Source organism: Pongo abelii, chromosome 3, assembly GCF_028885655.2.
Source record: "Pongo abelii isolate AG06213 chromosome 3, NHGRI_mPonAbe1-v2.0_pri, whole genome shotgun sequence".
Classification (NCBI taxonomy): domain Eukaryota; kingdom Metazoa; phylum Chordata; class Mammalia; order Primates; family Hominidae; genus Pongo; species Pongo abelii.
This window is the reverse complement of record NC_071988.2, coordinates 143,259,217-143,311,152: the sequence shown is the minus strand read 5'-3', so window position 1 is coordinate 143,311,152 and position 51,936 is coordinate 143,259,217. Positions and strand designations below refer to the sequence as shown.

The window sequence follows — 51,936 nt, the reverse complement described above, 5'->3', positions numbered from 1 at the left end:
CAACAATGTACTTCTATATATAAAAATTAATAAAATTGAAAACAAACATTGATCATTGGTTTTACCTCTAATGTAGTAGATTATCATTATAAAATGCTTTAACATAAATATGTCATTTGATTCTTAAAACAATCCTGCAACGTTTTATCTTTACTGTTGATGAACTTTAGTGTCAGAAAGGTTAAACAATTTTCCTGAAGACACACAGCTAATTCACAGTGGAGCCATCTAGAATGCCATCCCTGAAGGGATGCAGAGGCAGAAGAGAAATGCCTGAGCCAGGCATCCTCTAAAGGGGTGATCAAACAGATGGTGTCTTACTCTGTTTGGGCTGCTGTACCAACAATACCATAGACTAGGTGGCTTAAACAACTTACTTCTCACAGTCCTGGAGGCTGGGAAGTACAAGGTCAAGGTGCCCTCAGATTATGTGTCTGGTGAGGGCCCACTTCCTGGTTCATAGATGGCTGTCATCTTACTGTGTCCTCACATATTAGAAGGGGTGAGGGAGCTGTCTGTGGTCTCTTTCAAGGGCACTCATCCCATTCATGAGAGTGCTGCCCTCATGACCTAATCGTCTATCAAAGGTCCACCTCCTATGCATCCAGGATTAGGATTTAACATATGAATTAGGGCAGGGGGACACAAATATTATCTTAGTTTGTTTTGTGCTGCTGGAACAACATATCTGAGACTGGGTAATTTATAAAGAAGACAAATGTATTTCTCACCATTCTGGAGGCTGGAGAGTCCAAGATCAAGGCGCTGCAGTTTGGTTGTCTGGTGAGGGCTGCATCCTCCTGAAAGGAGGAATCCTGTGCCCCAGCAGGGCAGAAGGTGGAAGGGCAAGCTTGCCAAATGAATGCTGCAAGAAGCCTCTTTTGTAAGAGTTTTAATTCCACTCATGGGGGAGGAGCCCTCATGACCTAATCACTTCTTAAACCCTCACCTCTTAATGCTCTCACATTGACAACACCTGAATTTTTGAGGGGGGACATATTCAGACTATAGTAAACGATTAGTTCATAGCAGATGGTAATGAAGGGATGACAGCAACAGCAGGAAACTGTTACCATCCATAATCTCAAAGAAGCAAAGGGAGAAGGTGGGTACTGGATCCTGATGAGATCAGCAGCTACTGGACACTGAGGACTCTAGAGGAGGGAGTTGGCTATGATTAACTTCCAGCCTAACAGGGAGGGGCCAGGGAATAAATACCACAACCCCTCTTTGCTTCCATCCTTCAATGGTGCCTCCCTTGGAGAAAGCCTAGCAAAAAGTGTAGGGCAAGGGGTGGCTAATCAATATGAGCTAATGGGACACACAGCAGGGTGGAGGGTAGACCTGAAAGGCACATGGAGAAGATCTAACACAGACAGGAGAAGGTTAGCTTTATTCAAAACCTTTCAAGTGAGTGATTCATTGGCAGAACTTCCAGGTACTGTGGTAATTAAGACACATTATTTTCATTAAACTTTAAAAAATTATTAATATTATTTTTGATTGAAAAATTATAATTGTCTTATTTTTTGAAGAATTCATTTCTTTGAGTTCTCTTAGATAAAACATTGCAGTCTATTATTTTGTGAATTAATAATTTTTTAAAAGTTCAATGTGGGTTTTAATTAATTCTAATCTAGAGGCAAAATTACCATTTTGAAAACAATTCTAACTATAGGAAAACTGCTACATAGTTTAAAAAGAAAAGAAAGGAATTCTCAATTGGCGGAAAGGACATAACTACCAGACACTCAACCTGAATTGCAGTTTTCACTTTTGTACTTCCTCTGTGTCTGACTTTGGGTAAGTCACTTATTCTCATTAGGTTTCAAGGTCTTCATCTGCAGTATAAAGAAGTTGAACTAGAATAGTGATTCCCACATCTAGTTAATCATCAGAATCATTTGGGAACTAACTACCTTCCTTCCTTCGTGGTTTTTTTTTTTTTTTTTTTTTACACAGAGCCTCACTCTGTCACCCAAGCTGGAGTGCAGTGGCGCCACCTCAGCTCACTGCAGCCTCTGCCTCCCAGGCTCAAGCGATTCTCGTGCCTCAGCCTCCTGAGTATCTGGGATTACAGGCATGTGCCACCACACCCGGCTACTGTTTTGTATTTTTAATAGAGATGGAGTTTCACCATGTTGGCCAGGCTGGGCTCAAACTCCTGACCTCAAGTGATCCACCTGCCTCAGCCTCCCAACGTGCTGCGATTATAGGCATGAGCTAACACTCTTGGTTGAAAGAGGTTTAATCATTGGCCTGGTCCAAGGAGGAGACACAGGAGGAAACCTCAAATCCATCCCCTCAAGGAGTTTGGGGCTAGGGTTTCATTCCTTCCTTTTTTTTCTGGTAGCAACTTACTTTATTGAAAAGAATGATACAAATATTGAAGGGAAAAACAGGTAGATGGTTTGGTACAGTCTATGGGAAGAATGAAGATAATCCAAAGATGTGTGTAGTATATTGGTGACCATGGAAAGTCAACCCCGTGAGTTCCCAGCCTCAAGCCTAGGATGGGCTTGTCAAAGAGATGCTCCACATGCCAGATTCTATGGCCACTTCATGCAAGCTGCTTACACCTGCTCATTCACATAATGAGTCTCAAGAAAGTCACACAACCCAGGGTTGTTTCATAGTTTGGGTAATTTCAGTGGGCTATTTAGATAATTTCAGTAAAGACACAATACTTTAAAAAATGTAAACATACTCCTTTGTACTGGGCTTATGCTCCTAGTTTCATGGTCTGGTTTCCTGATGATCTGAGGATTAGGTCACCTTATTGGTTCTGCTGTTTTACCAGTTTCTCAGCATGGTTCCTTTCCACATCATCCTACTGCTTCCATAGCAAGGTATGGAAAGTAGAGCCGTGGGAAATGAAAAGCTCCAGATTGATCCAGTCTCCAGGTCCTGGTGGTGGCTCCAGTGTTCTTATGAGGAGGAAAAAAAGGAGGTGGAGACTGTGTTGTGGATGGTGGTATGAAGGCCTCAGCATGGAAATCTGTATGTGGCAGGGATGGAGGGCTGGCCTGGAGTGGCTGACCACATTTATTATTAAGCTATATTTGCATGGCAAAACAGTTAGAAATATTGTTATCTCCATTAAAAATGATAGTAATAATAATAACACAAACTATCATTTGTTAGGTGCCTACTAAATGTCAGGTGCTTTACATGTATTATTCCGTTTAACAGTTACAACACCCTTATTCAAGTAGATGTCATTATCATGCTATTACCCCATTTGACAGATAAGAAAACTGAGGCTTTTGAATGTATCTTACGGTGCCTCTAGCAGTTCAAAATAATCAAACTCAAACCAGCTTAAACAATAATGAAATGCATTTTTGTACAAAATAGAATGCCCAGAAGTAGGCAAGCCTTCGAGATTGATGGATTTACTGGCCCAATAGTGCCATCAGGGAATCAGGTTCTCTCTGATGTGTCATTTATCAATTCAGCTATGGCTGGTTCTCCCCATGGACATAAGGTGGCTGCCACCAGAAACTGGGCTGCCATTCTTATTTACTTATATTGAATATGCATGAGAGAGAACCTTCTCCCCAGTGCGTGGATCAAGTGTACTTTCTGTGCTGGGTAGTGCCTGTTGTATTTCAGCTTCATTCTTGCCCTTCTCTCCTCTCGACCATCTTGCTGAGAGCCTAGACTCCCCAGCCACCCAGCTTCCCATTAGATAATGTCATAATGGGAGGCACTGCCAGGAGGTTGGAAGATGAGAGGAAGGGAGAAGACTTGTTTCCTGGCTTCTGGTCGTGTCTTGGGAGGTGGCTGGTGAGCCCAGTCCTTGGATCCAGTTGGGAGATTCGACTTTTCCACTGGCAGCAGCAGCCATAGACACTGTGGGGGCTTTCCTGACACAGTGATCATGGGCTCTGTCTGTGTAATCCCATTTTCCCCTTTGCTTCTCTAGTCCAGGAGAGCTACAATCTTGTGGTAAACTTACTGTCTCCTTTTTACTCCTTCTACCATTCAACAGCCTTGTAACTAATTTTACTAGTTTAAACAGTACTAAATTCCCCTACTTTAGATACTTACAGTGGTTTTGTTTTCTTTGTTAGACACCGTAAGACTTCAATTAGATTAGATCAATTTACATCAGATGTGCCCTCCTGGACAAAAAAAAAAAATCTTCATATTCCCTGAATGCATTTTAGACCATTCTGGACTCACTTCCCTGGAACAGTTTCCTCTAAGTCACATGGGATGCATGGAGAAGAGGTAGATACCTAAATAAAGTCTTGTTGCCACTTACAGCACTACAGTATATGGTGTAGTACAAGGTCGAGTATCTAGGGCTGGGACTGGAACCCAAGTGTGTTTGCTGCCAGTCTGTGCCACAGTGTCTACCTGCGCATGTCTGGAAGGCAGATTGGGTCACAAGGTCTGGGAGTGCAAGCCCTGGGAGTTGAGGTGGTTAGATCTCACAAGCTGGTGTTTCACTAAGGATGTAGGAGTTACAGACAAAATCTACTTTTATTAATTCCTTTCCCCGCTCTGGACTGCCCAATTTTTGTCGTGTGTGTGTGCAAGCTCAACGCTCTTCATCATCAGCTTGTGCAGGAGCTTGCAGACCTGTCATCAGCAGCAACAGTTTCTCCACTGCCATTAAAGTTATGCTGAACAAAAGATACATTGCTCGATAATGCTCACATTCTTTATTTTGCTACATGACATAGTATTGATCAAGTCCAGGGTTGGCCACAGTCACATCGACTTTTTCAATGTTCCTGCTAATTTACTGCAGAATCCAAATTGAAGATATAGCATTTGGCTGCAATTACAATCTGTCACTTAATATTTTTCTTTTCCAATATTGAACAGACTTAGTGTATCTTCTGCTGTGTTTAAAGACATTCTAAATCAAGGACAGAATCCAGAGTATTTTTCACAGAACTATTCTTAGTGGTGAATTCTGGATTTCAAGGGCTGCCCACATAGGACTATCTCCCACATACCCCTCCAATAAATTTCTTCATTAGATTTCTTTTCTTTGTCTTCCCTCCCTCCCTTTCTCCCTCTCTCCCTTCCTCCCACCCTTCCTTACATCCTTCTCACTGGAATTCCTAAATGGTTACATGAAATTTAAATAGCTTATCACATAAATTTTACTTATTTCCTGAAGAGCATCTCATTTTATATGCACTGTATAACTGCTGAAGTCATTCATTTGAGGGTGGGATCTGGGAAGAGGTGAAGGTGTAAAGAGCAAATCCTGTCATGGGGTGTTACGGTAACAGCTGAAGAACTTTATACAATTCCCTCAGGCAGAACAATTCACTTTTCTGTTCTCCTATAGCAGTGAACATTCTCTTAGCCTTTCTAATTCTGATCTAGAGGGTTGTAGGGGTGATAAAGAGTATAAACAAGGAGCAATTTCAAAGAGGCCCAGTTTGCATCTCCTCCACAGAAATGAACATGGTGGTGTTTTTGTGTACGGGGCAGAAGCAAGGGAGATGAGGTGCCACAGAGGCGTGAATAGTATGGCTGGGATATTTCTGGGCCATTGGAGTCACCAAGATTATTGGGGCTGATTCAAGTCCTAACTAGCCAGGACGGTGTTCTAGGGCCTGGAAGCTTCCAAGGGGTATGGACCTCATCTCCAGCACATGCATGGGTGCTTTAAGGTGATCCCATCTAAGCAAAAATCATCTATGGGTCACTCAATTCTTATGGCCTGCAGCAGCTGGGAAGGTGTGCTGCTACGTAAGAACCTGTCTTACTAGCCAGGTTAACAACACATCTCAAGTCCAGAGCACGTTGCAAAACATTTCTTTGTTTTTTGGAGGGGTTCATGTCAGGACAAGTTGAGTCAGCCTTAGACAGGTGCCTGGAAATCTGTTTTTCTCTTGTCTCCCAATCTTATCCTGCCCTTCTCCTGGGGAAGCTGCTTCCATCCTCCAGGTGCCCACAACAGGTAAGTCCAGGTAGGATTGTGACAGTAGATTTTTACAGCCCTTTCTGGGTGTCTTCTTAGGTGTTTAGACACTTTAGAGAAGCACATTTACAAGACACATAAGCCTTTCTGTTCCTGGTATTAATCATTTCTCATAAATATCTACGATGCTTGTTATGATCAAATACCTGCTTCCTATAAGAGGTGAGAGTGGGGAGGAACAAGGTGGGAAAGGGAAGGGGAACCCTCATCTTGCCCATGCCATAGAGATCCATAGGCTAAGACTTTGGGCAGCTCCGGGGCAACACCTAGTTGTTTTGAGACCCACAGGGAGGAGACTGAGAAGATGAAAGATGCATGAAGTCTAACTCTGAGTGGGGGACGAGGTACGCTGTTAGTGGGAGTGTATGTGTGGTCCACACTGTGGGCAGTCGTATGAGATTGTAGTGACACAGCTCCCTCCACCTACCCATTTGTGCATCTTTTAGTTGCTGGAAGCAGCTATGCTCTTATCTATAGTGAGTATCCTTTCTGCTTTTTAAAATGCTTGGGTTTTCTTTCTATGAATTTCCATTAATGTGCATCTTTAGGAAGAGAAAGATTCTGCTTTATTCATATGGAGTCATTTATACAATATAAACTGAAGTTCAGAGCCTTTTATGAGGTACATAAATATGACCAGAGGCTGAAAAACATTGGGAGCATCCACTAAACGTAATATGTTATTTTTCGTGGCAGCAATATTATTTTAAATATAAATTCTATGGAGAATGAATATAAGAATTTATTAGTTAACACCTATAAATCCATTTAAGCTGCTCAGATAAATGGATAATCTAAATAGTTATGGTTAGAAAGGCTGACATGGGTTTGAGCTTGGCAACATAAAACCTTCATCCGTTGGCCTTTTCCCACAGCATTCTGCAGGCAAACACTGGCTCATTTGAAGTTCTGACCTTCAAGATTTCAAAAGTAGGAGCTGAGATGCAGAAGGCATATGTCTCTCGAAATGTGTTTCTTTTTAGTCTGACGCTCAAAGGAAAAAATATGGTGATTAATTTGATGGTCATGCACACAAAAGTATACTTTTCCCTGTGAGGCAGTACAATCATGAGGGTTGGGAGTGCAGGCTCTGGAGCCAGACTTCCTGGGTTCACATCCCTCTCCTGCCACTTGCCAGTTGTGTGGTCTTCAGCAGGTCACTTAACCTCTCCATGCTTCAATTTTCATCCTTCGATAGCTTGGATAACTGGATGGCAATGTGCCAAATCACATGCCTTTCCTACCAAACACCTTGGTAATTAAGAGTGCTTAACATGCGCAAAGTACTTAAGCAATGCTTTCTTAATTGGTCAGCATTCTCCTTTGAAAACTGACGCTAACCACTCTGCCTGGCAGCAAGATTTCCTGGAAAGCCAGTGGAAGGTTACGGAATGGAAAGAAAGCAGGAGGGCCCAGTCTGGGCCAGGAGTTGAGGATGCTGTCGAGGCAGGCAGCAGTAGCCATGCTGCCTCTTGGGACTGTTCTGTCCCTCAGATTGCCTGTGCAACGGGGATGCATCTGACTTCCGAACACTCCTCCTGTTCTGTCAACTCCCAAGATTCAGAGTCCTGGAGACAAGGATATTTAGCTAAGTTTCTGGCATAGCTCTTCCTGCCCTCCTCCCCACACTGTATCAGGAGTGGGTAAAAGATATATCTGATCCCCTTGGTTTCCATAACAGGAGGTGGCAAGGGAAAGTAGGCACTGGGATCTGTCTTCTTGCCAAGATTACATAAAATGGAGAATTCCATCCGTAGGAACATGTGGTGCTTAGAGTGGAGGTGTGTGGATTCTGGGCAGTCAAAAAAAAATCACAAATCTTTGCTAAACTTGTATAAGACTTCAAATTTCTCTCAATAGCCCCACGAGCAGTGTTGTGCTGGTTAATATAACAACTGCCTCCCTGGTCCTGATTTGTAGCATTTGTCCATTTTCTCAAGGCAAACCCACTCATCATGGCTAATTTCAAGCTACCAACATGACAGCACTGAACACAGCTGGGAAGAGATTCGCAGTAACATACCACTATGCAGCATCTTCACACAGCTACAACAGATGTAAATAACCTCAAGTGCATAGACAGCAGTGAAATGTAGTACTGAGGTTGGTGCAAAAGCAGTCACGGTTTTTGCTTTTAATGGCAAAAACCGTGATTGCCTTTGCACCAACCTAATAAAATAATTAGAAAGTGATAAGTTTGGAGTATTACCTTTGTTGTTAACATAAATGTAGGTTTATATAATTTAACTTTTAATAATAGCTGGAATTTAAAAATTGGTTTACAAAATTTAACAATCAGCTCCTGTGAGTCATTACGAGCCAGCTCCAGCATACCACTGCCTATGAAGTGGATCAATATAATGTTATTGAGAGAAAGACAAAGAGAAAATGAAAGAAAGATTCTTCTCACTTATGCGCTAAGATGCTTGATGGAGAGGCCTAGGGCCTGGAAATTTTGTACAGTAGCTTGTAGCGTTGGGGGCCCTTTGTAATAGAATAATAACAGTATCTGACATTTATATAGCAAAACACATTTTTATTTAACATTTGCTCATTTTTGAGCCTCACAACAAATCCAAGGGAAAGATAAGCAAGGCATGTTACAGATGAGGGGACTGAGAGTCACTGAGCAAAAGTGACCCCTGACAGGTAGAGCTGACACAAGAATCGGATCTATGAGACTTGCAGTTCACAGACTGTTTTCATACCACCCTGTCTCTTTGAACCCCTGTCATCCCTGAAGCAGCCACTTATTACAATCTGGGATGTTGTCAGGCCTCATCCCCAGAATTCAGTCCAGGAGGCAATTCCGCATCTTCATAAATAAAGAATAAAATAAAGTTAGGCTTACAAATGGGCAATGATAACTGGCTGTATTAACAGCTGTCATAGCCGACTCTAAGATGAGCCCCCGTGATCCTTACTCCTTGGCGTTCGTGTCCTTGGACTCCTACCCTGAATAGGGCTGACCTGTGTGACCAGTAGGATATTGCAGAAGTGATGGCACGTGACTTCTAAAGCTGTCGGTAAAGAGCACTGCAGCCTCTGCTTTGTTTTCTTTCATCACTTGTTCTGGGGGAATCCCGCAGCTGTGTTGGAAGCAGCCATGGAAGGGAACTGAGGCCTCCCACCAACAACCAGCCCTACCTGGCAAGCAGTGAGTGAGCCACCCTGGAAGTGGATCCTCCACCTCCACACAAGCACTCAGCTGAAGGCAGACCTGGCTGACAACTGAACGGAGTCTCATGAGTAACCCCACACCAGAATCACCCAGCCAGTGCTCCCACATTTCGGACCCACAGAAACTGTGAGAGATGATCAATGTTTATGTTGTTTGAAGCCACTAAATTTGGGGGTAATTTGTTCTGCAGTAATAGATACACTGAACAGCTTTCAAAGCTGCGCGATATGGGCTTCGGGTCACATCAACCAGATACAGAAAGGCTTTAGGGACTCAAGAAACACTTTGAGTAAACTTGTTTTCCTCTTTTCACCAAATAAACTGAATTTGAGGCCAATATTTGAAAGCTTTGTGCTATATAACTTCTGAAATACATTGTATTCTTAATGCGTTTCCAAATGACCTGTTGTCCATAGAAAAGTACACTGAGCACTGAATGCATCTGCTACTCTGAAGAGCAAGACAGCTCGAACTGGAATTCACTCAGACATCTCATAGCACGAAATCATCTCATAGCCTTTCAGAGCCCATCTTCACTGTCACCTTTCATTCTTTTGGGTCTCTGGGCCATGACATCCCCTGTCCTTTCGGAAAGCAGAAACGGAGGGATATAACGAAATAAATTAATTGGGAAGGCAGGGGGCTAGGGACCCTACTGGATGTTGGGGATGGAACTTTTAAATCATTTGCAAAACACTAGTCCCGACTTCCCCTGAGAGACTGAGCTGTTACCTCTTCTGGCGTCCCTGCCCGCGGAAGTTCGCTCCTAGGGAAGTCGCTCGCGTCCTCAAGAGCACCTGAGAGGATCTCGGCGAAGCGGAAGGCTCTGGTGCCAGCTGGGAGAGTCTGCGCCGGATTTCCTCAGTTCCTTGGCGCGTTTGCTCGGCGCCGGGGGAGGCAAAGCACGGACCCCGGAGTCGGCGCCCATAGCGGGACGCCCTCGGGAAGGGAGGGAGTTCGGGGAAGTGGGTGTGCGGGCGGCGCGCTCGCCCTCCAGCTGCAGCCCGCGCCGAGCGCTCAGGGCCAGCGAGCGCCGGCGCCTCCAGCATGGAGTGGGAACTCAACTTGCTGCTCTACCTGGCGCTCTTCTTCTTCCTGCTCTTCTTACTTTTCCTCCTGCTCTTCGTGGTCATCAAGCAGCTGAAGAACTCCGTGGCCAACACGGCCGGGGCGCTGCAGCCCGGGCGCCTCTCGGTGCACCGCGAGCCTTGGGGCTTCTCCCGAGAGCAAGCGGTGTGACCCGAGTGCGGGCACTGGCGGGAGGGCACCGAGCTGCGCGGGCGCTGGGCTGGGTCTCCGCCTCGATTCTCCGTCCTCGCGGCCTCCCAGCTTCCAGGTGCGGGGCTCGGCGGCTCTGACGGGTCCGTTCCGGCGTGAGACGCAGGGACCCTCGTCTCCGCTCCTGTGGGAGGCCCGGGGCTCGCAGCGCGTTCGGGTGCCAGGGACGGTGGGTGTATGGGGTCTGGGCTGGCGCTGTGCTCTTCGGGAGGGACCCTAAGCTGTTCAGGGCTGGGAGAGATGGCGAGAACAGAATCCGCCCTTTGGAGCCGGAATGACTTTGGACAACTGCAAGCTCTTTTCTGTCCAACTGCATTTTAGTTATACCCAAGGAGTGGAAAAGTAAATTATTCGGATAATGCAGTTTAGCCACTTTCGAACAAAATCGAAGGTTAACCTGAATATCCACATTTTTGAGAAAGACTGTGTGGGCTTTGGGACGGGTGGCAGGAGGACACAGGGCGCACTTAAAGCATTTTAAATATTGCTTTAAATATTTTTGCGCTTTGAGAGATGGTAAACGGGGTTCGTCTGGTGGTGCTGGGGTGGGGCGTGGGGGAGAGAAGATTCAGTCTCCCATTTGGAGGGAGGAATCCCTTCCTCCCGGTGATCCTTACTCATATTCTAGCCACCAACCACGGTTAGTGCCTGCGGATTGCCGTGCAGGGTAGGTTTCGAATCTGGGACAGCGGATGGTGAACGTTACAGTGAGAGTCATTTGGAAGATGCCTTAGGGTTGGCCGGTACGTGACCATTTGGGTGATGGCATTGAGGGCCGGCTAAAAGAGGTACTGTTTGCATAGTGTAGGGAAACAGGAAAAAGGACGGAGAGGCAGGTCTGTGGTTTCAGGTTAAATTACTAGAGCTTTTGCAAAAGATGGGCGGGCAGGAGCAAACTCGAGTACCGGTATGCCCTAAGTACCCTCTCGCTAATGTTAGTTTGGGAAACATCTTCATCCTTCAGTAGCTTTTCCCTAGATTTATGTCGTCTCTCTTTCTAGAGCCGAGCTGCTGCCCTTGACTGGTGCACAGAGGACCACAGCTGCAATGACAGTTTGGGCCTGCAAAAAGACGGCTGGAACAACGGGAAATGGAAGCTTTCTGCAAATGGTAAGTTGGGATGACGCATGGTTTCACATTGGCCTTAGTTATGACCAAACTTCTAAAGATCCAGGGCCTAAAAACATGTTGGTTCAGGATGGGGGAAATGGGTACAAGGAAGGAAAGGGCACTCTCCCACTCAAATCTGGTGAGCTTCTACCAGATCCACAAAGCCAAACTGACTCCTAACTCATTGCAAGAATCAGAGTCTTAGTAGAGGATTGTGGAAATTTGAATGAGATGTCAGGAGTGTTTGCACTTTTAATAATCATTCGGCTCTTTGGAAAAACAGTGTGGGGGTTCATGGGGTGAAATATGTGATGCAGATATACTCAATCTTCAGTAAGGGAAGATTTGGGTTTAGTCACGTCAGTGTGGTATAAGCTAAGTCATAGCTATAGTATTGAAAATACTAATTTTAGACACAAAGACCATATAGAGAGGCTAAAAACAATGAAATACTAAAGTTTGCCTAAGTTGATAACATAAAAGTGAAGTGTAAGACAATTATTTTAATGCTTCAAAGGAAAAATAGTCTCAGGTGAATAATTTTGGCCCAAGACATCAGATAATTTCCCACTTTATATTTCACTCTCTCCAAATAGGCCTGTTCTTAATGAAGTAAGTGGTTTACTTTAATTATTATGGTATGAGCAAATTCTCACCTCTTTATCGGAGTTATGGTAAGACTTGATTTGAATTCCCAGTTTGAATTCCCTGAATCAACTGCAGTGATTCTGTATTGTGCTTTGAACAATAGTTCTCTAATTGGTTGATATCTCTGCAGTGGCATTTAGTTAAAGGGTTGTATGGTTAATATGGACATTGAAGATGAGTGTGGGAGTAATTAATTAGCAATTATAGTTCTTTGTAAGGATTGAAAACAATCATTTCACACTTTAGAATAACCAGAATGGAAATTATTTTAACCACATGCTTGGCTTCTTGAGTTTGCAATCCTTTAATCTTCCTAGCAGCACTACTGGTATCCATGAGTTTAACCTGCCCATCAATTTTCCTAGACAAGAGACTATTGAAAAGTCAGGGTGAGCAGTTTATTACCATCTCAGTATTAATCCAATCTCTCAGCTGATTCTACTGACTCAGGTTCCTAAGAAAGCAGGGGTGCCTTTCTATTTGTATCCAGGGCCATTTTATTAACTCCTTGTAATCAAATTCGTTAATGACCAAGTTCCCATTTATCCAGGCCACAATGAATATTTATTCCTATTACTCAACCTCTGCTTGGAACTTGACTCTAAGCTCTGGGAATTAAGGTAACTCACATTTGCTCTTAGATCTTGCTGCTGTTGATCTCCTGCCCTGCGCTTGCTTTGTTAGAGACTCTGCTTTTGAAACTTTGACACCTGTAGATGAGCTGTCTTTTGCCATTTATTTATTCATTCAATCATCCTTTTTCCAAGACCTGACATAGACTGATCTTCCAAATTAGAACTACCTTCAAACTCACAATTTTGGCCACCTTTATGCATTTTTGGCTTAGATCAAATACTCTGACACCCACAATGGTCTAGGTTCCAGGCTTCTACATGTTGGCTACTCCATCCCCTGACCATCCCCTGTTCTGACAATCACTATGTGCCAAATCTATTTTTAAAGACTGTGTAACTATGAGCTAGACATTAAAGCACTTGAAAAGTCAAGAACATTTAAAATAACTGCTTATTATATAAATGTAACTTGATTATAGAAGATTCCTATGTTTTATTTTCAATAAAAAGGTTTTTAGTGATTCTTCAGCAATGTTAGAAGGTGACTTGAATTTCTTACGTTATAAGGAAATGAGCCATAATTCTATTATGTAATATTTGTATTTTATTTGTATGTTATTATTTCATCATTGTTTCTAAATTTCAGGTGTTCAAATGGCTTCAGATCTTATCAGGACAGTCTTGGTTGTTGCACTAATTTCCAAACTTGTAAGTGCAATGGATCTGCAGTTCTACTTGGCAAGATAACCATTTTAAGTTGAATGAGAATGACATCACACTCACACCTGCAAAATCTAAAATGTCTAATAAAGTAGATTCCTATGTCTGAACTTCAATTTTAGGGCACAGCTGTAGATGCAGAACTGATGCCATCTGGTGCGATTCTACAGAATAAGAGAGAAAATTTACCCGGAGTGTGCCATGCACTGGCTTTTCTGGGAATGGCAAGGTGCCAGGATTTGTTTTTGGTTCGCTTGCAGGGGTGGAAACTTGGAACTAGGTGAGTAAAAAATATGAAATACTCTATTTTTAGTTTGACGTTCTATATTTCCAATTTTCTCTATAGTTTCAAAATCAGTGCAATAGAGTTAAATTTTAAATGACGAAAATTTTAAAGTTTGTAAATGGTTAAACCATTTAGAATAGCGGGAAATGTTTGTTTTTTTCTAAGTCACACTTACTAATCTAGAGACTGTTAGAATACTAAAGATACTAATGTAATGCATAAGGTATCTACACAGTGCTGTACTTTGTTTTTAATTTTTACAGCTACTCTGAGATATTTGTGCATATTTAAGCTAAATCCACAATTAAAACTCTAGGATCATTAGAATGTCACTGTCAGATGTCTGTGTCACATACAAGAGAAGGTTAAGAATTGAGTTGTAAATCTTTGATGTAGTTTTTTTTTGTGTTTGAATCAGTGAAATAAATTTCTCAGTCCTCCACTTTTTGTCTACACAAAATAAATAATTTTATGGGTTAATAATGATCTGATTAAGTATCTGAGTCATGAGCATCTTCCCATACAGGAAGCTGGATTATCAGAAAGGCATTTAGACCCAGTAATCAGAACCTAATAGGCATGCAGAAAGAGCTTTCTGATGGATTACGGTTAAAAAACCTTGTTATTTTCCTTAATAGTAGCCTCTTTATATAATGAGCCCAAACATTTCTGCCATTCTTGGTCTGTATAGACAGATCCTGAAGACAGGGGTGGATTTGAGCTAAAACCTTTATCTGCGACTTTTGTTTTATTAGTATGACTCTGAAGTTACTTGAATTTATTGAATAGGTACAGATTCTTCAAGCAAGATGTCTTTTCCTTTCAGATGAAAAATCATACTTTCCTATTGGGAATCAAGACGAATTTTTATCTTGATAATGGAATAGGAAGTTCTGGACTGAAGAGCGGCTTAAATAAATTAGAGGGTTTGTTCTTTTCTCACAGAACAAGGAGGTTAGAGGCAGGCAGCTGCTGGTGCTGGTTCAGCAGCTCACGGGTGTCAGGCTTAATTAAGGTGGCTGCTGAGGTTCCCTTGGCTTTTTCCTCCAGGTTCCAAGATGGTCCCCGCAGCTCCCCACAAGAAGAAGGAGGAAGCCCACAGAGAAAACGGGGCATGCCAGTTCAAATCCACTTCCTTTTAAAGAACTTCCTCAGCAGCCCAATAACTTTTGCCTTCATCTCATTGGCTAGAACTGTGTCATTGGCTACTGATATCTGCAAGATTGTCTGAGAAATGTAGTTTTTGTAGCTGGATAGATAACTGCCTTTGACAAAAATCCAGTTTCTCTTGATGAGGAAGAGGATGGTGGTGGATCTTGGGAGGACAACTAACATTTTATGCCCTGGCTACAAAATACAGTTGCAGAGGAGCATAAAGTTCAAAAAGATCAAAACTCTAGTTCATTCGCAACTGTCAAAGCTCCAAGCAGCACTGCTCCCCTCTGACAGAGTGAGCAGAGTGAAGGCGTGTTAGGTGTTCTCACAAAACTCTTGACAGGACTGACCTCTCTCAGCCAACATCCTTGTCCCACATCAGGATTTTCTAGAGGGCCCTGGGTACCTGTGCACTTCCTTGGTGGCCATAACCTCTTTGTGGAGGGTTGGTGTAGGATAAAGAATGTTCTATTACGCTGCTCCCTCATCTGCATCATTTCTCTCCTCTCTAATTTTCCTGTCAGTTATATTTTGGTGGAGTCTGGGTTTGTGTATTTGATTCCTATAAAAAGACCATCGCTTTCATGCATGGAGGAGGGGAATCTACGCAAAGAAAGTCTACCTTACTCCTTTCTGTGACTCCACCACCAGTCTAGGAATATCCTGAGAGAAGAATTGCCTCTCAAAGCTGCTTCTATAAGCAGCCTACATCCTAGCTAAGCAAAGAAGAAACACTTCCCACATCTAGGGCTGTCTAAAAGAACTTTCTGTGATGACAGAAATGTTCTATATCTGCAGTGTCCAATATGGTAACCATGTAGGCACATGTGGCTAGTGAACACTTGAAATGTGGCTAGTGTGACTGAGGAAGGAAAATTTAAATTTTGTTTAATTGTAATTAATTTAAATTCAAATAGCCAAATGGGGCTACTAGCTATTGTGTTAGATAGCACGGTATACTTTATTCTCTTTCTTGTGTTGTAGAACCAGCTGGGAGAGGTGTTGGTCAGTCATGGGCTTGATGTCCCCTGGTCTTCACTATTCTAGCTTGCCATTGAACTTGTCTCCCAGAGGAAAAGAAAGAATGGTATTTGGCATTAAATTCAAGGTGTTAACTTGACATCTATATATTGCACATATTCCTGTATAGTGAATGGATGGTCTCCTGGGAATAGTTCCTGTGATTGATTTTAGTGATAACTGATCATGAAGAAATGGCAGTACTGCTCCACTTCACCTTCCTAGTGACTATTATGTGTTCCTAGTCAGAGTGACTCAGCAGAGATTATTTTGTTCTCTTGTGCAATTTATTCTGTGTCATTTTATTTTTGTAATATTGTGGCAGCTAAATGATTATTCTGTGTATGTTTTTCAAAATATTAGGTGGCTTATATTTTTTAAAAGTCTATGAAATAAAAATAAACTATATGTAACACAGTTTTTAATGTGGCTTTTTATTGGTGAGTTATTATTATCAAACTTTGTTAACGGTCAATTAGAATGAGATTCATAGATAGAAATATTTGTTTTTATGTTAAATTTACTTTTAATGGGCAAATTTATATGCCAATTAATGTTATCTTCTTGAAATATTAAATGATTCTTCCATTATATTCAGAGTTTGGATAAAGTATGAGGGTTGTATAGTATTACTGGATTAATTCTTTTCTCATGTATCTGGTTGTTTCATCACACTAAGCATCCCTTGGACCTTACCTCTCTACAAGCGCCCTGTTTTGGGTTGTCTTTTGTTATTGAGTTATAGGAATTCTTGATATCTTCTGGACACTAGTCCTTTATCAAATATATGTGCTTTGCAAATATGTTCTCCCACTTTGTGGCTAGCCTATTCATTTTCTTAACAGTGTCTTCAAAAGATGTATTTTAAATTTTAAAGTTTAATTTATCTACTTTTTTCTTTTATGTTGATTGCTTTCTCTGTCCTAAGAGACTTTTGCCTATACCGTCACCAAAAATATTCTCCTGTGTTTTCTTCTAAGCTAGAAACTTTGTAGTTTTAACTTTTACTGATCTATTTTCCATACTAAATTAATTTTTGGCCAGGTGCTGTGGCTCACGCCTGTAATCCCAGCATTTTGGGAGGCTGAAGCAGGTGGATCACCTGAGGTCAGGAGTTCACGACCAGCCTGGCCAACATGGTGAAACCCTGTCTCTACTAAAAATACAAAAATTAGCCAGGTATGGTGGTGGGTGCCTGTAATCCCAGCTACTTGGGAGGCTGAGGTGGGAGAATCACTTGAACCCAAGAAGTTGAGGCTACAGTGAGCCAAGATCATGCCACTGCACTCCAGTCTGGGCAACAAAGTGAGACTCTGTCCCAAAAAAAAATAATAATAATAATAATTTTTGTGTATGGTATGAAGTGAAGATTGAGGTTCTTTTTCCTCCCATATATAAACAATGTTTCTGTTTTTGTTTTTTTATTTGTTGAAGAGACTTTTCCCATTGGATTACTTTCACATTTTTGTCAAAAATGAAATAACCACGTAAGTGTGGATCTCTTTCCGGTTTCTCTGTTCTGTTCCATAGGGCCATCCTTATGTCATTCCCACAGTGTCTTGATTACTGTAAGTTTTATTGTAAGTCTTGGTATTCACCATAAAATATTATGCATTTGAACTTTTATAATCGCCCACTCTAAGGCTGAGTCTACACACTAAGAGGCTTGAGTAATTTTGTTGAAAATGGTTCAGATTCATTTAAAAAAAAACCCACCCAACACCATGCTTCCTTTTTTCCTGCTCCCAGCTCCATGGAAAATCAGAGTCTACATCTGGGGTAGCTCTTGGTCAAGAGGGATGCCCTCATGTTTCAACCTGTCATGATAAGCAAACTATATGCACATTGTTTTTACTTTGCTTTTAAAAAATTTAACCATTATTCTCTATTCATTTATTCAACAGATACTTATTGAGGATCTACCAGGTGCCAGACACAATTCTGGTTATTTAGACTGTATTAGTGAACAATAACAAAACAAAGATACCTTCCCTATCATGGAGCTTACTTACATTCTGCACATAGAGTTGTCCTGTTTTTTTGTTTTGTTTTGTTTTTGAGATGGAGTTTTGCTCTTGTTGTCCAGGCTGGAGTGCAATGGTGCTCTCTCGGCTCACCACAGCCTCCGCCTCCCGAGTTCAAGTGATTCTCCTGCCTCAGCCTCCTGAGTAGCTGGGATTACATGCATGCACCACCACACCCAGCTAATTTTGTGTTTTTAGTAGAGATGGGGTTTCACCATGTTGGTCAGGCTGGTCTTGAACTCCCAACCTCAGGTGATCCGCCCGCCTTGGCCTCCCAAAGTGCTGGGATTACAAGCATGAGCCACTGCACCCGGCCCGTTGTCCCTTTTTAACTGCTGTGTAGTATTTCATGTGTAAAAAAAGCATAATTTATTTAACCAATTATTTGTTAATGGATATTTAGTTGTTTCCTGGCTTTTGCTATTACTGACAATAGTACATAATCCTTTGACGTAAATCTTTGATCAATATGTGCATATAGCTATAGGATAAACTCCTAGCTGTGGACTATCTAGGTATGTACATTTTGTAAAAATTTGTTACAGAAACTTGAAACATATATAGAAATAGAGGGAATATTGCTTCAAAATTTATTCTCATTGATTATTTTAAATTTTTGTTTATTTTATTGATTTGTTCTTTAATAGATTTCATAATTGAGGGGCAGTTTTCAGGTTATAGAATAATTGAGTTTAAAGTAGAGAGTTCTCACATACCAACCCCACACTCCCCAACCCCACACTCCGTTTCTCCTATTCTTATTAAAATCTTTTATTAGCATATTACATTTGTTACAATTGATTACCAATATTAATACATTATTAACTAAAGTTTACAGAGTTTACTCTGTAACTGTGAAGTTTACGGTTTACATTAACATTCACTCTTGATGTATGTTTTATGGGTTTTAGCAAACGTACCATGGCATGCTGCCGCCATTGCTGTATCACACAAAATTGTTTCACTGCTCTAAAAATCACCTGTATTCTACCTATTTGTCTCTCCCTGCCTCCAAACTCCAGGCAACCACTGATTTTTTTTTACTGTGTCCACAGTTTTGCCATTTCCGGAATGTCATATAATTGGAATCATACAGTAAGGCAGCCATTCAGATTGGCTGCTCTCAATTGGCGATATGCATTTAAGTTTCCTCCATGTGTTTTTGTGGCTTGATATCTCATTTCTTTTTATCTCTAAGTAATAGTCCATTGCACAGATGTACCAAAATTTGTTTATCCATTCATCTATTAAAGGATATCTTGGTTGCTTTCAAGTTTTGGCAATTACAAATAAAGTTGCCATAAACTCTTCTCATGCAGGTTTTTGTGTGGATGTTAAGTTTTCAACTCATTTGAGTAAATACCAAGGAATATGATTGCTGGATTGTATGGTAAGACTATGCTTAGTTTGTAAGAAATGGCCAAACTGTCTTCTAAAGTGGCTTACCATTTTGCATTTCCACTAGCAATGAATGAGCTCTGGTTGCTCTACATCCTCATCAGCATCTGATGTTATCAGTGTTTTGGATTTTAGTCATTCTAATATGTGTCTAGTGGTTTCTTGTTGTTTTAATTTGCATTTCTCTAATAATGTATGATGTTGAACATCTTTTCATATACTTACTTGTCATCTGTATATCTTTTTTGTTGAGATGTCTCTTTAGACCTTTTGCCCATTGTATAGTTGGGTTGTTGTTTTTTTCTTATTGTGAGTTTTAAGAGTTCTTTGTATATATTGGATATCAGTTCTTTATCAGATAGGTATTTTGCAAATATTATCTCTGTCTGTCATTTGTCTTTTTATTCTCTTAACAGTGGCTTTTGCAGAGAAAAAGTTTTCAATTTTAAGGAAGTTCAACTTAACAATTTATTCTCTCATGAATCATGATTTTGATGTTGTATGTAAAAGCATCACCAAACCCAAGGTCACCTAGATTTTTTCCCTAAGTTATCTTTCAGGGGTTGTATAATTGTATAGTTTTGCATTGTACATTTGTATTGCTGTAGCCCATTTTAAATTAATTTTTGTGTATTTTTGCATGTAGATGTCCAGTTGTTCCAGTACCATTTGTTGAAAAGACTCACTGATTTTTTTTCTTTTTTAAATTTTACTTTAAGTTCTGGGATACAAGTTCAGAACATGTAGGTTTGTTACATAGGTATACATGTGCTATGGTGGTTTGCTGCACCTATCAACCCATCACCTAGGTTTGAAGCCCCGCATGCATTAGCTATTTGTCCTTATGCTCTCCCTCCCCTCATCTCCCACCTCTGACTGGACCCAGTGTGTATTGTTCCCCTCCCTGTGTCCATTTGTTCTCATTGTTCAACTCCCACTTATGAGTGAGAACATGTGGTGTTTGGTTTTTTGTTGCTGTGTTAGTTTGCAGAGGATGATGGCTTCCAGCTTCATCCATATTCCTGCAAAGGACATGATCTCATTCCTTTTTATGGCTGCATGGTATTCCATGGTGTATATGTACCATATTTTGTTTATCCAGTCTATCACTGATGGGCATTTGGGTTGGTTCCGTGTCTTTGCTATTGTAAATAGTGCTGCAATAAACATATGTATGTATGTGTCTTTATAGTAGAATGATTTATATTCCTTTGTGTATATACCCAGTAATGGGGTTACTGGGTCAAATGGTACTTCTGGTTCTAGATCCTTGAGGAATTGCCACACTGTCTTCCACAATGGTTGAACTAATTTACGTTCCCACTGACAGTGTAAAAACGTTCCTATTTCTCCACAGCCTCACCAGGATCAATTGTTTCTTGACTTTTTAATAATTGCCCTTCTGATTGGTGTCAGATGGTATATCATTGTGGTTTTGATTTGCATTTCTCTAATGATCAGTGATGTTGAGCTTTTTTTATGTTTGTTGGCCACATAAATGTCTTCTTTTGAGAAGTGTCTGTTTATATCCTCTGCCCGCTTTTTGATGGAGTTGTTTGTTGTTTTCTAGTGAATTTGTTTAAGTTCCTTGCAGATTCTGGATATTAGACCTTTGTCAGATGGGTAGATTGCAAAAATTTTCTCCCATTCTGTAGGTTGCGTGTTCACTCTTATGATAGTTTCTTTTGCTGTGCAGAAGCCCTTTAGTTTAATTAGATCCCAGTTGTCAATTTTGGCTTTTGTTGCAATTGTCTTTGGTGTGTTTGTCATGAAGTCTTTGCCCATGCCTATGTTCTGAATGGTATTGCCTAGGTTTTCTTCTAGGGTTTTTGTAGTTTTGGGTTTTACACTTAAGTCTTTAATTCATCTTGAGTTAATTTTTGTATAAGGTGTAAGGAAGGGGTTCAGTTTCAGTTTTCTGCATATGGCTAGCTTGTTTTCCCAGCACCATTTATTAGATAGGGAATCCTTTCCCCATTGCTTGTTTTTGTCAGGTTTGTTGAAGATCAGATGGTTGTAGATGTGTGGTATTATTTTTGAGGCCTGTTCCCTTCCATTGGTCTTTACATCTGTTTTGTTACTAGTACCATGCTGTTTTGGTCACTGTAGCCTTGTAGTATAGTTTGAAGTCAGGTAGCGTGATGCCTCCAGTTTCGTTCTTTTTGCTTAGGATGGTCTTGGCTATGTGGGCTCTTTTTTGGTTCCATATGAAACTTAAAGTAGTTTTTTCTAATTCTGTGAAGAATGTCAATGGTGGTTTAATGGGAATAGTATTGAATCTATAAATTACTTTGAGCAATATGGCCATTTTCACAATATTGATTCTTCCTATTCCAAGAGGGTGGAATGTTTTTCCATTTGTTTGTGTTCTCTCTTACTACTTGAGCAGTAATTTGTAGTTCTCCTTGAAGAGGTCCTTCACATCCCTTGTTAGCTGTATTTCTAGGTATTTTATTATCTTTGTAGCAATTGTGAATGGGAGTGCATTCATGATTTGGCTCTCTGCTTGTCTACTGTTTGTGTATAGAATGCTTGTGATTTTTGCACATGGATTTTGTATCCTGAGACTTTGCTGGACTTGATTATCAGCTTAAGGAGCTTTTGGGCTGAGACAATGGGGTTTTCTAAATATAGAATCACATTGTCTGCAAACAGAGACAATTTGACTTCCATTCTTCCTATTTGAATACCCTTTATTTCTTTCTCTTGCCTGATTGACCTGGCCAGAACTTCCAATACTATGTTGAATAGGAGTGGTGAGAGAGGCCATCCTTGTCTTGTGCTGGTTTTCAAAGGTAATGCTTCCAGCTTTTGCCCATTCAGTATGATATTGGCTGTGGGTTTGTCATAAATAGCTTTTATTATTTTGAGATATGTTCCATCGATACCTAGTTTATTGAGAGTTTTTAAACGTGAAGAGATGTTTAATTTCATCAAAGGCCTTTTCTAAATCTATTGAGATAATCATGTGGTTTTTGTCATTGGTTCTGCTTATATAATGGATTATGTTTATTGATTTGCATATGTCGAACCAGCCTTGCATCCCAGGGATGAAGCTGTCTTCATCGTGGTGGATAAGCAGTTTGATGTGCTGCTGGATTTGGTCTGCCAGTATTTTATTGAGGATTTTCGCATCAATGTTCATCAGGGATCTTGGCCTGAAGTTTTCTTTTTTTTCTGTGTCTCTGCCAGGTTTTCGTATCAGAATGATGCTGCCTCATAAAATGAATGAAGGAGGAGTCCCTCCTTTTCAATTGGTTGGAATAGTTTCAGAAGGAATGGTATCATCTCCTGTTTATACCTCTGGTAGAATTCGGCTGTGAATCCATCTGGTCCTGAGATCTTTTAGGTTGGTAGGCTATTAATTACTGCCTCAATTTCAGAGCTTGTTATTGGTGTATTCAGGGATTTGACTTCTTCCTGGTTTAGTCTTGGGAGGGTGTATGTGTCCAGGAATTTATCCATTTCTTCTAGATTTTCTAGTTTATTTGTGTAGAGGTGTTTATAGTCTTCTCTGATGGTAGTTTGTATTTCTGTGGGGTGACTCACTGACTGTTAGATACAAAATAAGATGTGTCATCAGAGGGGACTCCTCATCTCTTCATATTTCAATATCCTACTTATTAAATCATCCTGTATGTTGTGAGTTCTTTTGCTCAATAGAAATGATTAATATATTCTGAGCCTAATAAAATGTTAAGCCTTTAATGGCTTAGTCTACTGGTCCTGCCTACTTCGCTATTACCTTTTGGGTGCAAGTAAGGGAAATTCAAACTCAAGATGCTGTAAGCAAATAAAGAAAATTTATGGACTTAGTAACTGAAAGAACCAAGGGTAGACTTAATTGAGGTACATAGAGACAGAAATTCAAACAATGTTATCAAAATCTAGTTTTTCTCTAATCTCTAGCTCCATTTTCAGATATTTAACATCCAATCATATTTATTAAGCATATACTTTATTCCAGACAGTTTTAGATGCTGAGGAAGCAGTGGAAATGAGACAGGTAAGGTCCTTATTTTTGTTGAGTTTACATTCTAGTAAAAGTCTTGAGACACATTCTGATTGAATAGGCTTAGGTCGTATGCTTACCCTTGAACTAATTACTTGGCCAACAGGATACATGCTAACAAGGTTTAGGCTGAGATCATTTGACTGATCCCTAGGGCTAAAGATGGGCCTGCACCTGGACCATATATACTGAGAGTAGGGCAGGGCTCGATGCTGAAATGAAAATCTGGGCTGTTGTTGAGAACAGGCAGAATGAATGCCGGGAGTCAAATGACAAATGTGTCCTTCAATTAATTTCTTTGGGATGGCCTACTCAAGAAAATTCTCCAAGAAACTGTTTATTTTGCAGTGGTTCTCAAGGGGTTAGCAAGTATTAAAATTAGGATCCCTCAGTAAGCTCTTGCAACACACATGTTCCCTAGGTCTTTATGGAACCAAACTAATTTTATTCAGAATAGTGTGTCTGAGACATTACTTTTCCTAGACTCCCTTGCTGATGAATTAAAAGCTGAAGCTACCAGACAGGATCTCCAAGAAGACTCCTGAAGAGGCAGATGTGCTAGAGCATCCCCTATTGCCATTTCTGGCTTCCTCTGTCCTGCTGCCTGCATGGTCTTCATGGCCCCAGCTCCAGAAGCCCCCTTGGACATTAGTCCGTAGTGACGATGGAAGCTTGTGCTGAGAATGGCAGCCAGAGAGAAGGAAAGAGCTGGATCTCTGATGACCATGGAGCAACCATACCTACTCTAGACCACTTTTCTCCGAACTTCTTCTGTGTAAAGTCCCCCTTATTTTCACTTGTATGTTGTATACAGTTGAATTTAATCCTACCTGCTTCACTTCTTCACTCACATATTCTGATATGTTTGAGGTTGAGAACATATAAAAAATGCTTCCTGGATAGTTTGATGTGAACTTGTCCTAGTTGTTTGAAGACCACTATCCTAATGTCTAATTTTGGCTTTTGAAGATTAGTGGTGACAATAGACATGATCATGAATGGAAGAAGAGAGTCATTCAGTCACCCTGCTTTTGTTTCTGTTTTTCTTTGTTCTTATTATGCACCAGGATGTGCATACGGCTTTGCAGGAGGTGACCAGACTTGCTGGCAAAGGGGCACTTTCACTGCTACTTACGATGGAAAGCATCTCTTTATGGACCAAACTGCCTTTGTCTGGCTGAGTTGGTGGAGAATAGGGTTTAAAAAGCTAGATGTCTTCTAATTTCATTTTTTTTTTCGTTCTTTTTTTAAATGAGGCAACCCAACTCTGCAAAGGTAATAGTTACTTGCTTCACTGTTATGAAATATAGAAATAAGCATATCATATGGGCTAAACTGTATTTCTCCAAAATTCATGTGTCGAAGTCCTAACTTATTCTTTTTCTCATTGTTTGAGACAAGGTCTGGCTCTATTGCCCAGGCTGGAGTGCAGTGGCGTTATCTCCGCTTACAGCAAGCTCTGCCTCCCAGGCTCAAGCCGTCCTCCCACCTCAGCCTCCCGAGTAGCTGGGACTACAGGCATGTGCCACCATGCCTTGCTAATTTTTGTATTTTTTGTAGAGATGGAGTTTCAGATATTTAACATCTAATCATATTTATTAAGCATATACTTTGCTCCAGACAGTTTTAGATACTGAGGAGGCAGTGAAAACAAGACAGATAAGGTCCTTATTTGCCCAGGCTGGTCTCGAGTTCCTGAGCTCAAGTGATCCTCCTGCCTTAGCCTCGCAAAGTGCTAGGTTTACAGGTGTGAACCATTGTGCCCAGCCTGAAGTCCTGAAGTCCTAACTAGTAGTATCTCAAAATGCATTTGGAGATAGGTCCTTTAAAGAGGTAATTAAGGTTAAATGAAGTCATTAGGCTGGATCCTAATTCAATATGACTTTTATCCAAAAAAAAGAGGCAATTAAAACACAGACATGCCGTGTAAAGATAGAGGAAGATGATGGCTGTTTTAGCATTCTCCAAAGAAAACTATGCATGTGTATATATAGATGTATGTGTGTACTGTATATGTGTATGTATATATACATATAAATATATAGATATGTACATTACAATACATAACATATATTCACACATCCACATATCCTTTTTATATATATAAATATATATGAAGGAGGTTTATTATGAGGAATTGGTTTACATGATTATGGAGGCTGAGTCCCATGATCTGCTGTCTACAAGCTGGAGACACATGGAAGCCAGGTGTGTAATTTATTTCAAGCCCCAAGGCTTGAAAACCAGGGGACAGATGGTACAAATCCTAGTCTGAGAGCAGGAGATGAGATAAAATATCCCAGTTCAGAAACAAATGGGTCAAATTCCTCGCTCCTCTACCTTTTGTTCTATTCAGGCCCTCAGTGGATGAGACGGGACCCACCCGCATCAGGAGGACCATCTGCATCACTCAGTCCACCAATTCAAGTGCTAATCTTTTCTGAAAGCACTCTCAGACACACCCAGAAATAATGATTATCTGGGCATCCTGTGACCCAGTCAAGTTGACACACAGTAATAACCGTCACAATGGCCATCTGCAAGCCAAGGAGAGAGACCTCAGAAGAAATTAACCCTGCTGACACTTTGATCTCAGACTTCTGGCTTCCAGAACTGTGAGGAAATAAATTTCTGTTCTTTAAGCCACCCAGTCTTTAGTACTTTGTTATGTCAGCCCAAACAAACTCATACAGAATCCAATCACTTCCTAGACTCAATTTGGTTAGCTATTCTGGCATGCAGAAGATTGCTTTAGAATAAGCAGAAAGCAGGATTTTTGTTATCCAGCATCTGAAGGCATGTGCATACAGAGCACATATAAGATTAATATAAGACGAGTACTTCTCATGTCCACCTATGTATGTATCATTTAATGTGGATGCAGTTTGTTCACTTCTAATTTCTCAGGTGACAAATGCCCAGATTACTCAATATAGTTATTTCTCCTGCATGCTATTATGAATTGATGTTTCTGAGTGCTTCTAATTCAAGATTTGAAAATGATGAATTTATAATCCAATCAACATGGATGCCAATTAGATATGAATCTGTGCTAATATTAAATGATCACAGTGCTAATTTTTACATATGGCATAAAGGAAATATAAGGTTTTTTTTTTTTTTGAGACGGAGTCTCGGTCTGTCGCCCAGGCTGGAGTGCAGTGGCGCGATCTCGGCTCACTGCAAGCTCTGCCTCCCGGGTTCACACCCTTCTCCTGCCTCAGCCTCCCGAGCAGCTGGGACCACAGGCGCCCGCCACGACGCCCGGCTAATTTTTTGTATTTTTTCGTAGAGACGGCGTTTCACCGTGTTAGCCAGGATGGTCTCGATCTCCTGACATTGTGATCCGCCTGCCTCGGCCTCCCAAAGTGCTGGGATTACAGGCATGAGCCACCGCGCCCGGCCAGAAATATAAGGTTTTAAAAAATAGTTCACTCATAATTATCTGTAATAATTACAAAAGCCATAAAAATGGGTAAGAATTGTCTAAAATCAGATTATAATGTCCTAAAATGGTTTTCTTAGAATATTTACTGAGTTCCCAATATTGCAAGGTAAACATAATTAGAACGTGAGGCAACTGGGGGGGGTCTCCAGGTCCCTAAGTGTTTGGGAAATGTATCAGTCCCTCAAGGGAGGAAACCCTTTTGACATCACCTAGGTAAACAAATAATTAAACAATGAGTGAAATTATTTAGGATTAGACAATAACTGGAAGAGGTTTCTGGGAATGCAATATAATGAAATCTTCTTTTAAAAATGTTTTTCCTTTAATGTTTCAGTATGAGCTCTTAAAAACTATATGGTTTGGTTATGTGGCCATTTCAGTTTTAGTTGTTCTTATACATCTTTTTAATTGCTCTTATTTTTGTTCCTGAGCCTTGTACTACAGATGTAAAAGTACTTAAAAAGTTAAAATTGTCTTCACAATATGAATTATTGATTTCATGACCATGTTGTTATCCTGCCAGTTTTTTGTCTGGGGCGATATCATAACAGGCATAATCTTCAAAGCAGAACAAATACAAATATAAATTTTGCATATCTCAGTGTAAATATATTTGGTTAATTTAATAATCCCAGTAATCACCTATCTACTGCTATGAACAGCATTATCTCCCAAATTTATTAATTTTGTGCAGATTATAGATTTACTTCAGCTGCTTCCCAGTGTCTTAACAGGTGTCCACTCTCTTTGGTTAAAATGCTAACGAAGGGGACAAGAACTCAGATGCCTTCAAAGGCCAGGTAGATAGCATAAAGGTACTATAACACTGTGTGTATTTGTGTGTATGTTTGTGTCTGTGTGCGTATGTGGTTGAGTGTCTATATGTGTGTGTATGATGTGCGTGTGTGGTTGTGTGTGTGTTGTGTGGTTGTGTTTCTGTGTGTTTGTGTGTGTTCATATGTGTGTGCGTGTGTACATGCACACATGTGCATGAGGTGAGGGGTAAGGACTGTGGCTAGCTGCATGGTATGTGCTTTACTGTTAGATGCTCTTATTCACAAATTTATAAAATACCATACTGGCCAAACAGAACATCAAAGTCTTTATGCTTAGATTCTAAAATGTCTGAGTAGTACAGGGTTAAATTATCCTTTATTTCTAATAAAAAGCAATTTGAAAAGTACATTTTAGAAAGACAGCTCGTCAGATTTGGGTTGAGATTTAGCTACTTAAATATTGTCTATACACTTCCTCTGTCTTCCTTATTGTATTTTATTTTATTTTTGTAATAGGGATTGTTAGCCTGATGCTGCAGGGTTAGTTTAAGGATAAGATGAAAGAAAATATGCGAAAATATCTAGTCCAGTGCTGGAAATATGTTTTAAAGACATTTTCATTTAAAAAAATTAAAGGAGATGGTCATCATAAAGTCTTTCTGTACTCTCTGTACTTATCTATGTAAGTGTAGATAGAGATATAATCTATAGGTTGTAGGCATTGTAGAAATATTCAATAAATATTTAAGAAATTCATTCCAGTTGAGGAATGATGAACTAAATCATGATATTTACTTAATGCAATAATATACAGCCATTTAAAAATAAAATATATGAAGTCTATGTAGCAAAAAGAAGAATGTAGTAATATCATGTGAAAAAAAAGCCTGACCATAAAATTTTATATTTACCATGGTGGTAACCGTGCAAAACACACATACAAAAATGCTGTAAGGGAATATATAAAATGACAATACTTGTGTTAAATAGTGGGATTTGGAATTCCTGCATCTATTTTCCAGACTTTTAAAATGTTGCTTTACTACTTTGATAATGGAAAAGTAAATTTATTAAAATTTAGGTATCTCATTGTGGTTTTGATTTGCATTTCTCTGATGGGCAGTGATGATGAGCAATTTTTCATGTGTCTGTTGGCTGCATAAATGTCTTCTTTTGAGAAGTGTCTGCTCATATCCTTTGCCCACTTTTTGATGGGGTTGTTTGTTTTTTTCTTGTAAATTTGTTTGAGTTCTTTGTAGATTCTGGATATTAGCCCTTTGTCAGATGGGTAGATTGCAAAAATTTTCTCCCATTCTGTAGATTGCCTGTTCACTCTGCTGGTAGTTTCTTTTGCTGTGCAGAAGCTCTTTAGTTTAATTAGATCCCATTTGTCAATTTTGGCTTTTGTTGCCATTGCTTTTGGTGTTTTAGACATGAAGTCCTTGCACATGCCTATGTCCTGAATGGTATTGCCTAGGTTTTCTTCTAGAGTTTTTATGGTTTTAGGTCTAACATTTAAGTCTTTAATCCATCTTGAATTAATCTCACACCAGTTAGAACGGCGATCATTAAAAAATCAGGAAACAACAGGTGCTGGAGAGAATGTGGAGAAATAGGAACACTTGTACACTGTTGGTGGGACTGTAAACTAGTTCAACCATTGTGGAAGACAGTGCGGTGATTCCTTAAGGATCTAGAACTAGAAATACCATTTGACCCAGCCATCCCATTACTGAGTATATACTCAAAGGATTATAAATCATGCTGCTATAAAGGCACATGCACACGTATGTTTATTGTGGCACTATTCACAATAGCAAAGACTTGGAACCAACCCAAATGTCCATCAATGATAGACTGGATTAAAAAAATGTGGCACATATACACCATGGAATACTATGCAGCCATAAAAAAGCATGAGTTCATGTCCTTTGTGGGACATGGATGAAGCTGGAAACCATCATTCTTGGCAAACTATTGCAAGAACAAAAAACCAAACACTGCATGTTCTCACTCACAGGTGGGAATTGAACAATGAGAACACTTGAACACAGGAAGGGGAACATCACACACTGGGGCCTCTTGTGGGGTGGGGGGAGGGGGGAGGGAAAGCATTAGAAGATATACCCAATGTAAATGACGAGTTAATGGGTGCAGCACACCAACATGGCACATGTATACATATGTAACAAACCTGCATGTTGTGCACATGTACCCTAGAACTTAGAGTATAATTAAAAAAAAAAAAAAAAGAAAATGTGGCACAGATATACCATAGAATACTATGCAGCCATAAAAAAGGATGAGTACATGTCCTTTGCAGGGACATGGATGAAGCTGGAAACCATCATTTTCAGCAAACTATCACAAGGACAGAAAACCAAACATCACATGTTCCCACTCATAAGTGGGAGTTGAACAATGAGAACACATGGACACAGGGTGGGTAACATCACACACTGGGTCCTTGGGGAAGGATAGCATTAGGAAAAATACCTAATGTAAATGACGAGTTGATGGGTGCAGCAAACCAACATAGTACATGTATAGCTTTGTAACAAACCTGTACATTGTGCACATGTACCCTAGAACTTAAAGTATAATAATGATGATAATAATAAAATATTTGTGGGACATTTAAAAAATAAATAACTAAAATAAAATTTAGGAAAACCACTTGTGAATTTTTTTTCTTTTTTTTTTAATGCCAGAGTCTCACTCTGTCACCCAGGCTGGAGTGCAGTGGCGGGATCTCGGCTCACTGCAACCTCCACCTCCTGGGTTCAAGCGATTCTCCTGCCTCAGCCTCCCAAGAAGCTGGGACTACATGTGCATGCCACCACACCCGGCTAATTTCTGTATTTTTTGTAGAGACAGGGTTTCACCATGTTGGCCAGGCTGGTCTCAAACTCCTGACCTCAAGTGATCCTCCCGCCTCAGCCCCGCAAAGCGCTGGAATTACAGGCATGAGCCACAGGGCCTGGCCTGTGAAATTGTTTTTGAACCTAATATTTGGATATCTGACATGCCTTCAGGGGAAGAGGCCTCACCACCCTGGTCCAGTTGTAATGCTCAAAGGCAGGATTTGCTTGACTCTGGAAAACCTGGGTCCCAGGAATTCTTGAGATGGAGAGCTTTCCACGTGACTTTTTGCTTTCTTTTTTGAAGAATATTGCAAATATATCCTTATTTCTTTTTCTGAATGTAATAGTAATGTGTACTCAGTATAAATATTCAGACACTTATTAAAGATATTCCATAATCCTATGCCCTTAATCGATTTTCCTATTTTTTTCATGTATATTACATATTTTTATTATTTTTTGAGTCATAATTTGGCACCTATTCTGGTGCTGTTTTTTGTAATTGCTTTTCTCAATAATGTGTGACAGTTTTTATCTACCTTACTTTTTAATTTGAACCATGTTGTCTGCAATCACACCAGATATTTATTTAAAGTAATTTAATGAACAGCCTCTCTTGGAGAAATATCAGAAAAGGTAAGTTACTAGTTGTGCAATACAGTTATTCCCCTACCATTCCCACTGAGATTGAAAAGTTATAGCTAAGGCCATTATAGCCATGACAGTTAAATACCGTAGCTTTTATCAGTCTAAAGATTCCTTTTAGGATAATAACATTAAAATGTTCTCTACCCTAACACATTTGCTATAAATTTGTTCTGTTTTGATCTTCACCTTTACTTCTGTCTGCTGCTTTTATTAGTTGTACTGTAACCTTGGCTGAAAGCAGTGAAATTGTTAGAGGTTAGCACAGACTAGAACAGAGGCTTTCAAAAGGTTTTGACCAAGACCCAGTAAGAAATGCATTTTGCCTTGTGACCCAGTGCACATCCATATACGTGAAAATAAATGAAATACAAGTTTCATTATATGGTACACTTAAGTGAAAGGCACTCTGATACTTTCTGTTTTATTCTAATTCTATTCTAGTCATTTTATGTCACTAAAAAACACTACTTGCCCCCTCTTACTCTATCCACTAAATTGATTTCAGGACCCACTCATGGGCCTTGATCTGCATTTTATAAAACAGATCTGGAAGATAACTTCTGCCTTGTAGCTGGAGGAAAGTCCTATTACCTGTGAAAATAAAACCCAATGCTGCTTGCAGATTGTTCTTATCCCATCTATAATCTAAATAATTAATGTTTAAAAGTTAAACTCAATAATATCATACATTATCATATTTAGAAAATTTGTATTGAAACATAAGATAATGTATAATAAATGTGTTAATATCGAGAAAAGTGCTATTCCTATTATTTAAAAGTCTTCCTGAGGTTTTAAAATTAGGGCTGATTACCTGATATATTTTATTTTTTAAGTCTATTAGAGAAAGTAATCATGTGATTGATTAGGTAGCCGGTATTTCTCCTCTCAATGGGATTTTTACTGCTTAATTTAAGTCCATGGTTGTCTGTGGGTCTTTACTATCACTGTAACACTTCAGGACACTTTCCTATTTGGTTATAATAGTGTTTTGTAATGAATTATTCTTTATTCTTTGCTTCTTAGTTTGATCTTCTTTCTTTTTAAATAACATTCTCAAAGCAAGATATAATAGCTAATACAGAAAACTTCAACTTTTTGTGCATTTTAAATGTTGTATATAACTAATTTTTTTGTGTCCCTTACACAGTCTATGTTTTGATGTACAATTTTGTACATCAAAATAGGATGAAAATGCAGAACCAAAAATGTGGTATGTCTCTCCTCTCCATTTGTTGAACTTTCAATACTGGATGGCGGAAATTAAAGCTGCATTACAGGACTGTGGGCAGGGATTAGGGAATCAGCAGAGACTGGGCAAGCACCTCAGGGACAGACATAGTGGGGAGCTGGAGCTGTTACCAGCCCTGGATCTAGAGAGGTGAAAGGAGGGGCAGTTGCCGGGACCCAGGAGAGTAGTGGTGGGAGATATCCTCCTGACAGGAGCCAGGGTCTTTGGAAAACACAGCCAGCGCTTGGTGACTCAACAGGGAGGGAAGAAAGGGAAGGAATACTCAGACCTCTCATTCCTTCCAACGATTCATTTTCTACCATTGCTTCCCAGTGGTCAAACCCAGACGAAGCCAGAGGATGAGGGAGCCCACTGATACCCCTCCTAGGACACAAGGTAGGGTGGAGAAGGGTGAAAGACAGATCTGGAAGGTCAGTGGGGAAATACCCAGCACACAGACCTACTACAAAATTTTAATGGCTGCATGTATTCCATTAAACTTAGTAACATAATTTGTATAACAAACCTTATATAAATTGATATTTAAATAACTTCCATTTATTCATTAGTGTAAATGAATGAATTTGGAAGCCCTTAATAGCTAAGTCCTTGTCCACGTCCATAATTCTTTCCTTAGGATAACTCCTAAAAATAGAATTTTTGACTTAAAGCATGTGCACATTTTGTATTTATGTCATTGTTAGATTGATTTCCAGAATTGTTGTAATCATTTATACTCTACATAACAGTACATGATCTTTTTTGTATTTTCCAATCTGATAGATTAAAAAAATTTATTCTTGTAGTTTAAAGTTATTGATGAGATTGAACAAGCTAATTGGCAATTAGAACTTTTTTTAGTACATGTCATCTTAATATTGGGATCCAAACAACAAAAAGTGAGACAAAATTGTTACATTGTTACAACAACTACTTTATGATATGAAGTCAGCTCCTTAGCAAACATGATATCAAAAAAGATAGAGAATTTATCTGGTATTTTGCCCCTTGGTCAATACACAAATAATCGAATTCATTAGCATCGTTAGCAACAGGGAACGTCATGGAATTCAGGAGCAAGTGTGAGTCAAGTTGTCCTGTGGGTAGGTCTGGGAAGGCAGGATTTTACAGCACTAGGATGTCAAAGAATAATTAGAATTCTTCTTTCACGAGAGCTCTTCAGAATTTTCTCTTCTCTAGGTTAGACAGACGAAGTTTCTTTTAGAGAGTGCCAGACTCTACCGTTCTGTTTGCTCCCTCTGGCAGCTCTCCAGTTAGATTATATTCCACTTAAAAAGTGATGCTGTTGGCTCGAGTAAACAAGTCCTCATACACTATGGTAGGAATGTGAATCTGAATAGATACATTGAAGGGCAATTTGGCAGTATCTATTGACGTTTAAACTGCACATAAGCAGTAATTCCACCTTTCCTATCTTTATAGAGAAACATACATACACACTAGAGACATGTATAAGGATATCGATGTTAAAAGCAAAGGAACAGAAGCAACCTAAAGGGACATCTGTTTAGCTAATTAATGACTAATTAATTAACAGCTAAACCATTAATTTATTCAGCAAATATTGTAGGTACATTGAGTACCTACAATGTGTCAGGTACTGTTCTGGGTTATCGGGTACATGGCTGAAAAAAATAGATGATTCCTGCCTTTAGGAACTTATAGTCTAGAGCAGGGAGACAGAAAAGAAACATAAAACATAATTAGCAAATTATCTTGAGCCATTAGAAGGAGACACTGCTATGAAAAAGGAGAAAGTCGAGCAGCGTAAGGGGCCCTTGAAAAGCTGTAGTCAAATAGGTGGTCAGTGTAGGCTGCCGTGAGATGAGAGTTGAGTGAGGGATTGAAGGAGGCACAGGAGCCGGCACTGTGGGCATCTGGGTGAAGCCCTTCCAGGCAGAGAGAATAGGGAATGCGAAGGCTCTAAGGCAGGAGCTGCAGCAGGCTGGCCAGTGTGGAGGGAGCCACCAGGGGCTGGCGCCTGAAGGGGTGCTGAGGGAGAAAGCAGCCGCAAGTGGAGGGCCTTGTGGACCATGGTACAAACGTTGGATTTTATTCTGAGTGTGATGGGGAGCCATTGGACAGTTTCAAGTGGAGGAATGATGGGTTAGTGCTTTCAAGTGAAGGAATAATGGGTTAGGTCACTCTGCTATGTTGAGAAGTGACTTGAAAGAGCAGGAATAGAGACAGGGAAACCGGTTTAGGAGGCCTCAGCCACAATCCAGGGGAAAGATGATGGTTGTTTGGAGGCCCCAGCCACAATCCAGGTGAAAGATGATGGTTGTTTGTATGTGGGCGGTGAGCTCTTTGGGGTTGGCTCCTGCATTTCTTTTATGTATTCCACTCTTTCTTTTTGTGAGCACTCTTTACTTTCTCACAAGATGCTCTGGGCCCAGCTTGTATTTTCCTTTTTTCTTTTTTTTTTTTTTTATAGTCAGGGTGTTTTTATTTTTGTTGTTGGTTGGTTGATTTTAATTAAACCTCAACTTTCCAACTTGTAAAGAGATGTTAAAATCTTAGATTTCTAACCTTACTTATTTTTTTTTGCTTTATTGACATATAATTGACAAATAAGGAAATGGTAAAAATTTCTTCATGCAGTTATCCCACATATTAACTCTCTTAGGATGATGTCATAGGAAACTTGGCTAACTTTTTTGCCTTTTATGTCTTTATCTGGTTTTTGGCAAAATCATTGTTTAAGTTTGGGTCACATATAGGCTTAGAACATGCCCATACTTCCCTCTAGGCTGTTTGACATGGATTCATTTCTCAAGACACTTCGAGTTTAGTTTTCAGCTAGATATCAATCCACCTAACTGTTCTATCATCCACACCACATCTCCCCATCTTGTCAATAGAAAATCATGAGGCTTTGTCAGATACCAGGGGAAAACTACATTTTACTATGCTTATGGCATTTCTTATTATGGCCCAAGAGAATCAGTTTATATTGCAGGAAGGCAATGGATGATGCCTTGCAGGGAGAGAGAGAAAGCTGGATCCTTATGAAGATGGGGCCCTGGAAGTCTGAGTTGGACTGCCTCCACCACATGCAGTGTTCAAAGACAGGTGTTGAATTAGTGTACATTTTAGGCAGACTTATGTGGTGAAGCCTGAGAGTAGGTATCCAGGCAGTGGGTAGCATTGTACATCTGGATAATCAGTCCATTTACATTGGGTCAGAGGCCAGAACTAAGGGAAGCTGAACCTAGTGGACTAGAGCAAAGGATAAACCTCTAGGACAAACTGGAATTAGAGAGCTAGGCAGAAAAAAGTGAGTTAGAAGCATTGTCATACGGTCTAGGCCAACATGGCGATGAATAGAAATAGGCTGTAAATCAGAATTTTACTCTGGGCTCACTGGGTGTCTGGTCAGTGACAGCAAGTCACTGATTCCAGATTCCCTATTGGCAACACAACCAGGCATGCTGAGATAGCTGGTGTACTTTCTAACCTGGTGGGCACAGTAGATTTTAGCCAGTCTTATCTACTGTGAAGGAACTGGAAATGATTGGCCTACATTTGGAATTTGATCTCCACTCCTACAAAATACAAAGTACGACTTAGTGGTTTTCAGATGGCTGCACTTCTAAATGCTCACAGACTGTATTTTTAAACATAGAATTTTGATATGGATTGACATTAAACTTGTTCTTTCATAATTTCCACACTCCTCTCCTCACCCCAGCCCACTCTGTCTGCTTTTTGAAAAGAGGACCATTTGCCAGCCAGCCCCTAAACTTGTGGTTCTCACCCTGTTCTCCATGATTCCTCCACATTCCTTGCAGCTTTGACGCAAAACTGCCTTCACCAGCTGTGGCTTCTCAGAACCCACACAGAGGAAGGGAGGACATTTGGACAACAGATTTTCTAACAGCTGAAATAATCAATCAGTACTACATTTTGTCTCTGTGCCAGCTATTTCTCTGAATTAAACTGCATTATTATTTCTAATGCCTGCCCAGGATGCCTATCTTACATGAATTTCACTTTTTTTCTCTCATTTTATTTGCAACTGAAATGATCTCACAATGATTGATTCCATTCTCTAGTATATGAATTTCTCTCACTCTCTGTTGGCTAGCTCTACTCTATTAGAGAGGCAGTGCTTAGACACTGGAGCCAGGCTGTTGCATTTAAATCCTAGATTGATCAGCTGACTGCCTCTCTGTGCCCAAGTTCCCCATCTGAAAAGGCAGATAATAATACTTGAGAAACACCTTGAACATATGTGACCATATGTGATGTATAGTTACTGATCAATAAATGTTACCTAGTGTTTCTGCTAGGTAAGGTACAGTCTTCATCACTGTATTCTTACTTTTTTGTCCAATTTCACAATATCTTCTTTTGTTTGACACAGTATTCCTCTCCTTTTGCTAAAATTTTAAATTCATTAGCTGTATTATGAATTACCCTTTACTTTGATCGTTTATATAGATATCTGAAGTCATGGTATTGTTCCTAGTACACTTCCTTGTTTCCTGCCAAGACTTATTAGTCTGCTCCTATGCTATTTTTCTTCCCATGTGATTCCTGGTATTCTTCATACGTGTACAGTTGTATCTGGGCATTTTTTCCTTCCCTGCGAATGTCAGGTTGGCACTTTTCTGCTGAATGTATTCTTTCTAGCTTAGGCAAAAATAGTCCAGCCTCCACAAGAGTCCACTGTTCCAGAAATCCAAATTCACCCCTATCCATAAAGAAAGCCGGCTGGTTACTTCTCACATCCTCTTTAATCTTGCAAAGTCACAGACTTCTCCTGGAATGAAAGACGAAAACACACCCCATGCCCTGAGGTCCTTCAGCCTCCTGCTCAGAATTTCAGAATGCACACAGAGACATTTTGGAGAGTTTCGACTATGTTCAGTAGGCTCAGATGAACCATTAAAATTTAGTAGTAGTAACAGGATTTGATCAATGTCAGCAGACTTTTTGACCTAACTAAAACATAATCAAGAGCCAAAAATCTATGAACACAGAGATAACGAGCATCTGAGTAGTCGAGAGGAGAGAGAAGCAATGCTGGTATCTAAATATTTCCAGCGCGAGCCCTCTGATATTCATGGGGCCTGGAGGGTTCCACATTCATTATGTGCGTGAGGTTTCTGCCCAGCAAGGCTGCTGACATGAGGCAAAGCAGAGCCCTGGCGAGGATGCTTCTGGGGTCACCGCACATCTGCCTTCTCCAGCGTGTGTTCTGTGATGGACAGTAAGGGGTGAGACGGAATTGAAGTGTTTTTCACATTCATTATGCTTACACGTTTTCTTCTGTGTAGAGAGTCTCTGAATTATGATAATTTTTTTTCGTACCTATAATCTAAACTGGATTCTTTCTCTTGTAGGAATTTTATGACGTATAACAAGATCTGAGCATCTCTCCATATTCGTTAAATTGCATTAACTTCATAGCCTCACTGATTATTTTCTTTTTCTTTTTTTTTTTTTGAGACAGAGTCTCGCTCTGTTGCCCAGGTTGGAGTGCAGTGGCGTGATCTTGGCTCACTGCAACCTCCGCCTCCCGGGTTCAAGCGATTCTCCTGCCTCAGCCTCCCAAGTAGCTGGGACTACTACAGGTGCATGCCACCACATCTGGCTAATTTTTTGTATTTTTAGTAGAGATGGGGTTTCACCATGTTAGCCAGCATGGTTTTGATCTCCTGATCTCATGATCTGCCTGCCTCGGCCTCCCAAAGTGTTGGGATTACCGGCATGCACCGCCGCACTCAGCCTGTTTATTTTCTTATGTGAAACATCTGTACTAGAAGAGGGAATCTGCCTTTGGATATTCATGTCACCTCTCAGATCTGTGCTCAAACATCACAATTCTCCTTAAAAACAGGTTCTTGGGTAGTCTTTTGATTGTGTCCACTGGCACGCCCATTCATCTTGGATTAATGATAATAAAAGTGTGTAATTATATTAGATGTCTACCACATAGCAGGCCCTATGTTGATGTGAGTTTAGCTCACTGAAGCCTGACCACAGCTCTGAGGAAGGTGCTATTATACCAGCACCATTTTCCCCACAACTCCGTTTCTTTTCACACTTTGCACCCACAGCCCATGGTATTCCCAATTAGCCCCCAGCCTTGGGCCCTCGAATCCAAGACGAAGGGCTTGTGACCAGAGGACTCTGCAGCCTGAATTTGGGGAACACACTATCAGCCTGATCTGAACTCTTTATTCAGCATCTAAGCTTTTACGGCCACCAGGTGGGAGGATTGGGATTGGAAAGAACTGTCCAGAGAAAATATCCAATGTGATTATGAACAAATCCACCTCCATACAGGTCACTTGTGATTTTAATGGGTGAAAATGCTTCACAAAATCAAATCTAAATTTCTTTTGTAAAAGCACGTCTTAGCTATTTAATGACATCACAGTATCATGGGCATATCCACAAATTCTACAAGTGGATCACTGGGAATGAGCATAAACAGGGTCATTTCTCCTTCCACCCCTTGATTCCAGGACCTGTGTATTCTGCCTGCTGGGGACACAGCGCCATATCAAAGTCATTAGGTGGAGAGTGTTTACTGCATTCTGGAGGATGATGCTGTATCTTCCCACTGCTTTAGGTAGTGAAATGTGCTAATGAGAACATATAAAGCAGGGAAGGGCATACAGGGGAGAATGATTAAAATTTTAGATAGGGTGGCCAGGGCTGGCCTCATTCAGAAGGTGACATTAGAATACAGACCTAACAAAGAGAGAGAAATCTGGGGTGAGATCATTCCAGGCAAGGTGAACAGAAAGTGCAAAGACCCTGCGGTTCCTGGCATGTTTGATGAATAGCGAACTGTTCAGTATGCCAAGGATGGAGTGAGGGAAGGGCAGAGTACTCGTAGAAGATGAGATCAGGTTGGTGACAGACAACCATATCAAGTAGGGTCTTAGAGGTCACTGTAAAATGTTTGCTTTTACTCTGAATTGAGAATCCATGGGAAAGTTTTGAGGAGAGAAGTGATATGATAGGACTTGTGCTTTAACAGAATCTTGATGGCATTATGTTGAGGATACACTGAATAGGGAAGGAGGAAGTTGACATACAAGTTGTGAGGCTGTTGCACAATGAGGCAAGAGATGATGATGGTTGAACTAAGATGGTGATAGTGGAGGTAGTGAGACTTACAAATCCAGAGCTTCCAGAAGCATCACTTACTATATGTTTAATGTCAGAGGGGCCTCTTGGAATTGTATAATGTGGCAGTACTGGGTAAGTCAAATTCTGGTTAGATTTTTTTTTCTTTTAATATGGAGTCTTGCTCTGTCACCCAGGCTGGAGTGCAGTGCATGATCTCAGCTCACTACAACCTCTGCCTTCTGGGTTCAAGTGACTCTCTTGCCGCAGTCTTGCAAGTAGCTGAAACCACAAGTGCCCACCTCCATGCCCGGCTAATTTTTGTATTTGTAGTAGAGATAGAGTTTCACCATGTTGGCCAGGCTTGTCTCAAACTCCTAACCTCAAGTGATCTGCCCACCTCGGCCTCCCAGAGTGCTGGGATTACAGGTGTGAGCCACCATACCCTACCCTCAGCTATATTTGAGGCAGAGACAATCACATTTTTTGATGCAGAATGTGAAAGGAAGAGAGGTGTCAAAGATGACTCCAAGGTTTCTGGCCTGAGCAACTGGGAAGTTGAGGTTGCCATCAATTGAGTTGGAGAAGACAATAAAAGGAGCAGACTGGAGGTGGAAGCAATAATAGAAACTCAGTTGTAGAAGCATTAAGCTTGAGTTCAGAATTCTACGTTTGGGAGTCATTAACATATAGATGGCATTTGAAGCCATGAGAATGAATGAGACTGCTTAGCAAGTGAGGGTGGTGAGAATAAATGAGATAACCTAAAAAGTGAGTATGGGAAGGGGAAAAAAGATGCCAAGGACTAACCCTAATGCACTGCAACGTTCAGAGTGTGAGCAAATGGAGAGGACCCAGCAAAAGAGATGAGGCAGGAGGTCAGAGAGGTGGGAAAAAAGCAGGCCAGAGAGCTATCCTGGAAGCGAAGTGAAAGAAGTGCTTAAAGAAGAGATGCAGAAGGAATGAGGTAGCCCGGCATAAGGTCTTAGAAATTTTTACAAGAGTTGCTTCCCTGGGCTGTTTGAATCAGATCCACATTCATCAACATTTAAGCTGATGCCAGTGGAGTATTAGAGAACATCCAACCTTGCAGCCCCCTGAATTTGGACAATAAAGTTCCAGCTTATCATTTGCAAGGACAGTCTGGTATTCTAGAGGAGGGACTACTGGGATAGAAGACATTTCAAAGCATTCTATCATGGTTATAGCTCTTTCATTTCTATCTTTCTTAAAACACCTATTTTAACAAGTTGTTTTGGGCTCTTGCCTGGAAAGCTAAAAAAAGCGAGAAGCTGTCTGTTGCCTTAAGCTCCACAGCCTAGCACAGTACATGAGAAGAATGTGTGAATATACATTGCTATACATTGCTGGATTCATGATGTGGCACTGCTGAAGCCATGCTCAGAGGCAGCAGCAAAGAAAAAAACCCTGCAAATTCCATTTATTACCAATTGACTTTGAGAACCTGAATACTTTTCAGTTTTCTTAAATGAGACTTGAAGAGAGGGAAGTGTCACTAGGAATTATAAAACACAATTATTTTTGAAAGACAAAAAGATTGAAATATTTTGCTATTAGTCACTTCAAGTAGAAATGTGAAAATCATTGCACTAGTCTGTTTTCTGTTGCTTAGAATACTTGTAGCTGGGTATTTTATAAAGAAGGAAATTTATTTCTTGAAGTTCTGGAGGCTGAGAAGTCCAAGGTTGAGGGGCCGCGTCTGGTGAGGGCCTTCTTGCTGGTGGGGACTCTCTGCAGAGTCCTGAGGCAGCACAGGGCATCACATGGTGAGGGGGCTGAGCATGCTAACATGCTAACTCAGGTCTTTCCTCTTCTTATAAAGCCACTAGTTCCCCATCCCTGATAATCCATTAACCTATCAATGGCTTAATAATTCATTCACGAGGGCAGAGCCCTTATGATTCAATCACCTCTTAATGGCCCCAACTTTCAATACTGCCACTTTGGGGATTAAGTTTCAACATGAGTTTTGGAGGGGACACTCAAATCATAGCAATCATTTTTTAAAAATGTAGCCAAAAACTACCCTTCTTTGTTTTAAAAAAAAGTAAGAATAAAATATTTGAAGAGAATATGGGTCAGTCCTCTTTTCAAATACTTCCTCCTGAATTGCAGTATCTTTAACAAATTCTATGTGATTTTGCTCATCTCAAGCATATTTTAAGATTGGAGAAATATGGAGAAGGATTTAAGTAAATGAATATCCAAAGCAGTTTAAAGTAATTAAAATTTTCCTTTTCCATAGGAAAAAATGTTTTTAAAATGTTTAATCTGTTCATTTCAAATTTAAATGTTATTCACAGAAAAGCTACTGAAAATTTTGTACCTCTGAACAAATTTCTTTTTAAAGAAAACAAAAATTTTTGTTTTTTTACTTTTGAAAATCTTACTATGAATAAGCAACATTGTTAAGTAACTATCATTTATTTCTAGCATATTTTGGTTACACAGATTTATTTTATTTTCTTGAGACAGAGTCTCGCTCTGTGGCCCAGACTGGCGTGCAGTGGCGCAATCTTGGCTCACTGCAACCTCCAGCTCCCGGGTTCAAGTGATCCTCCTGCCTCAGCCTCCTGAGTAGCTGCAACCACAGGCATGTGCCACCATGCCTGGCTAATTTTTGTATTTTTAGTAGAGATGGAGTTTCACCATTTTGGCCAGGCTGGTCTTGAACTCGTGACCACAAGTGATCAGCCCACTTCAGCTCACCAAAGTGCTGGGATTACAGGTGTGAGCCATCTCGTGTGGCTTGGTCACACAGATATTTATGAAAATTAATTGTAATTAATTTCTTTAAACTGTGAGTTTAAACATTGTCAGAAATAATTCGATGTTCCTAGGTTACTGCTGTAACCTGCATACTGTAGTATAGGAATCCCAAATTCCTTAGCAAGCTCCACACATCTCGGTGAGTCAATGGATTGAAACATAGATCCTTCTTTTTCACGTCTGTGGTCTATGGGAGAAAAGGGACCCTGCTCCATGAACCACTGAGAAACCACTTGGGGGTGACATCTCACAGCTGCCTGAGTACCCTGACAAAGGCACAGACCGTGGTTCAGAAAATGTGAATCCCTCACAGCACTGTTTCTTTTGCCCTGAGGCAGCTCTACAGGGTCCTGGGCCTCTTCCCTCCTTGTGAAAACAGTTCTTTCACCTGCTGCTTGAAGCTTCTTTTTCCACAGCAGGATTTTTCCAAACCTGAGCAATGCATTATGAAATCAATTTAATGGCTGAAAGGGAGAGTCGTTAATAACTGTAGGGGATAACAGCATCAACTAGGACTGTGCTAGGCAAACCGGGACATATGGTCACCCACTAATTCAACACTAGCATTAGAGAAAATTTAATGGAATAAAATAGAATCAGAACAGAAAATACGAGTGGGTTACACAGAGAAAGTGTAAATAGTGTTTTGTGAAACTTTTCCTGGGGGCAAGAAAAACAAGTCTTATTGGAGTCAAGGACAAAAGCACTGGAAAATCACTGCAAAGCGGAGCTTGAGAACAGACACCATGCAGTCCTCAGTGGTTCTTCCCACTCTGGTCTCTTTCCATCCAAATCTAAGTTCTTAAACAAGGCAGCTCCCACAAGTAAACTCCCACCTGTCCCTCTAGTTAATTGGCCTGAACCCTGGCACTGAGCCCAGGTTAAGCCAAGTTCTGAAACATAGTAGCTTTGTTCAAAGGATAATACTTTTCTTGTCTGGAATATAATATACAATCAGTAAGGGAGATAGGGGATCTAAAGCTATCCATATATGGGTATCTAAATGTGAATGTTAGTAAAAAATAGAAGCTAAGTTTTGTTTTTTATTTTATTATTAAAAAATAATATTATTATTATCCTCCTTGAGGGTAAGACCTTCTTAGAAAATAGCACCAAACCTGACAGATGGAGGACCTTAGTGCTTATTGAAGTCTGCTTGTTTGATGGCTACATTTTCTCTGGTTTTGATAACCACGCGTTGTTTCATAAGTGGTGTAACTGCTTCTTTTGTGGAACCGCTTCAGTGTTTTCTCTCACAATAAGGATGAGTCTCCAGCAGGGGAAAATATACGCCCTGGAAATAATATCATAATGGGGAAGGTTCCATGATATAATTCACGGAAAGCAGTTAGCATGGTGCTTGATATCTAGTGAGGGCTCAGCAATGGCAATGGTTGTTGTTATTGCTACTAAGTGAACAGAATAAAGACAGAAACACACAGAAAAATATATTAACTGTTTGCCCTTGTTTCACTCTGCAGAAGCAGGCAGGGCCTTTAAAACTTAGCTTGGTGGTTCTGTTTATTAGGTAAACTATTAGTGAATTGATTTTTAATGGATACCATCCGTTCTTAGGCCCCTGAGCCGCCTGCTTTTTATGTAATCTGTATGGTGTCTCTTTACCTAGATAACACAGAGCAGGCTTTTGTCAGGTTGTGAAGCAAGAACAAGGTCATCAGCCTCAGTGCTAATTCCTCTGAAACTGAAATGCCTGTGCCTTTGGTTTGGTTCCGGCACCCTTTCTCTGGGCTTTGGTGATAGTTTGATGGAGGAGCCTGGCTTTCTAAGCAGAGAAGCAGGGTTTCTCAGCCTCAGCATAATTGGCTATTTGGACTGGATAATTTTTTCTTGCCGGAGCTGTCCTGTGCATTGTAGGATGCTGGTAACACCTTTCCCCATCCTGTCCCCAGTTGTGACAACCAAAAATGTTCAGAGACATTTAAAAATTGGCCCTAATCAAGAAACACTAAGATAGATTAAAGAGAAAAGCCAAGATAATAGTCCTAAAATGTGTCAGTCTTAAGACATTTCAATGAAATGCCATATGTATATACTATGTGTGTGTATATACATATATTCATATATATACTGTGTATATACTAATATATACAGATATATACTGTGGGTATACATATATCCACATATAACAAGAATAAAGTGGCCACTCCCCCATGTTTCCTACACACTCCATGCACATGTATGTAGACATACACACACATTATATATGTAAACTTATAAAGTTTAAAGGGTCCTCTTGCCATATAGACCAATGGAACAGAACAGAGACCTCAGAAATAACACCACACGTCTACAACCATCTGATTTTCAACAAACCTGAAAAAAACAAGCAATGGGGAAAGGATTCCCTATCTAATAAATGGTTCTGAGAAAACTGGCTAGCCATATGCAGAAAACTGGAACTGGACCCCTTCCTTACACCTTATACAAAAATTAACTCAAGATGAATTAAAGACTTATGTGTAAAACCCAAAACGATAAAAACCCTAGAAGAAAACCTAGGCAATACCGTTCAGGACATAGGCATGGGCAACAACTTCATGACAAAAACACCAAAAGCAATTGCAACAAAAGCTAAAATTGACAAATGGGGTATAATTAAACTAAAGAGCTTCTGCACAGCAAAAGAAACCATTATCAGAGTGAACAGGCAACCTACAGAATGGAAGAAAATTTTTGCAATCTACCTGTCTGACAAAGGTCTAATATCCAGAATCTGCAAGGAACTTAAACAAATTCACAAGAAAAAAACAAATCCATCAAAAAGTGGGCAAAGTATATGAACAGACACTTCTCAAAAGAAGACATTTATGCGGCCAACAAACATATGAAAAAAAGCTCTACATTACTGATAATTAGAGAAGTGCAAATCAAAACCACAATAAGATACCATCTCATGCTAGTCAAAATGGGGATTATTAAAAAGTCAAGAAACAATAGATGCTGGTGAGGCTGTGGAGAAATAGGAACATTTTTACACTTTTGGTGGGAATGTAAATTAGTTCAACCATTGTGGAAGACAGTGTGGTGATTCTTCAAGGATCTAGAACCAGAAATACCATTTGACTCAGCAATCCCATTACTTGATGTATACCCAAAGGAATATAAATCATTCTACTATAAAGATACATGCATACGTATGTTTACTGCAGCACTATTTACAATAGCAAAGACATGGAACCAACCCAAATGCCCATCAATGATAGACTGGATAATGAAAATGTGGCACATATACACCATGGAATACTATGCAGCCATTAAAAAGGAATGAGCTCATGTCCTTTGCAGGAACATGGATGGAGCTGGAAGCCATCATCCTCAGCAAACTAACACAGGAACTGAAAACCACACACCACATGTTCTCACTCATAAGTGGGAGTTGAACAATGAGAATACATGGACACAGGCCGGGCGTGGTGACTCACGCCTGTAATCCCAGCACTTTGGGAGGCCAAGGCGGGCAGAACACGAGGTCAGGAGATCGAGACCATCCTGGCTAACAGGGCGAAACCCCGTCTCTACTAAAAATACACACACAAAAAAATGCATAAAATTAGCTGGGTGTGGTGGCGGGCACCTGTAGTCCCAGCTACTCAGGAGGCTGAAGCAGGAGAATGGCGTGAACCCAGGAGACAGAGCTTGCAGTGAGCCGAGATCACGCCACTGCACTCCAGCCTAGGCGACAGAGTGAGAATCTGTCTCAAAAAAAAAAAAAAAAAAGAGAATACATGGACACAGGGAGAGGAACAACACATGCCAGGGCCTGTCAGGGAGTGGGGGCCAAGGGGAGGGAGATCATTAGGACAAATGCCTAATGCATGTGTGACTTAAAACCTAGATGACGAGTTGATGGGTACAAGTAACCACCACAGCACATGTATACCTATGTAACAAACCTGTACGTTCTGTACATGTATCCTGGAACTCAAAGTTTAAAAAAAAAAGGTACTCTTGTCCGGTTTCTTACTGTTGTATCATAAATAAGACTATTTAAAAGGTCTCGCCTTTCAAAATGCAGGAAGAATCAAGGGGCCACTCCCGCATGTTTCCTGCATACTCCATGCACAAGAATCGCCTTCTGCTTAGACTGCAGTTCCCCTCCTGGGCAAACTCTTACTCACTCTCCAACACCCAGTTCAATTGTCACATGCTTTTTAAAGAATTCCATGTGCCCCAGTGGCATTTTATAGATATGGTCTATCACCATGTTTACATTTTATTGTGTTAGTTATGAGTATATCTCCCCACAAGTTTGGGAACTATGTCTTACTCACTTTTCCATTTCTGGCCCTTAGTGCAGTGCTTGTCACAAAGCTTTTCCACAGTAAATGGCTCAGGGCTTGATTGCCAGAGTGGCAGTGTAGAAGCTGAAAATCTGGATTCCAATCCTTCCCTGCTCCTCATTAGCTGTATGACCTTAGCCAAGTCTTTTAAATCCTTAAAAATTCAGTTTCCTCACCCACAAAATGAAGATGATAATACTTACACCTTGACAGCAGTGCCACGATTTAAAACCCCCCAGAGATATTAGTGCCTCTTTGGGAAATGAGCTGGGTTAGCATATATGAAATTTATCATTAGAATTTTGTAGCTGGGCATAGCATGGTTTTGACAGAGGTCTCCTGAGGGGAAATTTGAGGTATTATGAATTATTTAATTGTGACTATAATATTTAATAACTACTTGCCTTAAAATATTTTTTAAAGAAATTGTATCCTTCAATTCCCAGAAATGTATCCAGGGGACTTTATTCAGGGCTGGAGGGAGACCTCAGAACCACTATTCTTTGGGGATTACTGTGCTTGGGACCAAAGGCTGAGGACGCCTGGCTTCATCCTCATTCGTTGGGCAATGCCACAGGGAACATTTAACAACATTCCCGTGATGCTTCTGCTCTCTGTTTGTTGCACTGGAGGCAACTTGAAACAGAAGGATGACGGGCTCTGGGGCCAGATGATTCACCTACCTGTGTATCATGTTCAGCAAATTGTTTAACATTTCTGAGCCTCATTTTCCTCATCTTTTAAAAAATGAGAAAAATTGCCAGGCACAGTGGCTCATGCCTGTAATCTCAGCACTTTGGGAGGCAGAGGCAGTTGAATCATCTGAGGTCAGGAGTTCAAGACCAGCCTGGCCAATATGGCGAAACCCCTTCTCTACTAAAAATACAAAAATTAGCTGGGACATTCCCACACTTGTAGTCCCAGCTACTCAGGAGGCTGAAGCAGGAGAATCACTTGTACCCGGTGGGTAGAGGCTTCAGTGAGCCAAGATCGCACCATTGTACTCCAGCCTGGGCAGCAGAGCAAAACTCAAAAAGGGAAAAATAACAAAGGTTCTTTCTCTCATACTTGCTTTGAAACTGAAATAAGGTCACATGTATAAAAGATCTAACAGACGCAGGGCCAATAGTGAATACTTGCCCAGTATTAGCTGAATTTTATTCATGGAGGACAAAGCACTTTCGTTTGTTTGTTTGTCTTTTTAAGACAGAGTCTTACTTTGTCGCCCATGCTGGAGTGCAGTGGTGCGATCTCGGTTCAAGTGATTCTTGTGGTTCAGCCTCCCGAGTAGCTGGGATTACAGGCGATGACGACCACACCTGGCTACCTTTTTGTATTTTTAGTAGAGATGGGGTTTCTCCATGTTGGCCAGGCTGGTCTTGAACGCCTGACCTCAAGTGATCCGTCTGCCTCAGCCTCCCAAAGTGTTAGGATTACGGGCGTAAGCCACTACATAGCCAGGACAAAGCACATTTTAAACATCTTTCTCCACTGTGTGGTATGTATCTGGCTTGCCTTTTCACTATCAGAGACTCTGGTGCAAAGAGCCGTGAACTCATGTATTAAATTCTTCTAGTATTCTAATAGGGTATTATTTTTGCCTAGTAATAATGATCATATTCATAACAATAGCAACCACAGTGAACATATACTAAACATTAGTGTGCTTGCATTTTTCTACATGCTTCGTATATACTAACTCAACAACACTGTGAAAAAAGGTCTAATATTAACCCGCCTTAACAGGTTAACTGAGGTGCAAACAGATTAAGTAATTGTTCAGTGTTACTCACACAGTTGGAAACTGGGGAACCAGAGTTTTAAAACAGATGTTTGCCACCAGAGCACATCTTCTTAACCACTAGGCCTCACTGTCTGATGGCTGCGTATTGGTTTGTTCACTCATCCAGTAAATGCATATTGAGCAGTTATTTATACCAATCATTGAAACTCAGTGGATGAATAAGACACACTTTCAATTCTCAAAGAGTTCACAACTTAGTAGTCAAGACAGATAGGTAAGTAAATGGCTTCCATGTAATGTGGTTAAAACAACAGCAGAGGTCAGTATTAGGTACAGTGGAAGCACTAACGTGGCAGGACTTGATTCTACGGCTAATTTCCTCCTGACAGATAAACGGGCCCCTTGAATGAACTAAACAGTGAACAGGTGAATGGCCCTGCTCAGAAATGAGTACCCAGCAGCTGCTGTGGCTGGTCAGATGCAGGTAACTGCTGATCAATCTAGTGTGAAACCTACTTAGAGATCATCTAGGTAGTCATTCAGCCCAATATTTTACTACTTGAGTTATCTTCTTTGTCTGAGAAAAGAAAGATAATAAAATACTATGTGACTTAGAAGCCAGGCAGTTGCTATATGTGTTCTCATGATCAATAAAACTGATAAACTACGAAACAGATACTCAACTTGTCCTGTAAAAACAAAAATGTGCTGTGGTTTTGACGTTCATGTTCTGTAAGACTGTGTTTTCATCAGTGTTAGACTTCAAGATGGTGATCTCAAAGTTTGTTCTGAGCAGGGGGAAGTAAGAAAAAAAAAAGTTTTAGATATGTCCTTCCTTCTTGAAGCCACTTTCTATGTTGACTGCTTTTTTTTTTGAGATGGAGTCTCATTCTGTTGCCCAGGCTGGAGTGCAGTGGTGTGATCTCAGCTCATTGCAACCTCTACCTCCTGGGTTCAATCGATTCTCCTGCCTCAGACTCCTGAGTAGCTGGGAGTATAGGTGCCACCACTATGCTCAGCTAATTTTTCTGTATTTTTAGTAGAGAAGGGATTTCACCATGTTGGCCAGGCTGGGCGTAAACTCTGGACTTCAAGTGATCATCCCGCCTCGGCCTCCCAAAGTGCTAGGATTACAGGCGTGAGCCACCGGGCCTGGCTGACTGCTTATTTTCTGAGTTATTAGAAAAAATGGGAAATGGCAGGGTTTCTCAGGCAGCCTTCTCACCAGGTATGTGTCTATGCTCTTTTCATTTCCTCTGATGGTATGGAAGAGAACTATGGTCTCAGAGAAAAAGCCATTGTTCCAGGAATGTCCGTCAGTAATGCATTGTGGCTTTCAATGAAGACATCACTTAAGGGATGGAACATTGGTGTATCTACTTAGTGCCTGTGGCTTTCCCACTGAAGGAAGAAATGGGCTCCTCTAGATTCCAATATTGCACTGTGGCAAAGCATGCCTTCCCCCACCGAAAAATGTTGTAGATTTAAGGGAGACTTCTTACATAGATCTCCTATGTACCTGGGTTAAAATGTGTAGGAAAAATCTTAAGCATTTAAAAGAGTTGTCCCAGAAACCAAGAAGGGCTTATTCCAAGCCTGGTGAAACTACCTTTGTTATGAAGCAATGTTTTGTTTGGTTTTTACTGTTGCTGTTGTTGTTGTTTTTGAGATGTGGTCTTGCTATGTTGCCCAGACCCATCTCAAATTCCTGGGCCCAAGCAATCCTCCTGCATAAGCTTCCTGAGTAGCTGGGATTACAGGCATGATCCACCACACCCGGTTCCATAGCTTGTGCTCTGAAAGGAGATATTACACAGGGATATGAAGACGAGAACGCAAAGAGAGGGGCTGTCAGGGGACATGAGGACTGTGAAGGATGGGGTTACACAGAGCTGACGCTTTCTGTTGTAGTCGCTCTTAGCATTGCACAGGGCTTTTAAGTGAACTAAATTAGTGCTTCTTATCTTCTTTTCCTCTGCCCCAAACACCTGAGAGACAAAATGTTTGTACTAAAAACACCTGCAGGGCTGGGTATCAGAAACTCGGAGGGAATGGGGGTTACTGGAAGAAGGGAAGAGCTGAAGGAAAGAGATGAAAGAAGGAAGAACTTACGCATTTTAAAAACAGAAAAAACAGATGAGTGGGAATCTGCTTCCCCTGCTATGAAAAGTCATCACAATCCAATGAACCACTCTCCTGTAGGGTGTCTTTGACTGAGTTATGTCCCTGTCCCTGAAAGATGAGTTATGCTGGTTCGTATGTGGGTCATTCCTATCTATGGGTTGGCCCTAAGCTTGTTCTCTGGAATGTCCCAGAACATGTCTGTTAACTCTTCCCATATGACCATCCTCCAAATACTTGGAGTCAGGCCTCTTCTAAGACTTCTCTTTCCTTGATTAAACTTCAGCCCTTCTCTTCCTACCCATCCTACACCCTCTCACCTCAGGACTCTACTCTGTGCCAGGTGAGACCAGCTAATCTGAAAAACAAATTCATATTATATCAGCTAGTGGTAATGTTACCCTCATGTCTGCAATCACAAAACAGGAAGAAGCCTTAGAAGTCAGCTCAATCCAATTCCATATTTGTTCACAAAAAAGAGTGGAGACTCATTGTTACATATTTGTTGATATTTGTTGGTGGGTCAATTAGGACCAGAATGCAAGTTTCTAAACACCACATGTAGCAGAATATGTACCAGGTCACATTCCCAGAGAGAATTTCAATAGGCGGTAAGTTCAAGTGTAACCTAGCAGAAATGAACAGTTCAATAAAGGGTCCAGCCTGCTAGGGCCTTTTGTCTATTTCAACACACTCTATATAATTTAATTTTATAGAGTAAGATAATCTCCAAACCAGGGAGGCTTCTAAGTATGTCTGTTTCTTATTATTAAGATGGTGGTTTGTTGGGGTTTTTTTGTTGTTGTTGTTTTTGTTTGTTTGTTTGTTTTTGTTTTTTGAGATGGAGTCTCACTCTGTCACCTAGCCTGGAGTGCAGTGGCACAATCTCAGCTCACTGCAACCTCTACCTCCTGGGTTCAAGCGATTCTCCTGCCTCAGTCTCCGCAGTAGCTGAGATTACAGGTGTCTGCCACTACACCTGGCTAATTTTTCTGTATTTTCAGTAGAGACAGGGTTTCACCTTGTTGGCCAGGCTGGTCTCAAACTCCTGACCTCAAGTGATCTGCCCGCCTCGGCCTCCCAAAGTATTGGGATTACAGGCGTGAGCCACCGTGCATGGCCTCTTACTGTTTTTTTTGATGAAATGCTCGCACACAAAAAGTGAGCTGCTTTATTCGTTAGTGTTGGTTGGTGGTATTTTACCTTTAAATATGTAATTTTATGGAGGTGACTTATTTCCAAAATCAAAGGATCCTTGGAGAACCAAATAAAGGGTGGGATTATATCACATAGCCGCAGCTATATCATTAACTATGAAAAAGGAAAGAAAAAAATTCAAAACAAAGGTGTTGGTGTGAACATTTTACCTGGAAATATATAAAAATTCTGATATTTAAAAAATAAACTTTATTTTTAGAAGAATTTTAGCTTTACAGAAACATTGCAGTGATAGTACAGAGAGTTCTGTGTACCTCACACTCAGTTCCCCCATCCTTAACATTTTACATTATTATGGTATATATGACACAATTAATGAACTAATATT

The 51,936-nt window shown here is 40.5% G+C and overlaps 1 protein-coding gene across 4 annotated transcripts; it reads left to right on the top strand.

Moving 5' to 3' along the window:
• The first annotated feature begins 8,418 nt into the window (after positions 1 to 8,418).
• Positions 8,419 to 16,343, top strand: SMIM43 (small integral membrane protein 43). 4 transcript variants are annotated; one of them, NM_001134167.1, is given in 5 exon segments: positions 10,289 to 10,470; positions 11,414 to 11,522; positions 13,392 to 13,453; positions 13,588 to 13,745; positions 14,802 to 16,343. In NM_001134167.1, coding segments are annotated over 3 exon segments (393 nt in total). In that variant the 5' UTR covers positions 10,289 to 10,470; positions 11,414 to 11,522; positions 13,392 to 13,399; the 3' UTR covers positions 14,983 to 16,343.
• Positions 16,344 to 51,936: the final 35,593 nt, after the last annotated feature.

What these genes read in the sequence shown, in the direction of transcription:
- SMIM43 (XM_009240290.4), top strand. Translation starts at nt 11,460, where the DNA reads ATGACAGTTTGGGCCTGCAAAAAGACGGCTGGAACAACGGGAAATGGA. An exon ending in ATGGAAGCTTTCTGCAAATG is followed by an intron (nt 11,523 to 13,587) that starts GTAAGTTGGGAT and finishes CTTCAATTTTAG; the next exon opens with GGCACAGCTGTAGATGCAGA. An exon ending in GGGTGGAAACTTGGAACTAG is followed by an intron (nt 13,746 to 14,801) that starts GTGAGTAAAAAA and finishes TTTTTCCTCCAG; the next exon opens with GTTCCAAGATGGTCCCCGCA.